General features: G+C 38.6%; 3 protein-coding genes and 1 pseudogene across 4 annotated transcripts; 2 read left to right on the top strand and 2 right to left on the bottom strand.

The window, feature by feature from the left end:
- The first annotated feature begins 18,911 nt into the window (after positions 1–18,911).
- LOC143529976 (putative serine/threonine-protein kinase PBL21) lies at positions 18,912–21,905 on the top strand. The gene is made up of 4 exons (XM_077025639.1): positions 18,912–19,180; positions 19,260–19,449; positions 20,305–20,696; positions 21,590–21,905. The coding sequence occupies exons 2-4, from the start codon at positions 19,260–19,262 to the stop codon at positions 21,869–21,871; spliced, it is 864 nt and encodes a 287-aa protein (XP_076881754.1). The 5' UTR covers positions 18,912–19,180; the 3' UTR covers positions 21,872–21,905.
- A 1,245-nt stretch (positions 21,906–23,150) lies between these two features.
- LOC143529936 (uncharacterized) lies at positions 23,151–42,598 on the top strand. The gene is made up of 6 exons (XM_077025612.1): positions 23,151–24,345; positions 24,494–24,861; positions 24,944–25,079; positions 25,169–25,305; positions 25,424–25,547; positions 42,252–42,598. The coding sequence occupies exons 1-6, from the start codon at positions 23,202–23,204 to the stop codon at positions 42,596–42,598; spliced, it is 2,256 nt and encodes a 751-aa protein (XP_076881727.1). The 5' UTR covers positions 23,151–23,201.
- Positions 42,599–43,854: 1,256 nt separating this feature from the next.
- LOC143529975 (protein NLP5-like) lies at positions 43,855–47,246 on the bottom strand (annotated as a pseudogene). The gene is made up of 4 exons (XR_013134763.1): positions 46,437–47,246; positions 45,759–45,806; positions 44,895–45,669; positions 43,855–44,708 (listed from the first exon to the last, which is right to left on the bottom strand). The product of XR_013134763.1 is annotated as a protein NLP5-like (transcript).
- A 6,018-nt stretch (positions 47,247–53,264) lies between these two features.
- LOC143529974 (uncharacterized) lies at positions 53,265–54,453 on the bottom strand. The gene is made up of 3 exons (XM_077025638.1): positions 53,885–54,453; positions 53,697–53,780; positions 53,265–53,405 (listed from the first exon to the last, which is right to left on the bottom strand). Exons 1-3 carry the CDS (start codon positions 54,408–54,410, stop codon positions 53,305–53,307), a joined length of 711 nt encoding a protein of 236 aa, XP_076881753.1. The 5' UTR covers positions 54,411–54,453; the 3' UTR covers positions 53,265–53,304.
- Between the last annotated feature and the right edge of the window lie 5,355 nt (positions 54,454–59,808).

The following is a 59,808-nucleotide window of genomic DNA, read 5'->3' as shown; positions in this document are numbered from 1 at the left end:
ATCCAAATAACTTAATGTAATTGTTCTTGATAAATATTCCTAAGGTCTCAATCTAGCAATCCAATACTCCAAGTCTTCAGTTTAAACGATAACCTACATATACGTAGAAAATACAATAGGTTTGTCAACAAATATGTTGAGTGAGCAAGTCATTGGTTTTTCAATGATATGTAAATATATGAAAAGTAGCAAAACGTAAATAAAGTGGTAAATAAACCAAACCAATGAGCAAATAAAGTGTCAAGCGAACCGCTGCCAAGCGAATCGGGCGCCGGTTAAAACTAGACGGTCGTATGATCATACTGTAATGAGAATATGGTGGACCTCTCCGAATGCGCAAATTAAACAAGTAATCAAATAGCATTTATATCTAGCGATTCACACACAATATAACGTTTGCTAATGATTAAGATATGTATAATATCAAATACTATAAGTACGTATATGCCCCCAAAACGTTTGAAAATGTGTGAAAATGGGGGAATGACAAACTCACATATGATGCCTCTAGAACTCGTGAATCTTTTGGGCGAATGTCAGGTCGTTTCTGGGCATCAAATGCACCTGGAAATTCAACCAAACTAAACATTAATGAAATCCTTGGAAGTGGGAAAAAGAATCAACGAAATCAGGGTTCGTTTGGTACCTTAAACAGGATGACAAAGTAAAAGTATCACTGCAGTATCGGTTCTTGCGCAGTATTGACGTTAAGTGGATTTGAAGGTCGAAAGCTTGATAAAATGAAGTGAGGCCGATGTTAATCTTTCAGGAGGAGATTGAAGGTTAATATAGAAGAAGAATGGAGTCATTTAGTTGAATTTGGAGTGAGATATGGGTCTTCAAAGTTGACTTCAGCTGATGGCAGAATCTAGGAGAGAGATAGTGAAAGATTTGGTAGATTATGTAGGTCTTGGAGTGGAGTGTAACGTTGTTCAAGATATTGAAGAGTCCAAGAAGTTGACTCCTGTATATCTTTGCAAGATTTGAAATATCTTTGCTAAGTCAACTATCATTTAGAAGGTAAATAGATAAAGAAAAAGAAATGTATGAAGGAAATGGTTTTGTAAGTTTAAAATGTTATGACTAGATACTTGGAATTGCATATGTTATTTAGTAGAGAATCCAAGGGGTTATATTTTTAGGAGAGTTGGAAGTCATCTCAAGAATTGAATTTTAAATCTTTTTGTAAAAAAAATTGTACGACTTATATGTGTGTGCATATCTCGACAGATTAAGGAAAAAGGAAGCATGTGTATTGTGTTTTAATATATCTATAATCATGTCACACAAATATGATTTAATTTTGTTAGCTTTTAAAAATATATGAATTTTACTAGGTTATACATGCACTTTTGTAGTATAAATAAAGAATAAACATTAAATAAATCATGGAGGGCTGAAAGTGAACATAAGGAAACTTGATAACTTATAATTGCAAAATTTTATTAAAGGTTAGGATCCGAAAGATGTTCGTACAATGACAAAATGAAAACAAACGAATATGGTAAAAACCCGAAATGTTACAGTATCCCCTACTTTTAGGAATTTCGTCCCGAAATTAGAGAATAGATGTAGCGAACAGATGAGGATACTTCTCCTTCATTTGATCTTCACGTTCCCAAGTAAACTCAGCTCCTTGCTTCGATTCCCAACGCACCTTGACTAACAGTATACGACTACGCTTAGTAACTTTATCTTTATGATCTATGATCTCAACGGGTCTTTCAACAAAATGCATGGTTTCCTCAATACGAACTTCATCAAGAGGTATTTGGAAATTACCCTCGGCAAGACGCTTTTTCAAATTCGAAACATGAAATACCGGATGAATATTTGAGAGTTCAGATGGAAGATCATGTCTATATGCAACAGGACCAATACGCTCAATGATTTCAAAAGGACCAACGAAACGAGGAGATAACTTCCCTTTCTTTCCAAATCTCACAACACCTTTCCATGGAGATACTTTGAGTAGAACACGATCACCAACAGTAGACTCGAGAGGCTTTCTACGCTTATCCGCATAACTCTTTTGTCAACTACGAGCAGCGAGTAGATTTTGGCGGATTTGAGCAATACGATCAATCGTTTCTTGAACTAACTCCGGACCAGTAACTTGAGATTCACCAACTTCATTCCAACAAATAAGAGAATGACATTTGCGGCCATAAAGAGCTTCGAAAGGTGCCATACCAATGCTAGAGTGAAAGCTATTGGTATACGAAAACTCAACGAGCGGTAGATGAGTATCCCAATTGCCCCCAAAATCGAGGACACACGAGCGAAGCATGTCTTATAGAGTTTGAATTGTACGTTCGGATTGACCATCAGATTGCGGATGGTAAGCAGTACTAAGATCCAAACGAGTTCCCAAAGCGGATTGGAGAGACTTCCAAAAACGAGAAGTGAAACGACCATCTCTATCGGAGATAATGGTTAATGGAGTTCCATGATGACAAACAATCCTTTCAACGTAAATATGCGCCAAACGATCAACCGAATAAATTTCCTTGATGGGAATGAAATGAGCAGACTTCGTCAAACGATCGATGATTACCTAAATACTATCATGTTGCTTTCAGGTAGAAGGAAGCTTAGTAATGAAGTCCATAGCAATATTTTCCCATTTCCATTATGGAACGGGAGGTTGCTCGAGAAAACCATAAGGTCGATGATGCTCGGCTTTGACTTTAGAACAAGTGAGACATTTTGCAACATAGAGAGCAATGTCTTTCTTCATTCTGGGCCACCAAAAGATGGAACGAAAATCAGCGTACATTTTATCAGCACCCGGGATGTACAGAATATCGTGACTTATGAGCCTTGTCCATTATGAATGTGCGAAGGTCATCACGATCGGGAATCCATAAGCGATTAAGGAAATAAAGCAAACCATTGGATTTGGTTTCCAATTGAGATTCCGCACCACATGATATCTCGTCATACATATTGCCCTCGGTGACGGATTCGTGTTGCGCGTTAAGAACACGCTCTTCGAGATCATTTTGAATGAGAACACAAGTAAGCAACACGGATTTGACTTGTTTCTTACGGCTAAGAGCGTCGGCCACGACATTCACTTTACCGGGATGGTAGCGAATCTCGCAATCATAGTTGCTAAGCAACTCGGCCCAACGACGTTGTCTCATGTTGAGTTCCTTTTGATCGAAAATGTGTTGGAGACTCCTATGATCGGTAAATACTACGCATTTGCTACCATAGAGATAATGTCTCCAAATCTTCAAGGCGAATACGACGGCACCAAGCTCGAGATCATGCGTCGTATAATTCTTTTCTTGAACCTTGAGTTGTCTCGAAGCATACGCGATAACCTTGTCTCGTTGCATAAGAACATAACCTAGGCCTTGGTTAGAAGCATCACAGAATACGATGAAATCTTCAGTACCTTCGGGAAGGGAAAGAATAGGAGCATTGCAAAGTATGTCCTTAAGAGTTTGAAACGCTTCCTCTTGCTTTGACCCCCACTCGTAAGGTTTACCCTTGTGTGTAAGAGCGGTGAGGGGCAATGCAATCTTCGAGAAGTTATGAATGAAACGACGGTAATATCCCACCAAACTAAGAAAAGACCGAACTTCGGTGGGAGACGTCGGTGTCTTCCAATTCTTGACGACTTCAATCTTTGCGGGATCGACTTGAATACCCTTGTCGTTAACAATATGACCCAAAAATTGAACTTCCTTAAGCCAAAACTCACACTTCGAAAACTTGGTATACAATTGTTCCTTCCGTAGGAGGTCAAGGATAGCATGTAAATGCTCTTTGTAATCGTTTTCGGATTTCGAGTAGATCAAAATGTCATCGATGAAAACAATTATGAATTTGTCCAAGTATGGTTTACACACACGGTTCATGAGGTCCATGAAAACCGCGGGTGCGTTGGTTAGCCCAAAAGGCATAACACAAAATTCATAATGCCCATACCGAGTACGGAAAGCAGTCTTGGGTATGTCATCTTCATTAACGCGAAGTTGATGATAACCCGAATGGAGATCGATCTTCGAGAAGCAAGCGGCTCCTTGAAGTTGATCGAAAAGATCATCGATACGAGGGAGCGGGTAACGGTTCTTGACAATAAGCTTGTTGAGTTCACGATAGTCGATGCACATGTGAAATGATCCATCCTTCTTCTTTACAAACAAAACGGGTGCGCCCCAAGGAGAAGAACTCGGACGAATGAAGCCCTTCTTGGAGAGTTCTTGTAGTTGGCTCGAAAGCTCTTGCATTTCAGACGGTGCAAGACGATAAGGTGCTTTAGCATCGAGATTATCTCCAGGTACGAGATCAATACGAAACTCAACTTGACGAATAGGAGGAAGTCCAACAACATCATCAGGAAAGACGTCGGGAAAATCGCGAACAATAGGAATATCTTGAATTTTCTTCTTCTCCTTATCTTTCTCCACCACAAGTGCCAAAAAGGCAACGTACTTCTTATGCAAATAACGTTGAGCTTGAAACACGACATGGATTAAGCTTAGAAGCAGACGTACTACCGAAAACTTTAAGAATGCGACTATCTTGAAGAGGTATACGAAGGAACTTATCAAAACAAACGACCTCAACGTGATTCAAGGTTAACCAACCCATCCCAACTATGACATCAAAACTACCCATTTGCATCGGAATAAGATCTATACAGAACTTGATCTTATTAAGAATCATGACACAATCCCGAATAACCGAATCGATAGTAATCGAATTCCCATTAGCTACTTCTACGGTAAAAGGCTTAGACAACCTATCCCAAGGCTTATCAATAATGTATGCAAAGTCTAACGAAATAAAGCTCTTATCGGCACCAGTAACGAATAATACGGAAGCAGAATGGTTATTAATAGAGAACGCACCATTCACCACATCACTTGAGCTTTGGGCTTGATTCACGTTCATCATGAAGGCACGACCATTCGAACCTTAAGGAGTTGATGCAGCTTGATTGGTCAGAGGGCTTGGATAGCGGGGACTTGAGCAGTAGCAGTCGGCGGAGCCATCAGTTGCGGAACTTGAGGAGCATAGGTGTGAGGTGCAAAGCTTTGAGGGATCGGGGGTTGGTAAGTTTGGACTTGGTAGGCTTGGCTAGTGTAGTATGGTGCGGGAACATCTTGGGCTTGGTGAACATAATATGGAGGAGGCATCACATGGGCTTGATTGGCACGGGCTAGCAAAGGGCACATATTGCGGAGATGACTAGGATCTCCACAATGATAGCAAGCACGGGTATTTGGAACACCGGCTTGAGCTTGGGGGTTATTAGTAGCTCGAGGAGAAGACGGTGTGGGTTGTTGTGGATCGGCTCGTGCATTTGGAGGTGCACGGAAAGTATTGGCAAGATACCCATAACGGTTGCACGTGGTGCAAAGACGGAAAGTGGTGGATGCGGGTAGGGGTGCAAACGAGCTGAGCTGCTCGCGAGCTACTCGAGATCGGCTCGTTAAAAAGCTCGATCGAGCCGAGCTTAATCGAGCCTGAGCCCAAGCTCGAGCCTAAATGTAAGCTCGTTTAATAATCGAGCCCGAGCCCGAGCTTCACTTATCGAGCTCGAGCCGGCTCGCGAGCCTAAACGAGCCTGTCATTTATATAATTTTTAAAAAAATATATTCAATAATAATTAATTAATATATATAATGTTATAAAAAATAAATAAAAATAACTAAATAATATATATATTTTTATACATAAAATTATAATAGAAAAAATATATAAAAATAATTATAAAATTGTATAAAAAATAATTGATAAATAATAAACGAGCCGCGAGCTTGAGAATCAAATCACGAGCTCGAGCTCGAGCTTTGAAAATAGAGCTCGAAACGAGCCGAGCTCGAGCTCGAGCTCTGTGTAAGTTAAACGAGCCGAGCTCGAGCCTAGTCGAGCTTGGGCTCGGCTCGGCTCGTTTGCACCCCTAGATGCGGGATGATGACGGTTATAGATTGAGCACAGAGGGTGCGGTCCATTATACGGCTTCTTGTTGGGTGCATTTTGGTTTGGGGCTTGGTTGTTGGGTTGGTTTACGGCATAGTTTTGGTGATGAGTCTTGTGTTTTTGGCCATTGTTGTTGTTCTTGTGGTAACGGTTAGAGTTGTTGTTATGGACAGGCTTAGGGTCGGCTTTAGCATCAGTAGAGGATTCGGTTTTACTCTTTTCAGCAGCAGGCTTGGAGTCCTTTCGGGACAGCGTACCATCTCGAACGTGATCATCAATCAAGGAAGCAGCGAGGGTTATAGCTTCCTCCAGCGTAAGATGGTCTCGACTGACAACCGCGTCACGGAAAATAGTAGGTAGCCCACATATATACTTGCAGATACCGCGGGACAACGGGGTTACAAGGTGAGGTATCACCCGGCTCAGTTCCTTGAATCGGTTCGAGTAAGGAGAGTTATCGCCACCAATTTGTTTCAGCTCCCAAAACTCCGTCTCGAGCCTTTGCAGTTCATGCTTGGGACAAAACTCTCTCTTCATAGCTTCCTTAAGCTCCTCCCAAGGCATGGCTAATTCTTCATCAACACCTTGGAGGTCCTTGAATGTGGTCCACCAAGTAAGGGCACGTTCCTCGAAAACGCTGGTGGTAAACGAGTCCGTTTGTCGTCCAGACACTCGCTATGGATAAAGATGTTTTCCATCCTCTCAAACCAGCGGAGGAGTTTAGTAGCATTCTCCTCGCCAAGGTAAAGAGGAGGTTTGGCACTCGTGAAATTCTTGTAATGATAGTTGTTGTTGGGTCCAGCCGAAGTAACGGATCCGTTCGAGTAGATGTTTTGGAGTTGTGCCACAACCTCAGGCAAAGCAGCAGTGAACTCCTTCGTGATACGAGCAGCCAAACGGCGGTCATGAACAGACGAAGTGCGACGTTTGGTACGGCGATGAGATTGAGAAGACATTCTATGGGGACCAAAAATGAAATGTTATAAGGATTGGGTAAGTTGTGTAAACGAGTCAATGAAAGACAATGAGGAAATGTGACTACTACGTGCTAGTGATATGTCATAACTTGAGGGCAAGTCGCGATTTAAAATAATGTGAATAATGTTTGAGCGTTTAATATGTTTCTTCCAATTTAAATGAAAAATAACCAAAAACAGACAACAAATCAAATTAAGTGAGTTGGCCTCCCATGAGTTTTCCATGGCAATTTGAATGGCCCAACTAAATTGTAAAACAAAGCTTCGTGTATTGGGTCTTTCATGAGCGTTCCATGGTAGTTTAAATGACCCCAATTACATAACGGGACTTATATATTGAGAATTGGGCTTCCCATGAGCGTTCCATGGCATTTTATTGGCCCAATTAAATAACGATTAACAAACAATTTGAGTTGGTCGGCCCATGAGCGTTACATGGCATTTTAACTGACCCAACTAATTAACGAATTAACAATTCAATGGAGTGGGTTGGCCCATGAGCATTACATGGCATTTTAACTGAGCCCACTGATTATCGAATACACGAATCAAAATTAGTAGTCGGAGAATCTCGTGAATCACCACGGTGATATCTCCAACAAAATATCGAATCCAAACGGGTTGTGAAATGGATAGTTGGAGTGCCCATGGGTTGTCATGGATTTTCCACCCAACTAAACATTTAAAAATAATTAAAACGCAATTTTGGGAAGTTTCCGAATTTAGCCACGAATCATCGTGAATTCGGTTTTTTTTATTAAAGGAATGCAACCGTTGATTGGTCACGTTTAATTCACTTAAGGTCCGGTTGTATGACATATTGTCCAGCTTAGGCCTAGGGACTCAGGTACTATGGTCGGGTTATCCTCCAGGTAAGGAATAGCGTCTTACCTTTGGTTCCTGGAACCGTTTTGCCAAGGCCCAACTCACAGTTCTCTAGTCCCCTACGGCTACTAACCAAACATGTCATACTCCCATGCCCTAAGGAGAGGGAGTAAAAACAAATCTTAGGAATTCTTAAGGAATTTCCCAAATTAAAAATGCAATCTACTAAATATATTAAAAGATTTTTAAAGATTTGGAAAATATTTTGAAAGTGAGGCATAGCCTCAGATTTGGTGTGTGCAATAATTACCAAAAATAAAAGATCTAGTGAATTTTTATCTAAAAATAAAAGATGTAATAATAACTAACTACCTAAAACGAAAGGATATCGTAAATAATTACCTAAGTAAGCTACAAACAATTAATGAGCAAATAACATAGTTCAGACAGGCACGTATAGAGTTCGTAACATGTTACTAGGACATTTTCTAACCACCTATCTTAAACCTTCGGCTCTGATACCAATCTGTCACACCCCAACCTAAGGCGGAAATGCCGGGGCGTGAGCATGATTGCTATTAGCTCGAGGTAACTATCATGCAATAATATGACAATATCTAATAATAAATTTTATTTCTTTTAAAACCATAATATCCATAAATAGCAAAGCAATTCAAATATAGCAACCAAATCCATAACAATAAATATAAAAATCCAAGTAACTTAATGTAATTGTTCTTGATAAATATTCTTAAGGTCTCAATCTAGCAATCCAATACTCCAAGTCTTCAGTTTAAACGATAACCTGCATATACGTAGAAAGTACAATAGGTTTGTCAACAAATATGTTGAGTGAGCAAGTCATTGGTTTTTCAATGATATGTAAATATATGAAAAGTAGCAAAACGTAAATAAAGTGGTAAATAAACCAAACCAATGAGCAAATAAAGTGTCAAGCGAACCGCTGCCAAGCGAATCGGGCGCCGGTTAAAAGTAGACGGTCGTATGATCATACTGTAATGAGAATATGGTGGACCTCTCCGAATGCGCAAATTAAACAAGTAATCAAATAGCATTTATATCTAGCGATTCACACACAATATAACGTTTGCTAATGATTAAGATATGTATAATATGAAATACTATAAGTACATATATGCCCCTAAAACGTTTGAAAATGTGTGAAAACGGGGGAATGACAAACTCACATATGATGCCTCTAGAACTCATGACTCTTTTGGGCGAATGTCGGGTCGTTTCTGGGCATTAAATGCACCTGGGATTTCAACCAAACTAAACATTAATGAAATTCTTGGAAGTGGGAAAAAGAATCAACGAAATCAGGGTTCGTTTGGTACCTTAAAAAAAAAGCAGGATGACAAAGTAAAAGTATCATTGCAGTATCGGTTCTTGCGCAGTATTGACGTTAAGTGGATTTGAAGGTCGAAAACTTGATAAAATGAAGTGAGGCCGGTGTTAATCTTTCAGGAGGAGATTGAAGGTTAATATAGAAGAAGAATGGAGTCATTTAGTTGAATTTGGAGTGAGATATGGGTCTTCAAAGTTGACTTCAGCTGCTGGCAGAATTTAGGAGAGAGATAGTGAAAGATTTGGTAGATTATATAGGTCTTGGAGTGGAGTGTAAGGTTGTTCAAGATATTGAAGAGTCCAAGAAGTTGACTCCTGGATATCTTTGCTAAGTCAACTATCATGTAGAAGGTAAATAGATAAAGAAAAAAGAAATGTAGGAAAGAAATAGTTTTGTAACTTTAAAATGTTATGACTAGATACTTGGAATTGTATATGTTATTTAGTAGAGAATCCAAGGGGTTATATTTTTAGGAGAGTTGGAAGTTATCTCAAGAATTGAATTTTAAATCTTTTTGTAAAAAAAAATGTATGACTTATATGTGTGTGCATATCTCGACAGATTAAGGAAAAAGGAAGCATGTGTATTGTGTTTTAATATATCTATAATTATGTCATACAAATATGATTTAATTTTGTTAGCTTTTAAAAATATATGAATTTTACTAGGTTATACATGCACTTTTGTAGTATAAATAAAGAATAAACATTAAATAAATCATGGAGGGCTGAAAGTGAACATAAGAAAACTTGATAACTTATAATTGCAAAATTTTATTAAAGGTTAGGATCCGAAAGATGTTCGTACAATGACAAAATGAAAACAAACGAATATGATAAAAACCCGAAATGTTACAAAAAGTTTTGACTATGCATGGTCTAAGGTTGCATATAAAAGAGTATTCAACCGGAATTAATTTCTCATTAAACTTGAAATTAAGAGATATAAATACAAATGGATTCTAAAGACTAGGAACTGGATACAACAAAATAGCATAAAAACTATAACAACAAATTCTCTCTATAACAAATACAATAATTTGAATTATATAATGGGGTTTGTAGATTCTGTATACTAGCTTGGATATTTTTCTCAAACGTTTTCGGATGGTAATTGGTACCAATGAAGAAGCACAATAATTGACAATAAAGTAATAAACCATAAGTAGGAATAGTATTAAGATTGAAGTGAACGTTGATGTATAACAACTACAAGTAACTAGTTGGCTCACCCGTCGCATTGCCTGCGCGGTTGGGCTACCAACTAAACTGTAAAGCGTTGTCTGAGGTGACTGATATTGACCTTCTTGACAGGATTGCGACGTACTCAGTGGTATTGTAGCATAATTGAACTCTGATCAATGATTCAATTCGCAACTAGTGATTTATGTCTGCGACAAAGTCACCCTGCACCAACATATATAGCATATGACATTATTTCTAGCTATGTATGATATTGCTTAAATTATTTGTAACGAAATTACTAAATGAACAAATAGGGTTGTGAATGTTAATTGCTACTTATATGGTGGCCAACAAATAAGTAGCTCTACTCTGGACAGTTGCCTTTTGATATCCATTGTTTTAGTGAACGAATAGTGATGATTCCTGTCTTTAATTTGTCCTATAAAAATCAGAGATACTAATATGGTTCTCATTTCTCTATAAAATCAACAGTGGTCATGAAAACATTATAAAAAAAGTGCACTTTCTTATAACAAAGAACACGTAATTTGTATCACACAACACGTAAACAAAAAAGCACACAAATTCTCAAAGAAAACAACTTCCCCGGGGCATTATGTTGACGATATAATAATATTTACAAACTGGAAGGACCGAGTTAGTACAGGTACACCAACTACTAAATACAAAAAAAATGCAATGAATGATGAACAAGGTGATTTATCAAGTCCTACTCAGAAGTTTTATTTTTTTGTTACAAAAGGGCTTTTTGAAAAGCGTTGTATATCCTCGTTTGAGTTTTCTAGTAAAATGTTTCTTGACTTTTGAGGTCAAATGTATTTTGAAATTGCTTCATAAACAAATGAAGTAAACGAGTCGTTTTCAATCTGAGTTGCTTGCGAGTAGAAAGGGAGAAAAGTGATGTATTTGAGCCATCCAATGCTCCACCATGAACGCCCTAAGCCACACAACAAAACCTAGGGGTGTTCAAATTCGGAGATCAGGAGTTTCGAATATCCAAAATTTTCCATTAGTGAATTTCAATATCCGAAAGTTTGAAAAACCGAAATTCGAATAACCAAAAAATATTTAAGACTTTGAAAAAAAAATATATTCGATATTTGAAATATCCAAAAATTATTCAAAATTATACAAAGTATCTAAAAACATCCAAAATAGTCTGAAATATCTTGAATTTATAATTAATTTTTTCTATTTAATTCAAATGGTTGAGGGTTAAAATCATATCTTGAAGTGTGATGAATTTAGAAGAAGAATGGATGTAGAGTCGAGATTCTATGTTGTGGATAAAAAAAATAAAGTAGCATTTATAATTTTGTGACTCCGAACTCCGAAGTGTTATAAAAGCAATTTCAGGCCTAATGAGGTCCACCAGAAAAGCCCACAATAATCCTCATTTGTGGCTTGGTGATAGAAACGCTTCGTATTTTTTTCTATTTTATTTTTATTATTATTTTTTTTGAAAACCTGAGCTTGATTTCCAGTTAAGTCGTGTAAAGATTGTCAGTTTAAATCCCGAGCCAACTCGGGTTTTCATCCCACTATGTGTTACGGAAGAGAGTTATGCTCTTTTGGCGGCACGACTTTTAAGTAGCACCCGACAGCATAGCTTCCTGGGAAATGCTGAATCCAAACTCTGAAGCCAGTGTGAGTCTAGTTAAGACAACATAATCTGGGCAGAGTGGGATAATTGGGCTCTTCAATTTGAGAAGTGTGATAGTCAAAACACAAGAAAGTCGCCGTTCAAAAAAAAAACAAGAAGAAGAGGAAGAGGAAAAAGAAAATAAAAGCCCACAATTGGGGGGGGGGGGGGGGATCGACCTATACTGGGTGGCAAATGGGTTGGGTCGGGTCGAACAGGTCATGGGTCGAAATGGGTTTGGGTCAAAATGGGTTAGGGTTAGAACGGGTCAATTAATAAAATGTTTTTTTTGTTTGGGTAAGAACAGATTAGGGTTAGACCTTTTTTTATTATTTTATTTTTTTTTTGAATTTGAACAAGGATAACGGTGTAATCATTTTAATTATTTTAGATTTTTTTTTATTTATATTTTAAGTTATGATTATTTTTATTTTTGATTTTCTCCTCAAAGGTTTTCTATTAAGATAAAAAAACCCTCAAAAAATATTTAAAAAAATAAAAAAAAATCGTAACTCAAAATATAAATGAAAACAAAAAAGTAAAAAAAAACTAAAACGTTTCATTTGTTCTACTCGTTTTTAGAAAAAAAACTCACCGAGAAATCGAACCGAAACCGAAAAAATCAACGAAATGAAATAAAAAGCTAAAACCGAACCAAATTAATCAAAATCGAAAAAAATTGATCAAAATGAAACTAAAAAATTTGAAACCAAAGAAAAAATGACATAAACGGAACAAAAAACCAAAAACGAGTCCAGAATTGACCAAAAAGAAACCAAAACCCAACCCGGCCCATGTGAAAACTCGTGTTGGCTTGAAACCCGAACCGAACCAGTTGCAATTTGAAACCCGTTTTGTGTCGAAACCCGTCTCATGCATAAACCCGTTTTGATCCGAAACCTGCCATATTTCCTTATGACACTAGCCCATATTGACCCATTTCTTTAAATTTGTCGACCCATTTTGACCCAAAAATAACAAGATGAAATTTCAAATGACTCATTTTTATCCATTTAGTTAAAATCTCTGACCCAAATCAACCCATTTAATTTTTAAAGCAACCCAAATTAACCCATTTAAAATGGTTTAAGTCAAGATTGTCACCCCTATATATTATTAAAGCAAAATCATTTTTTCGCATGCCATCAATTAGAGTAGTCAACTATAATACCAACTAATACTATTACCATTTATAAAATTACTAACAAATTTACAAATGTAACTTTTAATGTTATATTAAATGGGGTTTTTAAATATTTATGAACTAGATTTTATCCCCCGTATTACGAGGGTTGTTTTACATTATTCGTTTTTAATATTTATATATGTATATTTGGATTTTAATTTTATATATTGTAAGAAAGTTAATAATTAATATACTTGAGGTTTGATGATAAAATGGTTTCACAAATAAATGATATGTTATAATCCGGTTTAAAAGTTATCTGGGTTTGGTGATACCTGTTACCTGTTTATTTTCTTTTTTATAAAATTGTTTCTTAATTATAAATAATATTGTTTTAAATAAAATAGGATATTAATTTTTAGTATATCCTTATTTTATAGGATTTTCATATCAAATATTTTATGAGATTAATTTTTAATATAATGAGATGTTAAAACCTGTTTAAGAGCTATTGGGGTTTGGTGAGACATTTACCCGTGAATTCGGGTCAAATGCGTGACAAACCTTCATTTACAAATAAAGCAATCTGATGGCTTGAGAGAATGGTTGTTTTACATTTTTCGTTTTTTAATATTTATTTTTTGAATTTTAATTTTTTTATTGTAAGAAAGTTAGTGATATACTTAAGGTTGATGATGAAAGGGTTTCGTAAATAAATGATATGCTATAACCCATTTAAAAGCTATCTGGATTTGGTGAATCATGACCCGCTCATGTTTTTTTACTATAAAATTATTTATTAATTATAAATAATATCTTTTTCTTTTTAAATTGAATATTAAATTTTAGTATATCACTATTTTATCGGATTTTCATATCAAATAATTGGTAAGATTAATTTTAATTTAATGAGATGTTATAACCCGTTTATAGCTATCTGGTTTTGGTAAGACCCATACCCGTGAATTTGGGTTAAATCAATGAGAGGCCTTCATTTAAAAATTAAGCAATCTGGTGGTTTCCATAAAAGGGGGAGCGACCACATCGCGACACGTGGGATTTTAGGGGTTTCGTTTATATATATTATATATTATAATTATAATATTTTATTTATCATTATTTATATGTTATGAATCAATCCATAAGGTATGTTATTACGTATATTATTTAATTTAACCTTTTTATTGTAATTTTTAACCATCCGTATATTACACCGCCTATATTCTAGCAAAATAATAAACAATATCAATACCAATGTGGTGTAAATACACTAATTTGATATAGGTGAATTTTAACTAAAACGTATTTACATACGGAAGATGCGCTAACATTCTCTAAAGCGAGATTTCTCGTTTTTATTTTTTTCCCCTTCATTTTATCAACTTTTTATTATTATTATTTTAATATATCATATAATAGTAACTAAGTTTTAAAAGAGTTTCAATTAGGTCACTCGTACAATTTTTCTTCAAATCAGGTTAATAAATCGTCAAATCAAGTCTCACTGATTTTTTTGTGCGTCAAGCAAGCATGAAGGATAAGATGTGGAGATCGTAATTTGCAATATATGTAGTTAAATTTTAAAAATTAAAAAAAAAAAGTTAATTATATTAAAATTTAAAAATAAAAATAAAAAAATAAAATCCACCGTAACGACTGAACGTCAACATCCAAAAAAATATAAAAATATTTCCTATGTGAAACAAAAAGAAAAATGCTAAAAAAACATGTTAAAACCTTTAATCTAATAAAATATGAAAGTTGAGTGATTTAATTGAAACACTCTTTAAACTTATGTGACCTAATTGAAACATTTTTAAAACTTGGTTATCATTATATGAATTTGCTCCCTTGTAAGATGTCAAACTCTGTAATCTTCTAACATAATCAAAACGTCAAAACTCTTTTTTCTTACTTTTGCTTTATATTTACCAATACTAGTTGCTTGCAACACGCGCTTTGTTGCAGGAATTTGGTCGCTATCGGTCAAATCCGCATTGCAGTGGATATAAAATTATAGGGTTAATTGTGTAATTAATGCAACTTAAGAGCTACCATATTAATAAGTTGTGAGTTTAATTGTGAAAACAAATGAAAGTTGTGGGGTATTATATGTAAATAGGTGTGTAATGTACCATTTATGTAATTAAATAGAACTTTTGGATATAACATGTAAATGTTTGTGCACGGATTTCAAACTTCAATCTTTAACATGCATTATAATTATAACTAGTATTATTACCCGCGCGTTGCAGCGGGCGTGCTAAATCATAAAAGGGGTCGAGTTTGCATTATGAGTTCGAATGCGTAGAAAGTTTAACATGTAACAAACACCTTAATGATGTTATGTTTTTTTTGTAAAGCAATGACATTTTCATAATACCTGAAGGCAACATAAAATAACTTTCGTCATTTTGTATTTCCAGAATTGTGTTCGTATACATTGATAATTTAATACTCTAAACAATAATGATGACATCTAATATGATACTTGCAGGCCTTTGAATTATAAAAATCATGTATACAATAGCAGTCGAAGAGAAAATTTGTTTATTTGTCACTGTGTTGAATGGTTAATATAATTGTGGCTAGTATATACGTAACTTAGAAGCCCTGAACAACATACATGAACTCTAACCCAAATTGTTGAGAGTTGGTATATGTTAGTCAATAACTTAGAAAAACAATGGTATAAACCCCTAAACAACACACGACAATCAATATCGGGCCTCATAGAAGATAAGCAAGTTTGAAGGCGATGTAAAGGGATAAAAATGGAATTAAACACTTGGTAAGGAGTTGCAAAACTGGTGTTGTTCGTTGTCGCCGGCGAACCGCTAGATGATAGGGGTGTTCAAAACCGGATATCCGAAGTTTCGGATATCCAAACTTCGGATATCCGGTTCTTTTGGATAGTTTCGGTTATTTTTTTCCAGGTTTTCTTTCGGATATCCGAAGCTTCGGATATCCGAAAGAAAACTTGGAAAAAAATAACCCGAAAAAAAAAAGAAAAAACAACCAAAACACAATAGATTTCTGATCCAACAACCTAAATACAATAGATTTCCAATCCAACAACCTAAACACGAATTGTTCAAGATACAAACAATACACAATCCATTGTTCAAGGTGGAGCCATGGTGGATTTGGTGCAAACGAAATAGTGGCAGCGGCGCCGGAGGTGGTGACGGTGACAATCGTGCAGTGGAGGTGGTGCCTTGGTGATATTGATTGAGTGATTGGAGAGTGGAGACCATATTCCAGAATGGAGGGTTAGGGAACGGCTGGGAAAGTTTAGAAATTAGGGTTTTACATAAGGGCTTGTACGTATATGGTATATATATTAAAATTAAAAAAATATTAAATTTAATATTTCGGATAGTTCGGATATCTAAACTATCCGAAAAATCTAAAAATGCTATCTGAATCTGAATCCGATTTTTCGGATATCCGGGATTCGGATATCCGAAATTTCGGATAGTTCGAATACGGATATCGGATAATTTGGATACAGATTCGGATTCGGATTCGGATACTTTTGAACACCCCTACTAGATGATGCTATCATGTTGGTTGATAGGAAACGGTTGGTCACCGTCGTTTCCTAGAGAAGTAGAAATTAACAGAAGTTGCTAACCATCATCACATGGTACAAACAAACAAAAACACACATACAATGAACAATGACATACATGTACACAAAAAATATTTGAAGGGATAAATATGTATAAAATCTATTAAAGTTTTAACTACCAATGTGAAAAGATAACTTTTATACACAGATGTATAAAAAGTGGTTAATGCTCATGAATAGTAACTTTTGTGAGTTAACCAACTTTTGCTTTTAATATATATATAATTAAACCATACAGAGGGGCTTTATAAATGAGGCTTCAAGGGAGGAGACTTTAGGGAAATCCCCAAAATAGCTCATCTACAAAATGAGATTCCAACTTTGTCCCCTAAATTTAATATTTTCAAAAATGGCCCTCCTTAACTCATCTTTGACCATGTATCAGAAAATCTAACGCGTCTTTGACGACATGTTAGCATAACACATCGTCAAAGACGCGTTGGATTTCCTAACACATGGTTAAAGACGCTAACATGTCGTCAAAGACGCGTTAGATTTCCCAACACATGGTTAAAGATGAGCTAGGCATTCAAACACTTAGTCAAAGATATGTTAACGCGTAGTCGAAGATATGTTAGCTTTTTTGTTTGTTTTTTTAATATTATATTTTTATAACTAGTTTTACTTATATTTGTTTTTCTTTTATAACTTTTAATATATAAAATTTTATATTATTTCGAATATACCGACGAGAAATGTTTACTTTTATCTACGGACCGACATAAATTTTATTTAAAACCGAGCGGGGTCAAATTTTATTGAATATTTCGATATTGATTTGGCACGGCTCGAGTTTGAGTTAGTTTATGTGGTCAGTAGGTAAAAGTAAGCATGTCTCGTCGGCACATTTGAAATAATATAAAACTTTTATATATTAAAAGTTATAAAAGAAAAACAAATATAAGTTAAACTAGTTATAAAAATATAATATTAAAAACAAACAAACAAAAAGCTAACATATCTTTGACTATGCGTTTAATGCTAACATATCTTCAACTACGTGTTTAGAAGCCTAACTCATCTTTAACCATGTGTTAGAAAATCTAATGTGCCTTTGACGACGTGTTAGCGTCTTTAACCATGTGTTAGGAAATCCAACGTGTCTTTGACGACGTGTTATGCTAACATGTCGTAAAAGACGCGTTAGATTTCCTAATACGTGGTCAAAGATGAGTTAGAGAGGGTAATTTTTGGAAATATTAAGTTTAAAGTACAAAGTTGAAATCTCATTTTGTAGATGGACTATTTTGGGGATTTTCCCGGAGACTTTATCCGGTTAAAGCCCTTTTAAGGGGAAGGAGGTTTAATTTTTTTAACAATATATTTTTTACATCTAAAGGTTGCTTTTGTTTGGCAACACACTCATATGTCATATTCTCAAGCTTAAGCATGTGTGAAGCAACACTAGGTGAATTAGGCCTCATAATATCGAACCCTTTTGAGAATTTTCCAGAGGTTTAGCGAGTGTTCGCTGTTAAAAGAAAAAAAATACCGTGTTAGGTAAGTATATCACTTTTATTTTAACAGTAATATTCAGAATAATAATAATAATTTAGATTTTGAATATATTCAATAAACAGAATACGGAATATATATGCTTTTATTTTGTTTTCCAAATTAGTAAAAGAAAGATCAATTTCTTTTATCGTGAGATATCCTAACTTTTATTCCACGTTAAACACATAACATTAATCAATATTCATACTGGCATCAACGATATTCCATACGTCAAATACCATAATTACATTCTATGGTCATACACATATAGCGCTAAATGCGGAGACCATTGATTCACCATAAATCACCAAATTCCAACCAATTACAACTACTTACTGTTCACATTTTATTTAATTTTTAATTTCATTTAATTTCTCTAGCTTCATGATCACAGTTTTTAGGCAATACCGCGTTGTTTTGCTGGATACATTGCATAAATACTTTTTTGCTTGTTAGAAGAATTATTTAGGATTTTTATTTCATAATGTGCATATTATTGATAAGTTAAAAATCAGTTATTGAAGATGCGTTGCTTCTCTTGCATAAAGTTTTGCTCAAAAGATGTCAAAAACTACGACGATGATATCGCATCCATTGAAGCAGGTTTGATGACTTAAAACCCGTAAATCACACATTACACTCGATTCGTTATAGTTTACGGTTTAATTTGATTTTTTTTATAACTTACAGTTGATGAAACGGGAAGTACACGTAAGGGTGTTACCGGTAAGCACATAATATTTAAGCATTTATATTATTAATTATGCTTAGATGTCTTAGCTGATATAATAATATTATGTTGGTGCATAGATGAGAAAGAGTTTAGTAGTCAGAGGGCTAATGCGACGCATTGTTTTACACTTAAAGAGCTTGTTATCGCGACACAAAATTTCAAAGATGATAATTTGATTGGAGAAGGTGGGTTTGGAAGTGTTTATAAGGGCCAGTTGGATTCAGGGAAAGTAAGTTGTGTTGTTACTATGATTTTAAGCTTTTTTTTTATATGATTGCGGGACTAATTGTGTTAGATTTGATGAATAGATGGTTGCGGTAAAGAAGCTTAACCTTAATGGTGATCAAGGGAACCAGGAGTTTATTGTGGAGGTTTTGATGTTGAGTTTATTGCGACATTCGGATCTTGTTACTTTGACAGGTTATTGTGCACATGGAGATCAAAGGTTGTTGGTTTATGAGTTCATGTCACTTGGCAGCCTGGAAAATCATCTTTTTGGTAGGTATTATTGGCATGATTGTTTTTCTTTTGAGTGATAAATATGATTGCTATATGATTAATCTCATAAGAATTGATTGTTAGTTAACATAGAATTGCTGCATCAAAGATTATGTTGTTCCCTGCATTTGGGTCTAATTGTGATTTTTAGGTTTTTTTTTTTTTTTTTTTTTCCTGAAAGACCAAATTCATTAAAAGAAAAGGACAACTTACAAGATGCAAGAGCCCGAAAAATAAAAACGAACAACTGAAACAACTACAAGCTCATAACGGAAAATTAACGAAACTAAACCTGCACCATTTCTCCCAATCAAGATCCGGTCTTTTGCTCCTTTGATTGACCCATAGGAATAATGCCGCTTATATATAATGTTGGGGTGTTAATTTGTTAGCCCTTTGATGTATTTGTCACAAAAAAGATATAAGATTCTGAATAGTGAGAAGTGCTATCTTACTGCAAAGTGGTGTGCATGGGTTCGTTTTGGGCTCAAACCGATCGGCTTTGATTTGGGTTCGGTTTGGTTTTGCCATTTTGGCTTGGAGCATTTGAGCCGAAAAAAATTGGCCCAAAGAAATGAATTTGAGCTTAATTCTTTTTGTTAATTAATAATTAACATTTGAGTTACAATATTTGGTTTACGTTCACCAAAAGTTCGTTTTTTACAAAACATAAAACTAGATCATCGATTTTTGTTTGGGTCCAGTTCTTTTGGTTTCATGCATACACCTGTTGCAAGGATAGCTTGTTGCATTTGATTCTTATGACCTTGCATGTTTCATATATATATTTTTTAAAAAAAAACAAGAAATTAATGGGAGAATTTTATTTTTTAACATGATATGTTTAATTTCCAGATCTTGAGCCTAATCACGAGCCACTCGATTGGCACACGAGACTAAGAATTGCTGTTGGTGCAGCTCGTGGCCTCGAGTATCTCCATTGCAAAGCAAATCCACCTGTAATTTATCGCGATTTAAAATCTTCAAACATATTATTGGATGATGACTTCAATCCGAAGCTTTCAGATTTTGGACTAGCTAAATTGGGCCCGGTTGGCGATAACACTTACGTGTCAACACGTGTTATGGGTACATATGGTTATTGTGCTCCTGAATATGCAACGAGTGGAAAGTTAACTATAAAGTCTGATATATATAGTTTTGGTGTCGTTTTGTTGGAGTTGGTTACTGGACGTAGGGCTATCGATTCAACCAAGAACCCCGGAGAGCGAAATTTAGTTTCTTGGGTGAGAGACTTTTTTTTATTATTGTCTGGTCAAACTTCAGCTTGAAACAGGCCATCTTTATCACTTGGTCTGGTAAAAAGCTGCATTGTGGTAATAATATGTTCTAGGGGTGTCGGGTGTGCATGCAACCAAAAAACCGATCAGAAATTGAAAAAACCAAACTGAAACAAAAGACAATTTGGTTTTATGTGTTTGTAGAAACCTAACTTTCGGCCCGGTTTTAGTTTGCGTGTAATAAAGACAGAGAAATCAATCGAGCTAAATTTATAGATTTTCATTCTATATTTTTTATTTTTGATTTTAAGTAATTTATAAGATTTTAATAAATAGTGTGGCCAAAATATATTGGCCCAAATGTATAATAATCAATTGGTTATTAATTGAAAAAAAAAAAATAGGTCAACATTCAGTATTTTGGGCCAATTTTTTCTTTTTTACCCAAACTTTTCTAGATCAAATGGCAAAACCGAAAAAACCAAGCCCAACCAAAAATTGAAAACTAAAAGTCACTTAAAAATAAAAATGAAAATCTATAAAGTCGGCTCGGTTCTTTTTTTTTTTTTGGTTTTCATTACATGCAAAACCAAAACCGAACCGAAATATTTTAGCCCAAATATATAATAATAAATTGGTATTATTTAATAAAAAGCTTTAGGTGCAAATTCATTATTTTGGACCAAAAAGTTTTGTTTTGGCCCAAAACTTTCATACTCAAATAGCAAAACCAATAAAACTAAACTGAACCGAATGATTTTCAAAAACCAAAATTTCGACCCGAACTGACCCATACACACATTATTGATAACTAAACTTAGACTTTTGTGATGCTTTACCCGCTCACAAGTAAATGGGTCAAATTTGTTTCTTTCATTGACGTTTTTGAATTTATGCAGTCCCGTCCTTTTTTAAAAGACCGTAAGAAGTTTCTTAAATTGGTGGACCCACTACTGCATGGTCGATTCTCAACGCGTTCGGTGCACCATGTGGTTACAATAATCGCAATGTGTCTTCAAGAGGAAGCAAATTTTCGGCCCTTGATTAGTGATATTGTTGTTGCATTCGAGTTGTTAGTTTCTCAAGCTGAAAAGTTTGAAAACCATAAAAGTTTGACCGTTGATTCGCAACCATCACCCTCTGAACAAGATGGATACCGTGCTTGTGACCCGTGTACATGATGTTTTTTTGTTGCTGATGAGGTTTCTTTTGCAGATAGATACATGATATATATGATCTTACTTAATGTTCTCTTTCTTGGTCATACAACATTTTTTTTATGAGTTCGATTAATACGACATCATTAGACATAAACATATGGATTGGATGTATAAATTAAGAAAACTATCTTAAATGCAATGCTATGTGTTATGAAAACAGGTCCTACTACCAAACAAGCAGCACGGCTCACAGGTTTAACCGCTTGATTCAGTCCAAGTAACCGGTCAGCCAATATAGAGAGAAGGCTTGGTTGATTTATTCAAACCGCTCATTTCAATTGTGGCTGATCTTTTAGTAACTGATCGAACCAATGAAACCGACTTTTTCAAGTTTTACCTGTGCTGCAAATTTCAAAACATTGCTTAAAGTTTAATCTAGGATATGCAGATAAAATGCCTCAAGAGAAATTGCAAATAAATCATTTTTTTTAAATAAACATACCGAACCTATATTCCCGCCACAGCGTGTGTGGGAATTCAACTAGTTATCCTTAAATAACAAAGTGAATCTTAACCCCTATGGTATGAACCAGTGTGATTGAATTCACACTTATGCACACACACCTTCCCGGTGTTAACAACTAAAAACATAGGATAGTAATTGAACTAAACTTAGGATAGTAATTAACATAAACATAATTAGTTAATAAGGAAAAAACACCTTCTTTCAAACCAAAAAGTTCAACCAAATTCATGGGCGTAATTCGATTGAATTGCAGTTGAGGTTCTTATTGGGACTAATGTTATAAGTAGGAATAGTGTTGAGATTAAAGTGGATGTTGATGTATATCAACTTTACCTAACCAAATGCTATTAGTCAATGGTGTATTTAAACCCACAATCAATGAATAATTGGCACGTACCGAATGAATAACGTACTGATTCTGTTCCTGTCTTACTTCTTGATTATAATCCGTACGCATCATAATGACAGTGATACAATTAGGGTGGCTTCATGGGCATCCGGATAACATGAGGAGCAAATACCTTAATAAGTCAGTCAAGTCTTGTGCTTCTTTACTCTTCCAATCTTGACTAATTATGTTCTTTCAAATCTTTGCACCTTCCTTGAAATTTCCTTCTCATTCCGTGTGTCGATTTTGCTTCCTGATCAGTTGGATGATATAGATTTGCAGTCTAAAAATGGTTCGTTCATAAGATGACACACATATATGATTTTAAGGAAGCACAGAGACTATCATATTATTTGGATGATCAAAGACAACTCTAGCATAAGATCATCTCCATCTTTAGATTTAAGGATCTTTTCGTGCACTAGATTACCATAACCATGTGGTTTTTCACTTGTTTTATATTTTCCCTTACTCTATTGAATATAGTTATTTATTACTTAAAGAAACAACATGAGGGAGAAGATTGTGATAAGAAGGATCTATCCTTGTCATTATCACCACGAGATAAAACGTGTAGACGTTTTTCACTTGAAGAAATCAAATTAGCAACTCATGATTTTGATGATGTTCTTGTGATCGGAAAGGGGGGGTTTGGTAAGGTATACAAAGGGAAAATTAACTTCGGGAAAGTTATAGATGTTGCGGTCAAGAGGTCGAATCTTGATTCTAGTCAAGGGGCAACCGAGTTCTGGGCAGAGATTGATATGCTTTCCAAGTTTCGTCATAGTCATATCATCTCTTTACTAGGATATTGTGAAAAAGAAATGATCCTTGTTTATGAATACATGCCCAACGGAAGTCTTGAGGATCATTTGCATAAAAGAAAAAAAGCTATGGGAAGCAATTATTCTCCACTGACATGGGTTCAAAAGCTCAATATTTTGATAGGTGCCGCACGCGGTTTAGACTACCTCCATACAGGTACAGGCGTCCACTCCAGAGTCCTGCATCGTGATGTCAAGAGTTCAAACATCTTACTGGACGAGAATTATTCAGTTAAGATTTCCGACTTTGGGGTGTCCAGAATTGGTCCAGCATATCAGTTAGGCTCTACCGCTGATGTTTATACCAATCAGATCAAAGGCACATTTGGGTACATGGATGCTGAGTATTTCACAACTCGCAGGCTGACACGAAAGTCGGATGTGTACGCGTTCGGTGTGGTGTTATTGGAAATTTTATGTGGTAGACCTGCTGTGGATTTTACATTGGATGAGCAGCAACACAGCCTAGCAGGATGGGCTAGACAGTGCATTAAAGAAGGTAGGATGGGTCGAATTATCGATCCATGTTTGAGGGGGCAAGCCCTTTGTACCTGCCTGGTGGAATTTGGGCAAATTGCATATGAATGCATTCAAACTCGTTCTAAGGATCGACCCACGATGACTGTGGTTCTTGCTAGGCTCGAGTTTTTGTCAACATGGACCTTTCAAACTGTGCAAAGAGCTAGTGACCGAAAACATGTTGGAAGATCCATGTTTATTGAGAAGGCATGGTCAATGTTTTTCACCAAAGGTGCAAGTAAGTTTAAGTGGTCATCTACTGTTTAAAATAACACAGGTCAATTTTTTAGGGTATTTCATGATTTTGTGCAGTTAGTTTTTGTTTTCAGTTTTGTTGCATATTTCATTTAGTTCTTCTATAGAAACATAAATTATTCTTTCCACAGTCTCCAAAATTTCTGATGCAAAGACACTTGCTCAAAGCATCGGCAACAATAAGAAAGACATGACGATGGAAAAACATGCCATCAAGGCGGTGAAAATTGGCTATCATGATGGTGGCGTTGCACCTGCTTCTGGGCAGGTGGTGCCACTGTCCCCAAGTGGGGAGACAATGATATCACACTCGAAGCTGTTCAAGTTTTCCGATCTAAAGAGGGCCACAAAGAATTTCAAACAGGACAGGATCATTGGAGAGGGTGCTTTTGGGAAGGTTTACAAAGGGTGGATGGAATGTGTGACATTTGGTTATGGGCTTGCTGTGGCCATCAAGAAATCAGATCCCCTCAGCGATCAAGGTTTCAACGAGTGGCAGGTTGGTTAGTTAATAGTTATGTTACTTTTCGTAAGGGAATTATTGTAAATTATACCATGCGTTTGTGCGTTTTTTGTTACAGACAGAAGTGAAACTCTTGGAAAAACTTATTCACCCGAATATTGTTAAGCTTTATGGATATTGCTGGGAAAAGAAGAAATTTCTTCTTGTTTATGAATATATGCAAAAAGGAAGCTTGGACATGCATCTCTTCAGTGGTACGTATTCACATCCGAATCAAAAACATGAAATATTTGTACTTCAAATTTTACAAACATGTTTATTTATTTTAACTTGCAATTTGCAGAAGATGCAGAACCGCTTCCATGGGACACAAGGATTAAAATAGCACTGGGAGTAGCTCGGGGCCTTGCTTTCTTGCACACTACAGAAAATAATGTCATTTGCAGGGATGTGAAATGCTCAAATATTTTGTTGGATGAGGCAAGTAAAAGACTAATCACTATTACTTTAAAAATGTGCATATGATTTTAGTTGCACACATGTGAAGACTTTTGATGTTCTGAGTTAAATACTTTAGATTTTATATTTAATATTTCAGGATTATAATGCCAAGCTCTCGGATTTTGGGATGGCAAAACTTGGTCCGGTCGATGGAGAGTCTCATGTCTCCACATGCGTAAAAGGCACATATGGCTATGCAGCTCCTGAATATGTGGCTACTGGTTCGCTTTCTTATCTCCTTGTGCAATCATATATGATATCATCATCGTCATCATCATCATCGTACTCAGTATATCCCACCAATAGCAATGCTATGGTAGGGTCTGAGGAGGGTAAGATGTAGACAGCCTTACCTCTATCCCATAGGGATAGAGAGGCTGCTTCCGGTGAGACCCCCGGCTCGATAGTAGTTTTGCATCAAGCCTTGGACATAAGGCACATAGCACTCAATCATCGGGACACCGGCTGATCGGTGCATGTGCCCTTGTCTTTCGGCTATCAACGCCACCACATGATGCCTGATTAACCTTCCGCCACTTTTAACATTATTTTCACGAGATTAGTAAAATAACGTCAAAATTAGTGCAATTTTACTTTTGCCCACCCGAGGGTTCACACATATATACATTATATGCGCGCACCGCAAGCAGGGCGTCAATCATATATGATATCTAGTTGCAAAAGGAACATGTCATAGCTCAGAATGAGTAGCTTCTGTAAGGCTGATTGATCTATTCATTGCTTTAATAGTTTATAAATATGTAACGCAATAAGCATATTGACTCCCAAAATATATTATTACTGTGATACAACTGCTTTGTTAAAGTTCTTGATATTTATATGTTTATTGAAGGATTTTAGAATATTATCCATCGTCCCTTCTTATTAACAATATCCCCTTATATAGGGTCAAGATACATATCTCCTATACTATTACAATTATACTCAAATAATGATAACACAAGTCGAAGCGTGAAGTTGTTGACTAAGAGGCGGTCGAATGCTTAGACTGGAGCGAAAATCATCAAACAGCAGCTTGGGAAGACCTTTGGTGAAGATATCAGCTATCTGAAATCTGGTCGGTACATGTAGTATTCATACAGTGCCCCGTTGAACCTGCTCGCGAACAAAATGTATGTCCAATTCGATATGTTTAGTGCGTTGATGTTGAACTGGATTGCCGGAAAGGTAGATGGCACTAACGTTGTCGCAATATACCAAAGTAGCAATAGTTAACGGTTTGTGAAGTTCAAATTCGAGATTTCGTATCCAGCAGACTTCAGCTGCCACGTTAGCCACAGCTCTGTATTCGGCTTCCGCACTTGAGCGAGAGATAGTAGCTTGCCTTTTAGACGACCAGGAAACAAGATTGTCCCCTAGATAGACGCAATATCCGGACGGTAGATCGACGTGTGTCGGGGCAGCCAGCCCAGTCGGCATCGGTGTAGGCACGTAAAGATACAGTCTTCGACGGACCAAGAGTTAAACCATATGAGGTTGTACCTTTAAGATACCTTAAAATTCGTTGAAGAGCATCCCAGTGTGACTGTTTTGGTGAATGCATATGAATGCAAATTTGTTGTACCGCATATGAAATATCCGGACGTGTAAATGTCAGGTACTGTAATGCTCCTGCAAGACTTCGATAAAGAGTCGGGTCCTCAAAATTAGGGCTATCTGAATTACTTAGTTTCGGTTTGGTCTCGACGGGTGTGGGAACCGATTTACATTGTGTCATGCCAGCACGTTTAAGAATGTCATGTGTGTAGGTCTGTTGTGAGAGGAACAAGTGATTACCTGTCCGAGACACCGTAATGCCCAAAAAATAGCTTAAGGGGCCCAAATCTTTCATGTCAAATTCCCCGGCTAGACGAGCCATCAGTTGAAGACGAAGGTTATTTGTGGACGCGATGAGAATTATGTCGTCCACGTAAATGAGAAGGTATGCAGTTTCCGGACCATGATTGTAAATAAACAATGAATTGTCACAACGACTTTGTATGAATCCAATAGTAGATACAAAATCAGTAAACCGTTGGTACCACGCCCTAGGTGCTTGTTTGAGGCCATAAAGTGACTTCTTGAGACGACAAACATGATCCGGGTAATTCCGATGTCGAAACCCCATTGGTTGATGCATGTAAACTGTTTCGGTGAGGGTGCCGTGAAGAAAGGCATTAGTGACATCAAGTTGGTGAATAGACCAGGATTGAGCTAAAGCAAGGGTTAAGACCGTTCGTATAGTAGCCGATTTTACGACCGGGCTAAAAGTTTCACCACAGTCCACGCCAATTTGTTGGTTACGCCCATCACAAACCAACCGGGCTTTGTAGCGTTCAAGGGTCCCATCAGACTTGAACTTATGACGAAAGATCCACATGCTACGAATGACATTCATTTCGGGTTGGTGTGGAACTAACTCCCACGTCTTATTTTTAATAAGGGCATTAAACTCGACCGTCATGGCGTTATGCCATTCCGGAGTGGATAAGGCAATCTTTGGGTTTTTGGGAATTGGTTCAATGACTGAGGTGTAAAGGTTGAAAAATTGTTTAGGTTAACGATTCTGTCCATGGTGCGGGTGCGAATGGTTCGACCGGTGGAGGGGGCAGGTGACTGAGTGGGGGCAGAAGCTGCCAGATTGTGTTGTGGGTCAGATGCATTTATTGTATCTGGTGGAGTTTAGTCAGGAGGGTTGGGGAAGGTGGAGGTGACGGTGTTTGTTGAACTGGGTGTTTGGGCCTGCATGAATATGTTTGGAGTGGAATGGTGGGATGGGAATTATTCTGTTGGGCCGGGGAGGAGGGCGATATTGCAGGCTGTTGTGAACTGAGCAATGGGGGCTGGTGGGTTGGGTTAATAGGTTGAGTGTGAGTGAGACCATAAGAGGGGATTCAGAAAAGAAGTCAGAAATTCATAGTTTTGTAATTTAGGTTGCGAAATTGATGCGCTTAAAGTGGTATATAAAAATATTGCAATTACTTAACCTAGCACAACGAGTAATAAAAACCTAGAATACCCTAAACCAAACCACTAGCAACAGGCAAGTGAACCTATCGGGTGTAAAATAGCTATGGGAAGTCCGGGAGTATCGAACTAGATTCTAAAAGCTAAATAAATTAATTAAATTAACGAACTAGATTCTAAAAGCTAAATAAATTAATAATTAAGAAAAAGATTATTTTTGGATTTTTATTTATTTTATTTTAAAACTAATAATTATTTAGACTAATTAATTAAACTAAATTAACTAATAAATTAAACTTAAACTCTAAAGACTTAAACGAAGACAATAATGAGAAATGCGTTACCTAGACTTGAAATCCTATTTGTGAATCTTGGATACTTATCGGCTATGGAAACTGTGATGGAACCGGGATCTAAAGATACGACGCCCTAGACATCCTAGTGGATCCCTAATCATTCTCTGGGTGTCACCTAAAAGGATTACCTAAGGGGCGTATGACGCAAACCGGTTGGTTGGATTACCTCTCAGTCTCTCTAACAATATTAAAGTACTCTAATGACTAGATCACCTCTCAGTCTCACTAATCACAATACATCCGGGAGTGTAAGGGACGTAAGGAGTAACCTAAAGATGCTCAAAAAAGACTTAGGATAGCAAAAATCAAAATACAATAAGGGGGAAATCCACTCTCGTGTAATCTATGCCCAAACCGCCTAATGAATAAGACAACCCCAACTATCTATTACCTCTCAGTCTCAAGATAGGTAGAACACTTAAAATCTCTCAACCCTCAAACAATAGTTCCCATGGATTATGTCGACTATAAACCATAAACTAGTTACGAACATACAGTGGGTAACCTAATATGCGTCTACACATGAAAGACATTCACAAAGACATATATGGAACAATTGAATAAAAGTAAATTAATATTAAGCATGCATATTCATCTTAAAAACATCAAAAAGTCTATTACAATAATATTAGTCCAACACCAATAACTCAATACCGACAAGCAAACCAAAACTCAACAAATATTCATTCAAAACCTAAACAGCTAATAAGGTTTTAGCCAACAATCATGCTCAAAACAAGAAAGTAACAAATTTGTTCAGCTAGTTTCATAATAAAAATAATAAATCCCAAAAAAACTTAGCTGCGGTCTTCTATTGATTTTTGCTCCACTTGCAACAATAATAATAGTAATTCTCTTAAGAATGTGATCACTCTCTCTCCAATCAAGATACCTTCTTCTTTGCTTTGCTGCTACCCGTCGAAAATATAATAATCTTGATGTGAGGCTAGTGGCGGCTGCTAGCTTCCATAGGGGTTCTGCTCTTCATGTCTCTTTATGAATATATATATATATATATATATATATGAATCTTTCACCGACACCCTTCATGAAAACAAATAAATAAATAAACAATAATAAAAAGAATAATATGGCAGCTCCAATAATTCCTATTCTTGTATCCACTGACTTTCAAATCGTGATATTATTATTATTATTTATACGATTATTTTTTCTTTTCTTTTTTTTAAATACTACTTATAATAGTTAATTCTAATAATTGTAAAAATTAGTAATATATAACAATGTTCGACCCTTCGTTCGTCGGTCACAAGTTTATTAAAAGTGTTCAATTTTAGCCCGTTGTCTCTTGAAACCATTTAACTTACATACGAACCAAATAACAACAATATTCAATAAAAACTTGGCTCAAAAACACTTAAAAGTATGGAGTATTATATAATAATATGTATAATTTAGACCACATCAGAAATAGTTGCAAAAGGAAATACTGTTTCGTCAAATTAAACGTGACGATAAATTATGATTTTGTGATTCGTTAAGTCGAGGCATTTGTATCCCCGATGCTTGGTTGGATATCCGAGAAAGACACAAGGAGTGGATCGAGGTTGTAACTTGTGAATAGTTGTATGAGGAAGAAGGGGGTAACATAGACATCCGAACACTCGTAGGTGATCGTAGGTAAGCAAGCGGTGGTATAGTAATTGGGTTGGAGTTTTGAGTTGTTTATTTTTGTGAGGTAAGATGTTTAGAAGATAGGTGGCTATATCCAAGGCGTGGTGCCATAAATTATTTGTTAGGTGTGCTTGGGCTAACAAGGTTCGGATTATATTATTGATGGAGCGAATGGTGCGTTTAGCTTTTCCATTTTGGGAGGAGGTGTGTGGGCAAGAAAACCGGAAAATCATGCCGTTATGTTGACAAAAATTTTTAAATGATGAATTTATATATTCTTTCCGTTGTCACATTGAAATTGTTTAATTTTCCGGTTAAATTGTGTTTGTATAAGGTTTGAGAAATGAGTAAATGTGGAGTAAACATCAGATTTATGACTGAGCGGGTATGTCCATAAAAAATTGGTAAAATCATCAATGAACAAGATATAATATCGGTGTCCAGCAATGCTAATAACAGGTGACGTCCATAGATCACTATGGATTATGTCAAAAGGCATACAAGTAAGTGTATAAGAGGCAACAAATGAAAGTCTAGTAAATTTCCCAAACACACAAGATTGACATAGTTTATTGTTTAATCAACCAAAATTAATAAAACTAGACTTTCTAAGAGAATTCAATAGTTTTGGCCCAGGGTGGCCTAATCGTTGATGCCAGACATCTTGAGATATGGCAGCAAACGTTGATGAAGAGCGAATCTTGGATAATTGTTGAGGTGTGAGAGGATAGAGATCCCCAGAGCTATTGTTGCGTAGGATACGAGCTTTGGTCTTGAGGTCCTTCACAAGAAAGCCAAACGGATCAAATTTAATAGACACTTGATTGTCCGTTGTGAAACGGCGGACGGATAAAAGGTTTTTAATGGTATTAGGGACTAAAAGGACATTATTTAGTTTAAAAGGTGGGTATGGTGGTTTTAAGGTTTGATTGCCGTATCCACTAACAGGAATGGTATTACCGTCACCAACAATAATGTTACGAGAAATGCCCATATTAAAAAAGACGAGAAGTTACCTGGGTTGTTGGTCATATGGTTTGTTGCCCCCGTGTCCATGAACCAAGGTTGCTCCGGTGGATAAAGAGACATTGTGTGAAGAGCTTGCTCGATGTCAGTTGGAGTATAGCCAGCTGTGTATGCTTAAGTAGGGCGTGGGCCCAGAATACTGTGAGTGCCTTGGGTAGGAGCAGGAGATCTAGCGGCTGTTGGATAAGGACATGGTGGGGTGGACCACTGGTACCAGGGGCTAGTTGCCATCATCGGTTGCCATGGAGAAAATCCAATTTGTTGAGTTAGGTAGAGGGATCCCCGACCACGGCCATAAGATTGGCGACCACATCCCCTGCCACGAGAACGACCCCTGCCACGACCCTGTTCCGAAGTGTGAACCTCCTGCCGAGAGTAGTCCCGACTATGAGCAAAGTTGTGGTCGGAGTTTGAGGCATCAGATTTTGTAGAAGAGGCTTGTAAGGCTGTGGCAGCCGCCTTAGATGCATGTAAAGTTTGGTGTGTGAAGAAACACTAACCTGACCCCGGGCAGATTACGGGTAACCTGGGGGTTAGATAGATGTTTCCCACGAGGGGTTAGACCCGCTAAAGATGGTTCTTCTGATAACCTGCAAAACAGACACCGTGAGCTTGTCACTGAGAAGGGGGGGGGGTTCCTCCTTGTGACCACCCTCCGGCGTGAGAATCAGACTAGATTGCTCTTTAAATATAAATGTATATTAAGAGATTGCTAGAGCAGATATCAGGTATAATATGATGAGATATGTTAAGATGAGATGGTCATACCATTTGTGGTATTTATAGCCGAAGGTAGGTTTCCAAGGAGGTGTGGCCGGCTGCAATAGTATTCCTGTTCTACCAACAGTGGCCTACGCACGTGCCCTGCTGGTAGTTGGTGGGTAGGCAGCGGCTGATAGTGACCAGGCCTGCTGTGTACTATTCCTTTTCCACCAACTGCCGGCTATGCACGTGGTATGACAGGAGTTGGTGAGTAGGCAGCGGCTAATAGTGACATACAGTACAGGAGCATGCTGCTCGCCATACTGTTGTCAATAAGCTGTCGTATCTTTAGTCAGATCTTTTGCCCATACCTCGTCAGGTACAGTACAGAAGATCTTCCCGTATCGTACGGACTGGCTTATTTGGGCGGGAGTATTCCCCCTCCCGCCCTTGTGCGGGATTATTCCCGGCTTTGCTCATTCCTTCAGGTGACACTGAGTGATTGAGAGCTAAGTGCCTTGTGCGTGTAGCCTTGCTGCGCGGGTGGCCTTCCCTGATGGCTTGTATCCGCAACTGCGGGAACAGGCAGAGTCCTTAACCATTGGGAGGCATTTCCTGCGGGAACAGCTTGCGTACTGCGCGTAAGGACGTCACGTCTCTGAGCATGGTTGGTCCTGCGGATCCAGTTGGTTTCTGCGCAGACGTCCCTTTTCAAGGTGAGTCTTGCGGGTCTAACTGGGCTCTGCTGGGACCTACCTCTTCAAGTCCCCCCAGTCCAATGTTCTTCTCATGAGTGTTTAATAAAGTGAGGTGAACTTTTGGACTTAAGCAAAGGGTTTTGAAAAGGGTTTTTTAAGGTTTTCCATGGGGATTCTTCCCGCGGAAGTCCTTGTCACTTGCAGAAATTCCCGAGTTTCCTGCTTGATCTTTGGGTATGATGCGGGTAGGTCTGTAACCTTCTCGCAAGTCAGGAGCGTTGAGTCCCACTTGTGTGGATTCTCCATGAGGTTTTGGTAGTTTTGAACATAGTGATCAATTATGTTAAAACCACCAATTCCATCCTGGAGCTTCAAACAATGTAGTTCTCGACGTTCCCGCTATGCGGGGATGTTATTTCCGTTTCCGCAAGCATTGCCCAGAAGATCCTTCTTGGTTTCAATTCCCAGCGGAGCGCTAGGTATGTGAAGGGTTTTGCCTTGACACTCTACCCGCGCTCGTCTTACGGTTACTTTACTTCCAAGGTATTCCTGGCGTCAATTCCCTGCGGGTGCTAGGTATGTGAAGGGTTTTGCCTTAACACTGTACCCGCACCCGTCTTATAGTTACTTGGTTGCCGAGGTACTCTTGGCTTCAATTCCCTGCGGGTGCTAGGTATGTGAAGGGTTTTGCCTTAACACTGTACCCGCATCCGTCTTACGGTTACTTGGTTGCCAAGTTATCCTTGGCTTCAATTCCCTGCGGGTGCTAGGTATGTGAAGGGTTTTGCCTTAACACTGTACCCGCATCCGTCTTACGGTTACTTGGTTGCCAAGTTACTCTTGGCTTCAATTCCCTGCGGGTGCTAGGTATGTGAAGGGTTTTGCCTTTACACTGTACCCGCATCCGTCTTACGGTTACTTGGTTGCCAAGTTATTCTTGGCTTCAATTCCCTGCGGGTGCTAGGTATGTGAAGGGTTTTGCCTTAACACTGTACCCGCATCCGTCTTACGGTTACTTGGTTGCCAAGTTAAGGGGTATTTTCCCGCTTACTTTTGAATCTTTGAATTTTTTTTTTGAAATTCGAAGAGTTGGTGAAAGGATAAGAACAGTCCAAACCTCTGAAACGTCGTGCGACGGTTTCTTCTGACTGTGTCAGGACGTGCAGGAAGTTATGGTGACGTGACAGTACATGGTCATTCCAGACGCTTTTTCAGGCGCGTGGGCGCGATTTTTCGGGCGCGTGCCCGCGAAATTAATGGTACGCGTCCTTTCAACAGCTGTTGCCAGCTTGCTTTTCGCCACGTGTCATAGTTTCATTGCACCTTCGATTTCTCTCTCTTCCGCATTAAATTCATCGCATTAATTGCGATTAGTATATAAAGGGGGAGAGGGTTCTTTGTAATCCACACTTTCACTCATCTCTTCATCTTCAAAACGATTTCCGACGAATACTCATCTTTTTAGTCGAGCATTCCCTTGAAATCGTTTTCTTCTTTCTGCAAGATGTCTTCACGTGATCTCGAGTCTACAGCCGATGACAAGAGTACTGCTGGCGAGTGCCAGTGTGCTCTGCCTGTCGATCTGTATCAGTACGTCGTCAGGAAGTTCATGCTCGAGTCTCTCGAGCCTGAGTTTCCTGAACCCCACCAGACGGTGTACGATGCCCCCAGAGGCAAGATCGGGGTATATGCTGCATTCTTTGTTTATGGGAATCTTAGGTTCCCATTGACAAAGTTTGTTTACCGTGTCCTTGAGAGGCACGGTGTGCACCTGACCGAGGTGCATCCGATGGCGATTGCCAAGGTTCGCCACTTCGAGTGGGTGTGCCGGATTCTGGGCATTGAGCCCTATGTTGACCGCCTGATGACCTTCTACTCTTGGAGGTGCATCCAGGGGTGGTATACTCTGATAACCCGGATTAAGGGTTTGAAGATTTGCGCAACCGAGCGCAGTCTTCGCTCGTGGAAGCGGGAGTTCTTCTACATCTCCGCTCGCGCCATCCCCCTTGCCATGAAATTCAAGAATGTGCAAGCACTTCCCAGCCTTCACGCCTCCAACTACCAGGAGGCGGAATGGTTCTCGAAGATATCCCGAGTCCAATATCCGGTTTACCGGTTTGCGGAGTCCGGGATGGTGATGCTGGGGATGAGCCGGGTGTGGAAGGATGCGGATGCGCATAAAATCCCAATCGTCCATGAATACGGTTCGAACTCTGTTCCTTACGGTATGCTCTGTTTCCTTTTGTTGATTTAGAATTTCTTCTAACTTCTTTCCTGTTTATTTCAGAGGGGAACGACTTGCAGTCGCTCATGTACCCGCGGGAGGCTGACGGTCCCGCTCGGATGGGTACTCGCGCTCTAGACGAGAACGAGTTGCCCATCCTAGAACAAACGGCGGATCGGTTCGTGGAGGTCTATCCGCTAGGCCATGAGATCCTTAGCGCCAGGCGGCCAGGTAAGGCGCTATTCGACCCTCGACCCCTCAATGTTGAAACCTCTGCTGGAATTCCTCTAATCGTATGTTCTGATGAGGAATCCGCAGATGGTCATCCGTTGGTGCGGAAGAAGAAGGCTGCCAGCGGGAAGGGGAAGGAGAAGGTGGTCTCCACTGCCGATCCGGCGCCTCGGTCTGATTCGGAGACCGAGAGCGCAGAGGTGGCGGGGAATCCCGGTGGTGATAAGACCGCCGCTCCGGAGGCTGCGACGATTGTCACCTCCGGAGAGCCAAGGATGACAACGGTGACCGGCGTGAAGAGGCCGGCTCCATCGGGTTCATCCCCGCCCGTCCGCACTTTCAGGCTCAAGAAAACCCGTAAGTACAAACTTCCTTTCTTTAACTTCATAGCTTAATATCATTAACACTTATCTTCTCTGTGCAGGCGTGGATGTTGACGCATTCCAGGGTGGAGCGCAGAGTATCCCTCCGCCCATGACGGTAGGCCTGGTCAGCCTACCTGAGGCGACGACCCAGGCGCCTGCGCCTGCTTCCGCTGGTTCAGTTGCTCACTCCTTTGAGCCGACTGTTCCAGCTGTGATGACGTCACCGCCGGCTGTGAGTGCTATTTTTACCGCATCTTTCACCGAGCCGGCGGTTACATTTGCTGCGGATTCCGCGGCGGCTTCTACCATGCCTCCGTCATCGGCAACGACGGCCGAACCTTCAGGTATGCATGGGGCTTATCGCCAACCTCTGCCTCCTTCCCATCTGCCTGACCTCTTGGATGGATTTCCGTTGGGTTCAGGTGATGGGTTTGGCGGCTATCGGCCTGTTATTGACCCTACAGGTGCGTAGGGTTCTTTTGGCCCATTTTATATATATATATTTTTTTTATCATCTTTTCCTAACTGCTTTATGTTTTTTGCAGTGTCGGATTCCAATGAAGTGTATGTTCCACGATGGAACATTCGCCGAGGAACAACCCTTCGCACCCCTGTGGAGTGCGTGGAGTGGGCTCGTCACGCTGCTCCCAGTGGTGCGTTGGGGGAAGCCATGGCTAGCTACCAGGAGGGTAGGCTAACCAATGAGCTTCGGGTTCTCCTGGCCTGGATGCAGCCGCGCGTCGAGCTGCTTTGTCGTGAAAACGACAAGTTAAAAGCAGCTCGCATTAAAGAAGTAGCTCAGGCGCGGGCTGTCCGGGAGGAGAACCAAAGGCTTAACGCAGCTGCTGCGGAAAAGGAGAAGGCCTTCGAGGCCCTCGAGGTTGAAGTTCAGGCCCGGCTCGAGGCCCGTTCCAAGGCTGCCCAAGCTGTTAATGAACAGCTTCGGCTGGCTAAGGAAACTGCAAGGAACGCAACCGAGAGGGCCACCAAGGCTGAAGCTGTTGCTGAGCCTCTACGCGTGGAGAATGAAGAGCTTAAAGCCAAATTAGAGGCTCTCCAGCAGGCTCATGATGCCTTGGCGATGGAAGACGCCAAAAAGCTCCAGGAGATCTTGGACCAGAGGGGGGGTGCTTGACCATACTGAGCGGAAGCTAAAGGGCGTCGAAGAGGCTGCGGCTAAAGAAGTGTCGCTTGCCAACCTCAACAAGAGTGAAGCCGAACACGCCCGTAACGAAGCTCAAGCTGCCCTCCAAGAAGCTCTGGTTGCCAAGGAATGGCTTCTTCGAGAAGCGTTGTCTCAGGTATGCTTTTCATTTCTTTACGCTTTTCTTTGTAGATAAAAGGTTTTGATACTTGTATTTTCTTTTTTGTAGGTTGTGCATCGAGTCTTCACGGAGACGTCTTACGACGATGCTATGAGCGCAGCCCTCAACGCTTCTCACGAGGATGGGGAAAAGGCCGGCTTCCTGCTTGGTCTAGGGTTCGTTGAGAAAGGCGTCCCGCCTTCCAACTTCCCTTTGTATAATGTTGATACTGAAGCTGTTTACGACCAAGCAGTGAACCAGTATGCCGCCTTCCCGCATCCGGTGGTGGAGAAGGTGAACCAAGTTGCTGCTGCTGATGATGGGCTAGCCATCCTTAAAGCTTTCCTTGAACTGCCACGATCTACTGATGGTGCTGGTCCAAGTGGAAGTGGCCCTGAAGCCTGATCCTGAAGATCCCTTCCCACTGCTAGGATAGATTTAGCTTGTATAGATTTATTTTCTTGTAGGCGGGTAGTTACCCGGCCATTCTTGTAATGAATCATTGTGAAATATAAATCTTTGTGCGAGTAAGACCGCTACTTTCTTTGGATTCCTTGCTTTATAAACGTTATATGACTTGCATACTTTAGTTTAAATTAGCAATTTTCCAAGTGTAGAATAAGTTAACCTTTGAACGTGGTAGATAATAGGTTGAAGTTTTGCTTCCTCTTTCGTGATTGTGCGGGTAGGACCGTCACTTGCACTTAGTAGGATGGCTAAACTTTACCTATATCTGACCTGCGTGTAGGTTTTCCTCATCCTTTTTTGAAATTTCTAAGTGTTTAGGATAAGTTAACCTTTGAACGTGGCAGATAATAGGTGTGAAGTTTTGCTCCCTTTCGTGATTGTGCGGGTAGGACCGTCACTTGCACTTAGTAGGATGGCTAAACTTTACCTATATCTGACCTGCGTGTAGGTTTTCCTCATCCTTTTGTTAGAAATTCTGTTTTGAATAAGTTAACCGTTCGACGCGCGGTTGTCAATAGGTTAGTGTTCAGTTTCCTCTCATGATTCATGCGGATAGACCGGCACTTTCATTTAGTGGGATCTGAACTTTTCCCCTTCAACTGACCTGCGTGAAGGTTTGCCGTGTTTTGGGTTTATGCGGGTTTTGCCGCCTTCCCCACGCAACGACTTTCCACGTATTTATGCGGTGAAAACCGGCATATCCGTGTTGAATAAATTAACCGTTCGACGCGCGGTTGTTAATAGGTTAGTGTTCAGTTTCCTCTCATGATTCATGCGGATAGACCGGCACTTTCATTTAGTGGGATGACTGAACTTTTCCCCTTCAACTGACCTGCGTGAAGGTTTGCCGTTTTTTGGGTTTATGCGGGTTTTGCCGCCTTCCCCACGCAACGACTTTCCACGTATTTATGCGGTGAAAACCGGCATATCCGTGTTGAATAAATTAACCGTTCGACGCGCGGTTGTTAATAGGTTAGTGTTCAGTTTCCTCTCATGATTCATGCGGATAGACCGGCACTTTCATTTAGTGGGATGACTGAACTTTTCCCCTTCAACTGACATGCGTGAAGGTTTGCCGTTTTTTGGGTTTATGCGGGTTTTGCCGCCTTCCCCACGCAACGACTCACACTTATGTATGCGGTGAAAACCGGCATCAGTGTTAAAAGTATAAATGTAAAATCATCAGCGTCGATGTTCTAAGGAGAATCATTTCCATTAGAAGTGGCTCTGGGCCTTTTCTTTACAAATTTGGAATTGATTTACATGCAAACTGTGTAATTGAGCTCCCTTCCATGTTGTTGGGATGGGAGTGCCATCGAGCCGATACCTGGTTCGGGATCTCGTTCTTTACGCAGCATGTAGTCTCCATATTAAAGCTGCAATTTTATTCGTGTTTTCCCCAGCTGGGGTTCTACACGCATCAGCCTGCTCAGCGTTCATTGCGCCACGAGGTGCGCGAGCGTCCCATCTCTGACAAATGCTTCGACCATGTCCTTTACGTCTGTGCATTCTTCAGTGTTGTGGCCTTTTGTCCTGTGAAAGTCACAGTATTTGCTCCGATCGGCATTGGGACGATGTCGGATTATTGGAGGCTTTGGCCATGGGAGCTCCTCAGTGGCGAATATCTCGGTGACGCTTTTGGTGAGCGGCGTCCATCTGGAGTTCTGGTTCGACTGTACGTTACCCCTTCCGCCTAACCGATGTTGCAAGCCGGATGAGGTGTCAAAGTTTACCCTTGACTGCCAAATGCCTAGCTTCCGCTTTTTGTTTAATCGGGCGGTAAGGACGTTGTCTTCTCTTGTTTTCTGGGTGTAGAGGTTTGTGCTCTGTGGGAGATCTCTACCCAGTTGTTTCTCCGTTTCCGCAAAGCGTTTAGCTGCTGTCATGATGGCATCCCATGTGGATGGCATGCCATCTTTACCTGTTAAGGTGCGGATGAGCTCTGGGTCGTTCGCGCCTTGAATAAAGGCAGCGCGAACAAGATCTTCGCTAATGTTACCCAGACTTAGCTTCTTCGAGTTGAAGCGAGTGATGAAGTCTGGCAAAGATTCATCTTCCTCTCGAATGCATTTGAGGATTGTCCATTGCTCCTCGGTATACTTTCGTTGTTGGCTGAAGTGTTGGCTAAACTTCTGCTGGAAGTCTGCCCAGTCGTAGATGTGGTTGACCGGTAGACGATCGAACCACGCTCTAGCTGGCCCAACAAGCGTCATTTGGAACATGTAACACCACGTAGGTTCCGTCCAATTGCTGACGGTTGCCCCCGCTATGAACCTGTTCAAATGATCGTCTGGATCAGATATACCATCATAAGTGCCGATGTTGGACATCTGTTTGGCACTTTTCGGGGCGATTGCTTCCGCAATGTCCCTTGCAAATTTGGACGTTCCCGCATTTGCCACAGTTGGTCTGAATGTTTTGGAGAAGTCACGTGGACTTCCACCTGTGTTTTTTGGTTTGAAGGCTTCTCCAAAATGCCTTCTCGGTTGGGAGTCCGTTTCCTTACGCTTCCCTTTTGCCCTATGGCGAGGGTTCGCGTCGGAGTCGGATTCCTCCGAGTCGTCCAAGTATTCTTCGAATTCGTCAGCCTGTTGGACGGAACGCAAGCGTTCGTCCAACTCAGCTTGGAATTCCTTTTGACGTGCCTCCGCCCATGCCTTAACTTCATCGAGTGTTTGGCGGGGGAGTCTTGTTCGTTTCTCTAACTGGGTATCGGTGAATCCCGGTGAGCGATTATTTACTGCACTTGCCCCAGCTTGGGTAACTGGGGTAGTGTTCGTAAAATTTACTTCACTTGCCCCGGCTTGGGTAACCGGGGTAGTGTTTGTAAAAACTGTGTAGCCGGTATTCCCCCCAGTAGCTGGGGTTGTGGTTACCGGAGTTTCTTTAACCATCTTTCCAGAAGTTTGAAAAAACTGGAGAAAAATGAAGTTCTAGCTTTTATGCACGGATGGCGCCAATGAAGAAACACTAACCTGACCCCGGGCAGATTACGGGTAACCTGGGGGTTAGATAGATGTTTCCCACGAGGGGTTAGACCCGGTAAAGATGGTTCTTCTTATAACCTGCAAAACAGACACCGTGAGCTTGTCACTGAGAAGGGGGGGTTCCTCCTTGTGACCACCCTCCGGCGTGAGAATCAGACTAGATTGCTCTTTAAATATAAATGTATATTAAGAGATTGCTAGAGCAGATATCAGGTATAATATGATGAGATATGTTAAGATGAGATGGTCATACCATTTGTGGTATTTATAGCCGAATGTAGGTTTCCAAGGAGGTGTGGCCGGCTGCAATAGTATTCCTGTTCTACCAACAGTGGCCTACGCACGTGCCCTGCTGGTAGTTGGTGGGTAGGCAGCTGCTGATAGTGACCAGGCCTGCTGTGTACTATTCCTTTTCCACCAACTGCCGGCTATGCACGTGGTATGACAGGAGTTGGTGAGTAGGCAGCGGCTAATAGTGACATACAGTACAGGAGCATGCTGCTCGCCATACTGTTGTCAATAAGCTGTCGTATCTTTAGTCAGATCTTTTGCCCATACCTCGTCAGGTACAGTACAGAAGATCTTCCCGTATCGTATGGACTGGCTTATTTGGGCGGGAGTATTCCCCCTCCCGCCCTTGTGCGGGATTATTCCCGGCTTTGCTCATTCCTTCAGGTGACACTGAGTGATTGAGAGCTAAGTGCCTTGTGCGTGTAGCCTTGCTGCGCGGGTGGCCTTCCCTGATGGCTTGTATCCGCAACTGCGGGAACAGGCAGAGTCCTTCACTATTGGGAGGCATTTCCTGCGGGAACAGCTTGCGTACTGCGCGTAAGGACGTCACGTCTCTGAGCATGGTTGGTCCTGCGGATCCAGTTGGTTTCTGCGCAGACGTCCCTTTTCAAGGTGAGTCTTGCGGGTCCAACTGGGCTCTGCTGGGACCTACCTCTTCAGTGTGCCTTCTGTGATTCAGCTGCACATAAACTAGAGCGGGCGTCGTTGAAGTCTGGGAATGGTTTCTTGTTCTGAAGTATGGCAGCCGTTGTTTCATATTGTTCGGTTAATCCCATGAAAAGTTGAAGCACCAATTGTTGATTTGAGAGTGGAGCATCAACATTGGTTAGTTGATCAACCAATACCTTAATCTCTCTGCAATAAGATTCCATGTCAGGAAAATTCTCTAATCGAGTGTTGGTGATTTTGTGTTGTAGATGAAGGGCTCGGGAAGGCTTGTTATCTTGGAATAGAGTTTCAAGGGCAAGCCAAGCATTATAGGCAGTGGCTTTTGGTTTAATGATTGTTTGAAGGAGATCAGTAGATATTGTCCCATATATCCACTGTAATACTATAGCATCGAGTCGGTTCCACAGAGTAACTTCCTCGACTTTTGCCTTATCACCAGAACATCAAGCGGAGATTTGTTGGGTTCCATGTGGTCAAGTACTTGAAAAGCAATGCAGTGGACCCGGAATAATTCGAACCAAGTAACAAATCGAGCAGTTTCATTGTCAAGAACAATAGGGATGAAATTCTTGATATTGGAGATAGCAACTGCAGGGTGAAGTTTAGCATCCATTGGATGTATGTTGCAGTTAAGGTATAATCTGGTAAGGGCTGGTAAGGGACTGGAAGAATGAGGGAGAGAAGCAGAAAAAAAAAATATAGCAGTAGAGAAGGGAGGGAGGAAGATGACGGCTGAGAAGGGTGGTAGGGTTAGGGTTGGCTCAATGATACCATGAAGGATTTTAGAATATTATCCATCGTCCATTCTCATTAACAATATCCCCTTATATAGGGTGAAGATACATATCTCCTATACTATTACAATTATACTCAAATAATGATAACACAATACATTCTAAATATACATTTATGTTATGAAGTCTATTATTTATAATCGTTATTCTTTATTACTACGTACGTGGTTTTATAATTTATAACAATAATGTCAGGATGCAATTGCAGGTTGCCTATCTTTTAAGAGCGATGTTTACGGTTTTGGAGTGGTGATGATGGAGCTGATAACAGGGATAAAAGTTTTTGATGCAATTCAGCATTCTATAAATCATAACTTCGCAAATTGTATTAGACCTATCTTAAGTGGTGAAATAAAACTCCGAAGAATTATGGATCCACGGTTGGAACAAGTTTACCCTTCAAAAGGAGCCAGTAAAGCCATTGCCCTCGCCATAAATTGTCTTGAACAAGAACCCAAGAATCGACCTTCTATGGAAGAAGTAGTGTTGCGTTTGCAAGGAATCAAGAACCTGTCAAAGGCTAATACCAATTACTTGAGTAATTGCTATCATTAAAACCATAAGAGTGCTCATCTGTTTGAAGCAAGACCAAACCAAAACCGAAATATATATGGGAAACTTAATATGAGAACGAGAGACAAGGTTGGTGGTTTTGTTAAGGGTCTTTCAAGCAACAAAGATGGATTCAGATTTATGATGCATGATTGGCCATAAAATTTATTTTCTTGTAACATCTGGAGGATTTGTATTTGAAATTTCCCTATATGCATGCTGATATAGAAATATCTATTGCCTATGGTGCATGTTGAGCAGGATAGACCAATATAGGCTATCAAGTGATTGTATTCTTGAAGTATTATTAATTTGACATCAGAAATTATATGTAATTAATTTGGCATCATAACTTAAATATAATTGTATAGATAAATATATGAAACAATGAAATTAGAAGATTTAAAACTTGAAGGCAGAAAGTTAGTAGATTCATATTTTTAATGGTTGGAGCAACTAAATAAAATGGATTAAAAAATTAAAAGCCCAAGCATAATTTTTGATCTGTTAGGAGGTATGTGGCCTGTAATATATGAATAAAAACAGTGTAACATGACATAAGTTATGAGAAACCTCATAGGTCCCGGACACACGTAACAATTTTCTCAAAACTTTACCTCCACATCCGCCACCACATCCCTCTTGATCTCCTCCACGCGAGATCATTAACCGCCAACGGAAGCCCATTGGAGGTGCTCCAAGATCTAATAGACTAAACCATGGATGTTGAATTACAAAAAACCTATGATGGAACATTAAACCTATGATATGGATGTTTAATTACAAAAAACCAATACGAAGTAATATATAGCTTGCATAGTCAATACACACAATCGTAACATACATTTGCGATACATGTAATAATAACTTATACACCATGCAATGCAAGTTGCATCTCTTATCTCCTATTTAATATATACTACACATTTAATATATTACACAAACTTCCTTTGCTGCAAACTAAAAATAACAGCATCAGTTCCAGCAACTCCTTGCAATGTACAATCTGAAAATGCATACCGCACAACATCACAATGCATTGAAAAGTCAAGAACCATGGCAAACTCGATAGCTTCGCAGGACCAAACCCTTGAAAAACCCTACATTATTTTTTTTGTATCTTTAGGTGGTTTAGCAAAACCACCTTGATTCTAGGTGGTTTATTAATTACTTGTAGAAGTAGGTAAATCGGGATAACTTAGGACCAGGCGCGACAAGGTTTCATGAAAATCACATGGGCACGATTTTGACAGCCCCTCGACTTACCTATTTTTACATGTAATTAACAAAACAGCCTAGAAATCAAAACTCCCCTTTACGAGGGGCATGTTGCTACCTAAACTACTACCAACACGAAGTCGTGGCTCACGAAGAGTGAGCCAAATGGTCCCACTTTTTTTAAACGACCGGTACACATCGAGACACTCTTCTACATCATCATCACAAGTTATTAACACCCATTCAGAATCATCATCCAGATACTTTAACTGATACCTATTGATATCACTCAAACAAAACCTTTTTGCAATTTCTTGCAATAATTCATTGTAACCCCAATCTTTTTGCATCCGAAATCGAGCCTTCTCTTCCCCAAATGTCACTTTTACACTCCAAAGATGACCATCTGGTTGAACCCGTGGTTCAGTCAGCAATTTATGGCTCTGAGATCGTTGAAAGATCTTTGCTTCTTGATTTTGATTGTTTAATGCATAAATGTCTGCATCGCTTTTGGTTCTTTTTAGAGCACCGTCACCAGTAACCTTGTTTAAGATCGGTACATTGTGGGTTCCACCAGATAAAGAAGGATCGGAACTTGAACTCGGGCTACATGAAGTGGGGGCAGTGGCTTGGTCAATGGGCTTAGAGTAGAAAGTTTCGACATTTGTAGCTGGAAAAGGATAATGGGTCTGCTTGGACGGGTTGGGAGAGGCAAGTTTAGGAAAGTTTGAATAGAAAGAAGACCCGATCTGATCAATGGAACTCGACCCACCATGGATCGACTCCATTACAAGTTGGATCTTTTTTAGCGAGTGGCCGACTTTCTTGATCTTTCGAGAGGGCCAACGCTGTATCCCGTGCTGCCTGCATATTCGTTTCAGAGTCGTCGGACAAACTGCAATTATAATAATGTGAGTCAAGATTTAAGATCAAATGATGGTTGTTTGCATGAAAAAACATCAGCATAATTCAAAATAACTGATAAAGAGATTACAAGAAAATAATAATAATGGTACAAAATGAACTATAAATAATAAATCAAATCATAATAACTATAAAGATGATAAACATATACGCATACCACCAATATTCCTGGCAGCTTCTTTTAAGCTGCCAGCAAATTGTTGCCGTATCATTTCCAAAGTAATAGTTTTCTCCAGCTTCGGACCAGGACGTCGTTTCTCAATTTCTGGACCAGAACCTGACCCTGAAATTGGACCGTGATCATGGCCATCGGTTTCTTGTACTTTTGGCACCGGTTCTAAATCAGAAACTGCAACTAAACCTTCATTAGCACTCTCTTCCAAGATCCCCATCTCTGCAATGATCCTCACGCTTCCACAAACCTTCCGTATAATAACCAACAACGAATCAATCATCGTCTTTTGTTCTTCACGGTTCTTGCAGTCAACAGGCAAGAAGAACTCCAACACAAAGTCAACCATGGCAGCATACATGGTTCGGACCCGAATAGCCACAGCAGCATGCAAGTCAAAGATTTTAGCATGATGAGCAAGCGGGTACTCGGTTTTCAAGTATGAGGTGACATCAGGTGAGTAACAAAACAGCTCATTGGTTGTGAAAGCTTTGCCTACAACACCTTGGCCTATAAATAAGTGATGCTCAGAGCAAGCTTCTTGAAAATCTTTAAATCGATGGTCAGATACGTATGAAGCAGAATCAACCGTGGAGATGCAGCGGATTATGTTCTCGTTTGAGTGCCGGCAGCCGCCTTTGCCCCCTTGTTTGATGCATGGGATCCATGTTTGAGCTAGTGGTAGATTATGAATCATGCATGCACATTTCAGGGTTTCGAGAATATCTGGTAATGCAGGATGATAGAAGCCATCATATTCCTAATAATAATCAGAAATTTAAAATTTTAGTACTAATTGCTTGAATTTTGTGGCTTCTTTTTTTTTTCCTGAATTTAGCTTCCAATTACCTTGATTTTTTGTGTGTTTGAATCTTCAGAACTCATGAGGTCAACTGCCTATCAGAATCATGAAAGTGTTATGGATTAGAGCTTGTTAACCATAAAAAATCTGTTACCAAAGAACTCACGTGGCCTGTCATGACTAGGGTGTGCGCGAGTCGAGCTAAGCTCGAGCTCGACTAGGCTTGAGCTTGGATTATTTAACTTACCAAAACTCGAGTTCAGCTCGTTTCTAGCTCTATTGCTAAGCTCAAGTTTGGCTCGTGAGATATTTACATACTTGAGCTCGGATTGTATACACATGTTAATTATTTTTTATACATTTTAATTAAAAACCTTATAGTAGCATATATATATATTTAGTTATTTTATCATAACTTTATACATAACAATAATTATATAAAAACATTAGGCTTGTTTAGGCTCGTGAACTAGCTGAAGCTCAATAAATGTAGCTCGGGCTCATGTATTAGCCAAGCTTATTTTTAGGCACAAGCGAGCCTTTAGCGAGCCGATCTCAAGTAGCTCATGAGCGTGATGGCTTGTTTACACCCTGAACAGTACTTTGCTAACTAACGGTAAATCTTAGCGTGCACCGGACAGGTGGCCTTCAAGAGGTTAGAGCAGCAAACCAGTGGATTAAACCTTTTAAATACCAATAATCTTGAAAAACTATAAATAGCATACCTCAAGAGCCTTACAAAGACTTTGAATCTCTATAGTATATTTACTTTTCTGAGTAGTCATAACAACCTCAACAACACCAATGCAATTCTTAACATCCTGATCAAAAACCGGAACCGCAAAACTCCCACGAACATCATGTTCTTGTGCATGAGAAACTCTTGAATACTCTTCAACCTTAAAAAGCCGAACATCAGGAGTCCACTCTGGCACTTTTTGCATAAACACCCTTCCAGGCAATCCTACACTGTCTTTAACATCCCCTTCAGTCGAAAAATGATAATTTTCCGATACGTTTCTATAATAAGAAAGTCGAGGGCAACTCAAGTCAAGTGAGAAAAGCCTTTGGCTCGTGCTTAAAACTTTGCTTCCTTCTCTAGTTTCAGGTAACCATACTTGAATAAGTGCATTCTTGTCAATCGCGTATCGTCTTATGTTGCTGATTACATAAAACAATCTTTCCATCATAGACAATGAAGAGCCAGCAGAACTTGCCATTGGTGCAATCCATCATTGTTTGCTAGATTCAGAAACAAATTCGTCATCGGTGTCTGGTGATTTTATAAGGCTTTTGACATGGGATTTTGGCATATCTTCTTCAAGATCATTTGGCACCGGTTGTTCGATGTTGGATTCCAGTTTAGGCCATTGAAATGAAGGATCAAAAGGGTTGGAAGGAGAGGGATTATTGTTCGAGATTTCAGATCCGTTGATTGTTGGTAACCAACATCCATCCAACAAGAGTTCATCCATGTAATCAAAATCCATAGGTGAATTAGATGAATTTTCGAATGTGAAAACGTATTTATTCATGGCTACTTTTTAATAAGCCTCCCCAATTTATATTTCCAAAGGCAAAAGATTTGTTATTCAAATTCTAAAGCCGGAATCTGTCAAAAATGGGAGAAAAAATTCTTTAAATTCAGAACTAGACATCACTAATTTATACTAGGTGCATTTGTTTGTTTGTTTGTTTTGATTTTTGTAACGGTCAAACATGTAAAATGATCATAAACAGTTGCAATAATCAATCTATGAAGATATCCAAGTAAAAAATAACAACAAAGTTGTATAACATGTTAAATTAACACTAGGAAAAATCAAATTATTTTGACAAGATTTACTATTTTGACTATTCCAAATGATAAACATATAATCATCATCAGATGCAAAAAGATCAATCAATATATCATACATAAAATGATAACAAAAAACCCTTGGAAAATCAAAAGGATCCGTTACAAATTGCTATGTTGACTTCTGTAATCAGTCAAAAATGTAAAATAACATGCAAAAAAAAACATATATCAAAGGGTTCTTTAGAATTACCTAATCATTCGAACACAACACGATAAATACAGCAGAAGATCTTGATATTCTTCAAATATTTGCTATTTTGACTTATGTAAATTGTCAAACATGTAAAATAATAATCAGAAGATCAGCAAAAAGATCAATCAATAGCATGATAAGGAAAAAGATGGAAATCAAATAGTCAAGAAAACCCAATAATATTTCAAACTATAAGTGAAAATATATGATCAACAATTTAACACCTGATGTTTCATGTTCTTGAGATTATACTATTGAAAATAAAAAAAGGCGCCAAACTTTTCTTCTGAGCAAAAAAGTTTTTTGTTGTCAAATTTAGATACAAACATGGAATCATGTTTATATATATTCTACCTTATAATCTTTTTCCAAGCTTGATGTTTTGTTGGTTGTTCAAGATTTACAATCTGAGAAGTCCCACCAAGGGAATCCCAAAGTTGATCAAGATCCTTGGTTTGAGGATGAAAGATTCAATTTTTAAGGTTGAAGTGTGATGATGATGATTCAAGGGGAATACATGTACAGAACTAAAATATTAATGCTGATGTAAGATTAATAAATAATTGTGTTTTGTTCAACTTTTTAAGTGTTGGTAGTTGAAGCAAAACTCATGGTTTGTCAATAAACTAATAGGTTAACAGTTCGGCCCCTATGGATTTATCAGTAAAAGTGACTTAAATGTTTCGGAAGTACTTCCTTTGTCCTATTAAAAGTGTCTATATTTCATTTTTTTAATTTGTTCATATATTTGGTGGACAAAACAATCATATTTTGATTTCATAAAATTATTAAAAGAAGTTGGAATATAGTAGTGGCGGTGGTAACTACGATGGTGGTCCGGTGGGGGTGATGGTAGTGGCATGATGGTGGTGGTGATAATTGCAGTGTGAGGAGTGAAGATTTTGGATCCTTTTGTTGGATTCTTTCACTAACTTGTAAGAATCTCAATTCCTTTACTTGAACGGATCAATTTCTTACCTATTCATTATCCAACCAAACAAACATCCTTTAAATTTATATGCTCCTTTAAACAAACATCCTTTAAATATACCAAATCCTTGGGTTTGAACTCTAAGAATACCAAAAGAGCTAGAACCTCACATATTTAAAAAACAATCTCTTATTATATATAAGAAATACGTAACTCAATCAATATAGTATACAGTATACTGCTCTATGACTCAATTAACTTGAGAATAAGCCTTTTTGGAAAGCGTTGAGAATTCAATTCAACGTGAAACTAATGCAATTTATTCACTGTTTTGTAGGGTTTTGATCAAATACAAATAAAATTAACGTGCTAAACATGAGAATCAAGTAGAGTAATTATATAATTACATCAAGAGTAATTACGTAATTACTCTATGATGTAATTATATAATTACTCTACTTGATTCTCATGTTTAGCACGTTAATTTCATTTGTACGTTAACTTTTCCCCTGTTTTGTAAAACTTTCCCCCTGTTTTGTAAGTATAGATCGCTATGAAAATCACAAACAAATGTGACAAAATAAAACTTTACAAAAACTTAGGCCAAATGTGAAACTAAAATATAATAAATAAATCTCAATCCTCTACTTTCTCTCACTACCTGCTAAAGAGAATCTATTATTATTTTTAACTTGACGAAAAACAAATAAAAAATATTAAATGCCGGAGATACGACAACATCATCATAGCGCGTGCTCAACATTTGCGTCAAACTTCTTATTTCTTGGTCCGTGATCTACACGTGTTAGTGGGAGCGTGGGTATTTTTCGTGAGAGAATAGGTGATTTCGTCAGCTCTGTTATTTGATAGAATCTTCGTTAGTTAATTTGAGTAATTACTTCACATAATCCAAATGTTTTATCATAGTGGATTTTTGAAAGATGAGTTTTCTTTTAAACAATTGGTTGGCTGGGTCATCAGCTCCGTCTATGAGTGATTTTTTGTTAATAGGTGTGCTCAGGTGGTTGGACTTTATTGATTGTTAAAAAGAAAAAAATATGTTATAAACCGTTTAAACCAATTATAATTCAATTGGTTTATAACAGCGATTTAGTTTGACACTTTGAGGTTCGCTTTTCTTTAAAACTTGATACTGGTTGCATAAACCGGTTGTTTGGTCTTTCCTTTTTATAATTTTTGCATTAGTAGCCCCTTTTTAATAACGAAACAAATTTTATGATATTAAAATTTTAATACAAACTAATGATTAGAAAAAAAAGCAGTTCAATTCATGCTGTCAAAATCGAACCAACTTAATTCTTTTTAGTTTCATTTCCCAAAAGGGCCAAACCCGTGGTAGGAGGCTTGACCGAGTATTTTCGTCAAAACTCTCCTAACCTGAAAGTGAACACTCCTACTTTCTAAAGTAACAACAAAGCACGATTAAGAAAGTTATATTTAAACAATAGCTTTTTAATTTTCATGCATCTCATAAATAAGCAACTTGTTACGACACATGCATAACTCTACAAGTCAGATTCCTTTTTCCGATTATCTTACTTGCTCCTTAATAGATCAATCATACCTTTTACTAAAATACCAATTTATAATGACTAAATTTATATTACCAACTATTTAGTATTCTCTTTACCCTTGTAATACACGAGTTTTTAATCTAGCTAAATAATACACCCAAAATGAACAAGCTCGATCAATAAAAGTTCGTTGAATTTTGTCTGGTAGATGCATCTCAAAAACTATTTCATTACGGAATTTACTCGACTTGTAGAGCCAAACTTGGTTATAAATAATAAAATAAAGGTGTAGAGCCAATTGCCCTTTCAAGGCATTCATTGATTAAACAACTAAAATTTAAAATTAATTTTAGAATCTTTCAAAGAAAAAGAATATTCAAACAAAAACGCCAATGGTCTTTTTTCAACTATTCAAAGCTTGATAATTACAATACCGACACATGTGAAATGATGTAACTGGATAGCAACGTCATCATGTTTCTAGCTTAAAGACAACATGTAGATGATCATGAGATGCTCGTGGAACTAATAGACAATAGCCTCTTACTCTATGGCGAGGGTGTTGATGTGATGGGAAATTTGTGAGGCTAAGTTTTAAATAATATTTATGTAGAAACGTAGGTTAAAATAAACACGTCGCAACAGTATATGTGATACAGAAGTCGGTTCAAAGAAGACTCATTGCAAGTATTGTGGTAAAATTTTTGGAAAAGAAGCAAACACCACTTCATAAAAAAACGCATTGCCTTTAAATAGCGCAAGGTGTTGAAAAACGAATCGGATCACAATCAAACTTCAATTGCAAATGATGGAATCATGTGGGATTAGAACGTTGATGCAGTTGGGGAGCAAATTTTGTATTTGATGAGTACCCACAATACAGCTCGGGTTCCGGTGACGAATATTAATCACATAATAACGAGCAGACGAATAAAAACAAGTTAACACATGCATTTCTTTCAATGTATTTTAATTTATGGTGTTATCTAAATTCTAAAGTGTTGAAATAGTTATTTTTGTTAAGTTTAGGGATGAGCTCGGTAAAATACAAATCCCCAAAATCGTCAGAATTGAGTACCGGTACTGGTACCGAAAATGTTATGTACAATACCAATACATAAGACAAAATATTCAGTAAAAACCAGTACCGTACCGATGCCGAAACCCCAAAAGGTGGGCAACGAATTAGTATCAATGGTACACAGTCCTATCTAGAGGTGCACAAATCGGGTTCAAATGGAAAACCCGAACCGGTTCCAAACCGGTTTTTTCACACCGGGTTGTAAAATGGCACCGGTTCCAATCAAGAACCGGTTCGGTTCCCGACCCGAACTGATGCCCAGATATGCGAACTTTTAAGAACCGGGTAGGGTATGAACCGGAACCGGTTTTTACGTAAAAACCGGTTCCACCGGTTTTTTTTGAAATTTAAATATTAGAGCCGTTAGGAACCGGTTCCAACGGCTACATAGCCGTTTTTGACCGTTGGAACCGGTTTTTTAACTATAAATAGGTTATTTTCTTACTATAAATAGCAAGGTTTGTTTGTTTACTTGTTAAACAACTTCCAAAACTATAAAACACACTCCAAACCACAATTAACCTTAAACCGACAACAAATGGCAACCAATGATGACGTTGTTATGGTGATCGAAACAACAAGATGCCCCGATGTTTGGGTTCATTACGATTTGTGTCTCATGACCGACTCACATGAGTTGGCACGTTGCAAATATTGCTCGAAGTTTCTTAAAGCAGGGTCCAACTCGACATTACGAAAACATACGAATAAGTATTGTCGAGAGAAAAGAAGATTGGAAGCTAAAAAAACGGAAGTGGGAGAGTCGTCCGGCTCTACAACCCAAAAATAAGTATTCCCGGATTAAAACGACGGACTTTGTTTTTTATGTTTTAGTTGTTATGTTTAGTATCGTTTATGTTTTAATAATGTTTGTAATAGTTAGTTTTTAAATATAGGAAACAAGTTATATATAGGTTTGTAATAGTTAGTTTTTAATGGAAACAAGTTATATATAGGTTTGGGCATCAAAAACCGGTTCCAACGGCTATATTACCGTTGGAACCGGTTCCAACGGATCTATTGTCTCAAAAACCGGTTCCAACGGCTATATTACCGTTGGAACCGGTTCCAACGGCTAATTGGTGTCTAAAAAACCGGTTCCAACGGCTATATTACCGTTGGAACCGGTTCCAACGGCTAGTTTGACTTTTGTTTGACCCTTCAAAAAAAACCCGTCGGAACCGGTTTTTCCGGGTACGAACCGAACCGGTTCCAATTAAGAACCGGGTAGGAACCGGGTTGGAACTGGTACTGACATACAAATAGGAGAACCGGGTACGATTTTCGGGTACAAAAATACCCAAACCGGGTATTGTTCCAACCGGGTTGGAACTGGAACCGGTTCCGGTTCGGTTCCACCAGTTAGGTTCCGGAACCGGCTTTTTTGTGCACGTCTAGTCCTATCTGCTCATCCCTAGTTAAGTTTGTGTTTATGAATAATCCAATCCAATCCTAATCCTAATCCTAATCCTAATCCTAACCAAACCAGTCCCAACCCGACCAAAACTGGTCCAGACAGGGCTGGACTTCATTGCCTCAAAACCAATACCCAATCTGATTCAATTTATTCTAAACCGGTTTTGACCATGCTTTGACCTACTTGGACCAGTTTCTAACCCAAACTAGTTTGTGTTTAAAACCAATATGCACATGTCAATGATTTTCATTCAACAAACTAATTAAAATTACAACCCAACCGGTTTAAACTGTCTCAAGCTTGTCTCATAGATAAAATCAAACTTATCAAGTGGTCACTTTTAAACAAATCAATTGATTACAATAAAGGATTTCTAGAGTAACAATTTCAAATGAATTCTAAAGCTAAACATCTAAAACAAAAACAAAACTAAACTGAATAAATTCAAAAGAAGTAAACCCAGCATCACATAATGCATAAATTCATTTTAGAAGATACAAAGCTTTTTTAGAAAAAAGAAATTAATACGAAAAATGTGGCGTGATGGCGTGGCAATGTTAAATTTACCTAGGAACTCAATTCTTACGTTGGATATGTTGTGTTATTGGCATTGGATTTCTGGTTATTGAAGGCTTCCCCAAAATGTTTAATGCTTGCATTCGTTGCATTTCTTTTCCTGCAACCGAACAAAACTTTAGATTCAAATACAGATGATGACGACGAATAATAATAATAATAACAACAACAACAACAACAACAACAATAATAATAATCAAATTTTGAGTTCTATGCTGCAAGAATATTAAAAAAAATCAGTTTATATAAAAAGCAAAACTTTATTAACAATGTTGATCTATTTAACAAGATTCCATTTTTTTTAAATTACCAGAATGGTATTTTGACTATTTTCAACTCATTTGACTTTAAAAGCCAAAAGAGATTTGTACAATTTGACTTTTTTCCATACCTTCTTCTATGGTCAACTGAATCGCTCTTTTCTCTAACTCAACAGCGTGTCTGCTAAGCTCCGCAGGCGATAAACGCAACAGCACTGTGAGGATAAAAAGAATCAAAGATCAATATATATTCATAAATTATTAAACTTCGTATTTTCTGTAGTAATCCAAATAAGAAAAGTAAACCAAAGAAACATACATTGAATATTATCTCTATAATCAGAGGCATCACACTGATTGATGAAATTCTGCAAATTAACCAACCGGTCTGCCCTCTGTTCATCTTTAGACTCGTTAAAGCGAGAAGCCGATGTCCTTGAAGCCATTTGATTTGGTGACATGACAGAACTGTAATGCATATTCTTCCCATTTATCTGGCTCACTTCTTGTTTAGTTTGAGGCAAATTTGCAGATTGTGAATAACCCACATTCTTCCCTTGGTATCCATCATATGTACTAGGAACATATAAATGCGCGCTTGCAACATTTTTGGACAAGATAGGCGATGAAGCATAGTCGGGTGTAGCCCTTTTAGTACCACTTATTTTAGACGCATGAGCTGGAAGTAAACCTTCTGAACAACTGTCGCGTGCTAAGTTATTATTATTGTTCTGCACCTCTCTTAGTGCTGTTTTTTTGGTTGTGAAAACCGGTTGTTTATGCAATGTGGTTGCGCCAGCTATATTATTCGCGATATCAGTATTGTTAATCTCAGAGCTGGTCATTATGATTGTTTGGTAAACAAATTCTCCACAAATTTGTTTAATCAGCCTGGTAACATGAGTAAAATCATCAATAAAATGTTAAGAAATCAATACTGAAATAAGCTTAGAAATTACCAAAAAAATAATGCATACATACTGAAGCTGTAAAATTTGAAGTAATTTAAACATGAATTGCAGTATCGATTTATAAAATCAAGCAATGAACAGTAATCGATTGCTAACAGTCTCTAAAGTAAGAGCAAAATGAGATTTGTGATCGAGAGCAATGAGGAAACTTAGTTGGTTTACAAAATTTAGCAACAAACGGTAACCGTTCTAAAGTAACAGCGAAATGAGGATTATAATTAGGGGCGCAAACGAGCCGAGCTGCTCACAAGCAACTCAAGATCGGATCGATAAAAAACTCAAAACTAGCCGAGCCCAAGCCTGAAACAAAGGCGAGCTTGTAGGAAAAGCTTGTTTAGGCTCGGTGCATTTTTAAGTTTTACCTCTTTTAGACCTCTACGAATTAATTTCACACAGCATAGCTGAGCTTAGGCATGTTTAAGGTTTTTCTCAAAATACAAAACATATATAAACTAATTAATAAATAACAAACGAGCAGCAAGCCCTGGCTTGAAAAAACGACTCACTCGGGCTAGGCTCTGCGCATTTACACTCCTAGTTGTAATTGAGAGCAACGAGCATTAAACTTAACCGATTTATATAAATCAAGCAACTAACGGTTTCTAAATTAACAGAAACTTAAACTTAATGGATTCAACTAACGGTTATGAATCACTAACCGTTTCTAAACTAAGCGCAACAGAATAACGTTCGTAACAGAGAGCAACAAGCATGAAACTTAATCAATTAGTAATAAACAGTTTAATGCGAAGAGATGCGAAAGTTTATATTGAATACAATCGAATAAATCCATTAATGAAATGGATTTGAAGTGAATATAGGTTGAAGATTTAGCTTATTACCATTTTTAGGTGTAAATTGGGTGGATCCAAAGAGAGACGGCGCCAGGTGTAGACTGACATGGCATTGGGGGTGGGTTTTCAAAACAAAGGTTTGGCTCCAATGGTATGTATGGAAGAAAGCCCAATCAGAAGTTTGTGGAATGGGTTTTCGGTTTTCGGTTTTTGTTCATGTGGTTTGTTTAAATTTGTCATTTCGGTTTAGAAGTTTAAATTTTATTATTTTCGTCCCTGATGTTTCAGTTTTCATTGCAATTTTCGTCCTTTTCGTTAGCATATTTCGGGCTGAAATAGCATATTTTAACAGGGACGGAAATCGCAATGAAAACGAAACCTTATGGACAAAAATTGTGACATAAATGAATCCTTTAGGATGAAAATAGCGACTTTGAAACTTTTGAACTGATATAGCAAATTTAAACAAACTACAAGGACGAAAACCACAATTCTTTCTTTATTGTAATTAACAACTTAATAAACTAATATTTAATTTTAAATTTTAATTGATTTTTATTCAGTTTGTTTTTTTTTTTTATTTATTGAGGTAGTTGTTGGAGAAGGCCATTTGCGTACACTTACTAGTCGCACCCACAAACCCTTCTTTCCGGACTTTCTTCGACAACGGTGGAGTCCGTTTGCTTGCTCATCCGCGACTACCACATACATGTAGACCTCAGGCCGTGTTGCCCGTTATACATGCTCTTAAAGTTAATATAAAAAAGTGATTTGTCTGTGAAAAAAAATATTAAAGTGTCTTTAAAACTTAAATTCCACTATTTCAGTAATGCTAGTCATTTTAAGCCTAGTCATTTTAAACCCGGATAACTTTTATATAGTTTAAATGTTTTTTTATAAAAGATATGTTATAAAATAGAGAATATTGTTATCTTTAATTTATTTTAAGGGGGTGTTTGGGATTGTTTATTTCCACCAACTTATAACTTATTAACTTTTTAAAAGTAATAAGGTATTTGGGATTGCTTATATTGTGAGAGAAAATGTTCCATAAATTACACTTTTGTAACTTATTAACTTAATGAAAACTTGTAAGGAGTAAAATAAGAATCCCAAGCGCCCCCTAAGTATATGTCGCATCTGACTTATCTAATTAAATCGTATGTGTAAATTTGTTACAACGGTCCGCTTAAACCAACTCGTACTACAACATTGTGTCTAATGTCAAATGATGTGCTCTCGTTGTCCATGCCCGCCGCATGGCGATGTGTGATTATAATGGTGCGCTCAAATCACTACAACAATGTGTTTGAAATCATATTTAATCTAACATACGCATATATTGTTGGCCTAAACTACATGTGTCATGTTGTACGAAAAATCATGGTATACAACATCCTATTCCTAAAAATTGTTGTTTATATAAATTATGGTATACTTGTTAAATCCCAACTTTCGTGTCATCATTTATTTCTTTGCCACTTTTTGAAACAACTTCACTATGAATGCCTCTCTTTTTGCTTGAATAAAGAAGAGACCCCTTCCAGTACCTTGCATCTCTTAGGCCCAGATTGCATCTAGGAGTTATTATGCATTTAGGTAACAGAAGAGGTAGGTCCCAGCAGAGCCCAGTTGGACCCGCAAGACTCACCTCAAATAGGGACGTCTGTGCAGTTGAACCCGCAAGACTCACCTTCAACAGGGACGTCTGCGCAAAGGCTAAACTCGCAAGACTCACCTTGAAGAGGGACGCCTGCGCAGAAACCAACTGGATCCGCAGGACCCACCATGCTCAGAGACGTGACGTCCTTACGCGCAGTACGCAAGCTGTTCCCGCAGGAAAAGCCTCCCAATGGTGAAGTACCCCGCCTGTTCCCGCAGCTGCGGATACAAGCCATCAGGGAAGGCTACCTGCGCAGCAAGGCTACACGCACAAGGCACTTAACTCTTAAATAATTCAGTAATGTCACCTGAAGAAGGAGTGAGCAAGCCGGGAACACTCCCGCCCAAAGCCGGGAATACTCCCGCCCAAATGAGCCAGTCCGTACGCTACTGGAGGACCTTTTGTACTGTACCTGACGAGGTATGGACAAAAGGTCTGACCAAAGCAGCGACAGCTCACTGTGACAAAGGAATAGTACACAGCCGGCCTGGTCACTATCAGCCGCTGCCTACTCACCAACCCCTGTCACTATTAGCCGCTGCCTACTCACCAACCTGTCGTAGCACGTGCATAGCCTGCAGTTGGTGGAAAAGGAATAGTACACAGCTGGCCTGGTCCCTATCAGCCGCTGCCTACCCACCAACTGCCAGCATGGCATGTGCGTAGCCCACAGTTGGCAGAACAGGAATACTATTCAGCCGGCTGTACCTTCTTGGAAACCTACATTCGGCTATAAATACTCCAACACCTTGGAATGGTAAGGACATTACATTACATTACCTTATCACATCTTATCTTCTCTAGCAATCTCTTAATATACACTTATATTCAAGAGCAATCTAGTCTGATTCTCACGCTGGAGGGTGGTCACAAGGAGGTACCCCCCCCCCCTTCTCAGTGACGAGCTCACGGTGTCTGTTTTGCAGGTCATCAGAAGAACCATCTTGCCGGACATAACCCTCGTGGGAAACATCTATTTAACCCCCAGATTATCCATAATCTGCTCAGGGTCAATTAATGTTTCTTCAGTAACCATACTGTTTAATAGTTAGTAACTCTATAAATATTATATGTAAGTTAAAATATCACCACTTAAGAGTTTCTTCTATATGTATACATATTAAAAAGTAAGATGAATGGTGCATAATATACTGGAGTATGCACATACAGTCAATACATGAAGCCTATCCTTATATGCATACTATAGCGACTTAATAAACAAGTCCAAACTCGAGAAATATAACAACCCAACACAAGGATTTCTACCATGTTTAGAAGATATATTTTTGATATAGAAGCTCACATCTTAGCACCTATACTTGCAGGGAAATATAATATAAGGACTCAAGGTTGTTTGCATGCATTTGCAATAAAATTTAGTAACAAAAGTCAAGTCTTTCTAAATAAAATAACAAAACAGTAAATAGAGACTGAATCATAGAATCATAGCGGCTATCATCATCGTTATCGCTGTCATTGAATGATAGAATCGGAGTGATTAAGCAGAAATAGAGATTCTGTGTAGTTGGCCATGTTAGCATGTGAACCATAAATCCCAAGACCATTCATGTTATCTGAGTCGGGGTCATAAACTTGAAATTCTGTTTCCGAACTAAATTTTAAATCTATTACCGGTTGGCCATTCTTCCTAAATCCAATTACATGAGAAAATGACATGTCTGTAATAGTGAATAGTTTTGTAAAAGATGATTCCGAGCCACCATTTTTCAACATCACCCATACGTTACAAATTCGTACCCCCCCATTATCTTTACAGTATTCAATCACAGCAAGAGACTCCTTGAGCTTAGAGATCTCGACATATCCAACGCCAAATAAACCAACAGCATCTGGAAAATCCACTTCTCCGAACTCCTCACTAGTCAAATCAAATGTAACAATCGTTTGATGAAAATCAACATTCTTTTCATAAACATCAAAATGAATAACCCCATCAATAACTACCTGACTGCGAGAGAAAAAAAATCTAAATAACGTATTAGACAGAGGCAGATTCATTGGAACGCTTCTCCACGCTCTAGTGCTTAATGTAAAAACCTGCGCCTTCGAATCACCTATAATCGCAACTATCTTAGGGTCACTAGTCTTAGGACAAACTCCGAAACCAACAACAGTTGCTCCTGTTCCGGGGGGCACTATAGCAACAGATTTTCTAATGGACGGATTCCAAACAACAATCCGAATCGGTTCATTCGGTTCGAGAGGAAGTTCGCACAAACACACCAGAGCAATCGAGCAGACGAAGGTTTGGCTTAACAATGGGCGGTACAATATGGGAAAGCTTGTGCTGAGGGAAACAATAATCGTCAGCGATTGAAACATAATTTGGCTCAGAAGAAACCTTGTACCTTAGCAACAGATGGTGCGGGTGAGCGGGGTGGAGGCTGTGTTGAGTGATGAATTCGGAGCTGTCGATCAACGACTTCCATCGTTGGCAAACGGATCTGAAACGAATCAGAGATTTGACAGGAAGAACACGCTTGATGATTTCCGTTTGGATTTCGAACGGAATGTGGTAGGAGGACATGTTTTTTATGTTTTAGTTCTCGTATCATAACAAATCTGAAAGAAACTAACCGAGTACGCGTAGACTCACGGCCTTATTTAAAGCCAATGACCAACAACGTTCGGGTTTGACCAATGCGCAAGTTTACCGACCAACCCCCCCCCCCAAATTTGGTCGTTGGTCCACCTCAATTTTTACATTTTTTTCGTTTTTTAGTTCTAGTATAGTATGTAAGTAATCAAAATCGACTGAATTCGTGTCAAATTACCACCTCAATGTTTTACCACC

Source organism: Bidens hawaiensis, unplaced genomic scaffold (genome assembly GCF_021521415.1).
Source record: "Bidens hawaiensis isolate Kalapana, Puna unplaced genomic scaffold, B.hawaiensis_p1.1 tig00008796_1, whole genome shotgun sequence".
Classification (NCBI taxonomy): domain Eukaryota; kingdom Viridiplantae; phylum Streptophyta; class Magnoliopsida; order Asterales; family Asteraceae; genus Bidens; species Bidens hawaiensis.
The sequence above is the reverse complement of the archived record's forward strand: the minus strand, read 5'-3'. Positions and strand labels throughout refer to the sequence as shown.

What these genes read in the sequence shown, in the direction of transcription:
- LOC143529976 (XM_077025639.1), top strand. Translation starts at nt 19,260, where the DNA reads ATGGTTGCGGTAAAGAAGCTTAACCTTAATGGTGATCAAGGGAACCAG. An exon ending in CCTGGAAAATCATCTTTTTG is followed by an intron (nt 19,450 to 20,304) that starts GTAGGTATTATT and finishes TTTAATTTCCAG; the next exon opens with ATCTTGAGCCTAATCACGAG. An exon ending in AGCGAAATTTAGTTTCTTGG is followed by an intron (nt 20,697 to 21,589) that starts GTGAGAGACTTT and finishes GAATTTATGCAG; the next exon opens with TCCCGTCCTTTTTTAAAAGA.
- LOC143529936 (XM_077025612.1), top strand. Translation starts at nt 23,202, where the DNA reads ATGTGGTTTTTCACTTGTTTTATATTTTCCCTTACTCTATTGAATATA. An exon ending in GTTTTTCACCAAAGGTGCAA is followed by an intron (nt 24,346 to 24,493) that starts GTAAGTTTAAGT and finishes TTCTTTCCACAG; the next exon opens with TCTCCAAAATTTCTGATGCA. An exon ending in TCCTGAATATGTGGCTACTG is followed by an intron (nt 25,548 to 42,251) that starts GTTCGCTTTCTT and finishes ATGCAATTGCAG; the next exon opens with GTTGCCTATCTTTTAAGAGC.
- LOC143529974 (XM_077025638.1), bottom strand. Translation starts at nt 54,410, where the DNA reads ATGACCAGCTCTGAGATTAACAATACTGATATCGCGAATAATATAGCT. An exon ending in TTATAGAGATAATATTCAAT is followed by an intron (nt 53,781 to 53,884) that starts GTATGTTTCTTT and finishes TTATCCTCACAG; the next exon opens with TGCTGTTGCGTTTATCGCCT. An exon ending in TCAGTTGACCATAGAAGAAG is followed by an intron (nt 53,406 to 53,696) that starts GTATGGAAAAAA and finishes GTTCGGTTGCAG; the next exon opens with GAAAAGAAATGCAACGAATG.